The sequence below is a fragment of the Ranitomeya variabilis genome, chromosome 5 (assembly GCF_051348905.1).
Source record: "Ranitomeya variabilis isolate aRanVar5 chromosome 5, aRanVar5.hap1, whole genome shotgun sequence".
NCBI lineage: Eukaryota > Metazoa > Chordata > Amphibia > Anura > Dendrobatidae > Ranitomeya > Ranitomeya variabilis.
Window position 1 is genome coordinate 468,889,930 of NC_135236.1, and position 72,089 is coordinate 468,962,018.

A 72,089-nucleotide genomic window follows, 5' to 3' on the forward strand; every position below is an offset into this window, starting at 1 on the left:
CCACTATGAAGGATGTCTGCCAGGTTTTGCGTCCCTTTGATTATTCCACGCGGATGGCGAGTGCAGATGATGCACTAGTCAGCATGACTGTCCCCCTTATCTGCCTGCTTGAAAAATCACTGCAAGCGCTAAGGGATGATGTTGTGGAAGAGGTGGAGGATGAGGATTCACCACTTCCATCATCTTGTGGACAGTCAGCGCCACGTGGTTCCTCACAAACGCGTAGGCAGGGGACAGTTTGTGAGGAGGATGAGGAGGAGTCAATGGAGGAGGAAGACATCCGTCCAGAGGAGGGAGTTCCCGAATTGTCCAGTACTCAGTGTGTACAGCGAGGGTGGGGTGATGACGAGCGGGCAGAGATCACGCCTCCAGCTGGGGACAGCGTTTCTTGGGCAGTTGGCAGTCTGCAGCACATGGTGGATTACATGCTGCAGTGCCTGAGAAACGACCGCCGCATCGACCACATTCTCAACATGTCTGATTATTGGGTGTTCACCCTCCTCGATCCTCGCTACCGGGACAACGTAGAAAGCCTCATCACACCGTTGAACCGGGAGCGAAAAATGCGGGAGTACCAAGACACACTGGTCAGTTCCATCATCTTCTCCATTCCAACTGAGAGAAGTGCTGCTAGTGCATTCCAAAGCAGCTCAGTGCGTCCAGGCAGTGGTGGAGGCTCTGCACAAAGAGGGAGCAGAAGCAGTGCCTCTGCCCAAGGCAAGACCAGTATGGCCGAACTGTGGCACAGTTTTCTGTGCCCGCCACAAAAGTCTACACCATCACAGACGGCTCCAGTCAGCAGGAGGCAACGGTTCCGTCAGATGGTGACAGACTACATGTCTTGCCCTCTTGCTGTACTCCCAGACGGCTCTTCCCCTTTCAAGTTTTGGGTCTCAAAGCTGGATACATGGCCAGAGCTAAGCCAGTATGCATTGGAGGTGCTGTCTTGCCCTGCGGCCAGTGTATTATCGGAACGTGTCTTTAGTGCTGCAGGTGGTGTACTAACTGACCGTCGCATGCGACTATCCTCCGATAACGTTGACCGGCTTACTTTCCTGAAAATGAACAAGGCCTGGATCTCGCAGGAATTTGCCACTCCTCCTGATTAAATAATTAGGTCACTGTATACGTTATCCAGGTCTCCTGTTGTGTTCATCTTTCTACCACCTGAACTTAAATTCCTGGGCTCCAACACCGCCAGTTGAGGCTCAGACGTGCCGTCTGCACAGTCAAAACATACGACCCAGTGTTATTGGGTTTCAGTAACGTCAGCTGATCCCCAGCTGTGTAGCCGGCAATGTGTCATGCGACCGCCACGCTGACACAACAACTGAAATGTAAGGGAATCTGTCCCCCCCCCCCCCCAAGGCGTTTGTTACTGAAAGAGCCACCTTGTGCAGCAGTAATGCTGCACAAGGAAAAAGGTAGCTATTTTGGTTTTGCTCCTTGCACACGCAAAACTTAACACTTATAAAATGTGTCCACTGATACCGTAAAACCGTCCCGGAGGTGGGACTTTCCTTCGTAATATGACGCAGCACAGCCGTCATTCCTACCCCCCCGGCGCCGCGCCCCGGCTCCTCAGCGTTGTTTGATTCCGTCCCGGAGCCTGCGCTGTTATGTTATCCCGTGGCCAGGCACACTTAGCGCTGCCCGTCTTCTGGCATCATTTGGTGTCAGGCTGGCTGCGCCTGTGCGGCCACGCTGGCCGAGAGCCCGCCTCGCAGTGTCTTCTGATTTAATCCCACTGGGGGCCTGGGATCTATGGACATGCGCAGTGCATATCTGAACCTCCACCTCTCACTCATCTCCCTATGGCTTCTTCAGACTGTTCGGTGTCAGCTGGTCCCTAATAGCATGCCACGGCCGTGACACCGCACAGTCTGGAAAAGAAGCCGTAGGGAGGGGAGTGAGAGGCGAGGATATGCACTGCGCATGGCCATGGATCCCAGGCCCCCAGTGGGATTACATCAGAAGACACTGCGAGGCGGGCTCTCGGCCAGCGCGGCCGCACAGGCGCAGCCAGCCTGACACCAAATGATGTCAGAAGATGGGCAGCGCTAAGTGTGCCTGGCCACGGGATAACATAACAGCGCAGGCTCCGGGACGGAATCAAACAACGCTGAGGAGCCGGGGCACGGCGGCGGGGGGGTAGTAATGATGGCTGTGCTGCGTCATATTACGTCCCACCTCCGGGACGGTTTCACGGCTTCAGGGGACACATTTTATAAGTGTTTAGTTCTGTGTTTGCAAGGAGCATGATGAAAAGAGCCACCTTTTCCTTTTGCATCTTTTGTGCTGCACAAGCTGGCTCTTTCAGCTACAAACGCCTTGGGGGGGGGGTTAAAGGTTCCCTTTCGACTTTCTCAGGCTTCGGCCTACATTGTGTTCCTCTGCTTTTCCACCTGCCCCTGGGCTCCAACACCGCTAGTTGCCGTCCAGAAGTGCTGTACGCACAGTCAACAGTCGCTCCTCTGTTATTGGGGTTCAGTAACGTCAGCTGTTCCCCTGCTGTGTGTGTGGCAATCCCTCCTACCTCCTCCAACCTCCTCCTCCTCCACCTGTCCCTGGGCTCCAACACCGCCAGTTGCCGTCCAGAAGTGCTGTACGCACAGTCAACAGTCCCTCCTCTGTTATTGGGGTTCAGTAACGTCAGCTGTTCCCCTGCTGTGTGTGTGGCAATCCCTCCTACCTCCTCCAACCTCCTCCAACCTCCTCCTCCTCCACCTGTCCCTGGGCTCCAACACCGCCAGTTGCCGTCCAGAAGTGCTGTACGCACAGTCAACAGTCCCTCCTCTGTTATTGGGGTTCAGTAACGTCAGCTGTTCCCCTGCTGTGTGTGTGGCAATCCCTCCTACCTCCTCCAACCTCCTCCAACCTCCTCCTCCTCCACCTGTCCCTGGGCTCCAACACCGCCAGTTGCCGTCCAGAAGTGCTGTACGCACAGTCAACAGTCCCTCCTCTGTTATTGGGGTTCAGTAACGTCAGCTGTTCCCCTGCTGTGTGTGTGGCAATCCCTCCTACCTCCTCCAACCTCCTCCAACCTCCTCCTCCTCCACCTGTCCCTGGGCTCCAACACCGCCAGTTGCCGTCCAGAAGTGCTGTACGCACAGTCAACAGTCCCTCCTCTGTTATTGGGGTTCAGTAACGTCAGCTGTTCCCCTGCTGTGTGTGTGGCAATCCCTCCTACCCCTCCAACCTCCTCCTCCTCCACCTGTCCCTGGGCTCCAACACCGCCAGTTGCCGTCCAGAAGTGCTGTACGCACAGTCAACAGTCCCTCCTCTGTTATTGGGGTTCAGTAACGTCAGCTGTTCCCCTGCTGTGTGTGTGGCAATCCCTCCTACCTCCTCCAACCTCCTCCTCCTCCACCTGTCCCTGGGCTCCAACACCGCCAGTTGCCGTCCAGAAGTGCTGTACGCACAGTCAACAGTCCCTCCTCTGTTATTGGGGTTCAGTAACGTCAGCTGTTCCCCTGCTGTGTGTGTGGCAATCCCTCCTACCTCCTCCAACCTCCTCCTCCTCCACCTGTCCCTGGGCTCCAACACCGCCAGTTGCCGTCCAGAAGTGCTGTACGCACAGTCAACAGACCCTCCTCTGTTATTGGGGTTCAGTAACGTCAGCTGTTCCCCTGCTGTGTGTGTGGCAATCCCTCCTACCCCCTCCGACCTCCTCCAACCTCCTCCTCCTCCACCTGTCCCTGGGCTCCAACACCGCTAGTTGCCGTCCAGAAGTGCTGTACGCACAGAGCCAAACACCTCGCCAATGTGTTAGTGGGGTTCAGCACCGCCAGCTGTTCCCCTGCTGTGTATACGGCAACGTGTACTGCGACCGCCACGCAGGCACAACAAGTTAAATGTAAGGGAACCTGACCCCCCCCCCCCCCAGGCGTTTGTTACTGAAGGAGCCACCTTGTGCAGCAGTAATGATGCAAAGGGAAAAAGTGCCTCTTTTCGTGATGCTCCTTGCACATGCTGAACCAAACACTTATGAAATGTGTCCCCACACAGCGTTAAACCGTCCGGTAGGTGGAACTTTCCTTTGTCGTGTGACGCAGCACAGCCATCATTTTTACCCCCTTGGCGCCGTGCGCCCCCTCCTCAGCGTTGTTTGAATCTGTCCCGGAGCCTGCGCTGTTAGGTTAGCCCTTGGCCATGCACACATGTTGCGCTGCCCGTCTTCTGACCTCATTTGGTGTCAGGCTGGCTGCGCCTGTGCGGGTGCGCTGGCCGAGATCCCGCCTCGCAGTGTCGTCTAATGTAATCCCACCGCGGGCCTGTGATCCGTGCCCGTGCGCAGTGCATATCCTCTCCTCTCACTCCCCTCCCTACGGCTTCTTCAGACTGTGCGATGTCAGCTGGTCCCTAATAGCATGCCACGGCCGTGACACCGCACAGTCTGAAAAAGCCGTAGGGAGGGGAGTGAGAGGAGAGGATATGCACTGCGCACGGGCACGGATCACAGGCCCGCGGTGGGATTACATTAGACGACACTGCGAGGCGGGATCTCGGCCAGCGCACCCGCACAGGCGCAGCCAGCCTGACACCAAATGAGGTCAGAAGACGGGCAGCGCAACATGTGTGCATGGCCAAGGGCTAACCTAACAGCGCAGGCTCCGGGACAGATTCAAACAACGCTGAGGAGGCGGCGCACGGCGCCAAGGGGGTAAAAATGATGGCTGTGCTGCGTCACACGACAAAGGAAAGTTCCACCTACCGGACGGTTTAACGCTGTGAGGAGACACATTTCATAAATGTTAGGTTCCGCATGTACAAGGACCATAATTAAAAGAGCTAAGTTTACCTTTTCCAGCATTAGTGCTGTACACAATGGCTCTTTCAGCTACAAACGCCTGGGGGGGGGGGGGTTAAAGGTTTCCTTTCAACTTGCTCGAGTGCAGGCTTCGGCCTACACTCCGCTCCCCCTGCTCCTCCTGCTGACCCTGGGCTCTAACACCGCCAGTTTTTGCCCAGATGTGGTAGCTGCACAGAGAGAAACACCAGCCAATGTGTCAGTGGGGTTCAGCACCGCCAGCTGTTCCCCTGCTGTGTAGCCGTCAACGTGTCCTGCGACCGCCACGCAGACACAAGAACTGAAATTGAAGGGAACCTGTCCCCCCTCCCCCAGGTGTTTCTATGTTTTACAGCTACCTTGAACAGCAGTAATGCTGCATGTGTTCAAGGTGGCTCAGAAACTTATTCTCCTTGCCCATGTTGAAGTGAACACGTCTAAAATGTGTCCTCTGTGACCATTAAAACGTCCCTCAGGTGTGATTTGACTTTGTATTGACACACGCAACAAGCTCCTTGGTAACGCTGCCCGTCTTCTGGCATCATTGTTTGGCTGGCTGCGCCTCTGCGGCCGCCCTGACCCACACAACAGCCCTCGTTGTCTTATTTAATGGGACTGCGAGGGTGTGATTGATGGGCAGGATCAGTGCATCAGTTCGCCTGTCCCTCCTCTCCTTCCGCCTTCTTCGGACTGTGCGGCTTCATGGCCGTGGCATGCGATAAGGGATCAGATGACGCCGCACAGTCTGAAGCGGGTGTAAGGACCCGAGTGTGAGAGGCCAACATATGTGCTGCGCCAGGCCCTGAATCCCAGCCCCGCAGTGTTTTAACAATGTTAAGACACTGCGGGGCTGGGATTCATGGGCATCGCGAACCGCACCGGCCGACATTACATGATGCCAGAAGATGGGCAGCGCTAACGGCGCTAGGCCAGGGGATAACACGACAGCGCAGACTCCTGTACAGCAAATAACAACGCTCGGGAGGCTGCACCCAGCACCAAGGTGGGATTCTTGACACCTGTGCTGCATCTCATTACAAAGGGAACTCTTGCCTCCATTACACAGTTTGACTGTATAAAGGGCTGAATGTTATACGTGTTCCATTCAGCGTGTGCAAGGAGAAAAATTACAAGAGCAACCTTTGACTTGCGCAGCACTGCTGCTGCATAAGCTGTGGCTCTTCTACTTTGTAACCCCTGAGGGGGGGTTAAAGGTGACTTTTGAAATCGGTTCAATTAGGCTTCGGCCTACACTCTGCTCCACCTGCAGAGCCCGGGCTCCAACAACGCTAGTTGCTGTCCGGAAGTGCTGGCTGCACAGAGCCAAACACCTCGCCAATGTGTCAGTGGGGTCCAGCACCGCCAGCTGTTCCCCTGCTGTGTAGCCGGCAACGTGTCCTGCAAAAGCCACGCAGACACAACAGACCCAAAGCTGCCGCCAGTGCAGGCTTCGGCCTACACTCCCCTCCCCCTGCTCCTCCTCCTCCTGCTCCTCCTCCTGCTGACCCTGGGCTCTAACACACCGCCAGTTGGGGCCCAGATGTGCTAGCTGCACAGAGAAAAACACCTCGCCAATGTGTCAGTGGGGTCCAGCACCGCTAGCTGTTCCCCTGCTGTGCAGCCGGCAACGTGTCCTGCAAAAGCCACGCAGACACAAGAACTGAAATTGAAGGGAACCTGTCCCCCCTCCCCCAGGCGTTTTTACGTTATCCAGCCACCTTGTACAGCGGTAATGCTGCATGTGTGCAAGGTGGCTCAGAAACGTATTCTCCTCGCACATGTGGAACTGAAAACACGTCTGAAATGTGTCCTCTGTGTGACCATTTAACCGTCCCGGTGGTGTGACTTTCCTTTGTAATGACACGCTGCAACCCCCTTGGTAGCGCTGCCCGTCTTCTGGCATCATTGTTTGGCTGCCTGCGCCTCTGCGGCCGCCCTGACCCACACAACGCCCCTCGGTGTCTTATTTATTGGGACTGCGAGGGTGTGATTGATGGGCAGGATCAGTGCATCAGTTCGCCTGTCCCTCCTCTCCTTCCGCCTTCTTCGGACTGTGCGGCTTCATGGCCGTGGCATGCGATAAGGGATCAGATGACGCCGCACAGTCTGAAGCGGGTGTAAGGACCCAAGTGTGAGAGGCCAACATATGTGCTGCGCCAGGCCCTGAATCCCAGCCCCGCAGTGTTTTAACAATGTTAAGACACTGCGGGGCTGGGATTCATGGGCATCGCGAACCGCACCGGCCGACATTACATGATGCCAGAAGATGGGCAGCGCTAACGGCGCTAGGCCAGGGGATAACACGACAGCGCAGACTCCTGTACAGCAAATAACAACGCTCGGGAGGCTGCACCCAGCACCAAGGTGGGATTCTTGACACCTGTGCTGCGTCTCATTACAAAGGGAACTCTCGCCTCCATTACACAGTTTGACTGTATAAAGGGCTGAATGTTATACGTGTTCCATTCAGCGTGTGCAAGGAGAAAAATTACAAGAGCAACCTTTGACTTGCGCAGCACTGCTGCTGCATAAGCTGTGGCTCTTCTACTTTGTAACCCCTGAGGGGGGGTTAAAGGTGACTTTTGAAATCGGTTCAATTAGGCTTCGGCCTACACTCTGCTCCACCTGCAGAGCCCGGGCTCCAACAACGCTAGTTGCTGTCCGGAAGTGCTGGCTGCACAGAGCCAAACACCTCGCCAATGTGTCAGTGGGGTCCAGCACCGCCAGCTGTTCCCCTGCTGTGTAGCCGGCAACGTGTCCTGCAAAAGCCACGCAGACACAACAGACCCAAAGCTGCCGCCAGTGCAGGCTTCGGCCTACACTCCCCTCCCCCTGCTCCTCCTCCTCCTGCTCCTCCTCCTGCTGACCCTGGGCTCTAACACACCGCCAGTTGGGGCCCAGATGTGCTAGCTGCACAGAGAAAAACACCTCGCCAATGTGTCAGTGGGGTCCAGCACCGCTAGCTGTTCCCCTGCTGTGCAGCCGGCAACGTGTCCTGCAAAAGCCACGCAGACACAAGAACTGAAATTGAAGGGAACCTGTCCCCCCTCCCCCAGGCGTTTTTACGTTATCCAGCCACCTTGTACAGCGGTAATGCTGCATGTGTGCAAGGTGGCTCAGAAACGTATTCTCCTCGCACATGTGGAACTGAAAACACGTCTGAAATGTGTCCTCTGTGTGACCATTTAACCGTCCCGGTGGTGTGACTTTCCTTTGTAATGACACGCTGCAACCCCCTTGGTAGCGCTGCCCGTCTTCTGGCATCATTGTTTGGCTGCCTGCGCCTCTGCGGCCGCCCTGACCCACACAACGCCCCTCGGTGTCTTATTTATTGGGACTGCGAGGGTGTGATTGATGGGCAGGATCAGTGCATCAGTTCGCCTGTCCCTCCTCTCCTTCCGCCTTCTTCGGACTGTGCGGCTTCATGGCCGTGGCATGCGATAAGGGATCAGATGACGCCGCACAGTCTGAAGCGGGTGTAAGGACCCGAGTGTGAGAGGCCAACATATGTGCTGCGCCAGGCCCTGAATCCCAGCCCCGCAGTGTTTTAACAATGTTAAGACACTGCGGGGCTGGGATTCATGGGCATCGCGAACCGCACCGGCCGACATTACATGATGCCAGAAGATGGGCAGCGCTAACGGCGCTAGGCCAGGGGATAACACGACAGCGCAGACTCCTGTACAGCAAATAACAACGCTCGGGAGGCTGCACCCAGCACCAAGGTGGGATTCTTGACACCTGTGCTGCGTCTCATTACAAAGGGAACTCTCGCCTCCATTACACAGTTTGACTGTATAAAGGGCTGAATGTTATACGTGTTCCATTCAGCGTGTGCAAGGAGAAAAATTACAAGAGCAACCTTTGACTTGCGCAGCACTGCTGCTGCATAAGCTGTGGCTCTTCTACTTTGTAACCCCTGAGGGGGGGTTAAAGGTGACTTTTGAAATCGGTTCAATTAGGCTTCGGCCTACACTCTGCTCCACCTGCAGAGCCCGGGCTCCAACAACGCTAGTTGCTGTCCGGAAGTGCTGGCTGCACAGAGCCAAACACCTCGCCAATGTGTCAGTGGGGTCCAGCACCGCCAGCTGTTCCCCTGCTGTGTAGCCGGCAACGTGTCCTGCAAAAGCCACGCAGACACAACAGACCCAAAGCTGCCGCCAGTGCAGGCTTCGGCCTACACTCCCCTCCCCCTGCTCCTCCTCCTCCTGCTCCTCCTCCTGCTGACCCTGGGCTCTAACACACCGCCAGTTGGGGCCCAGATGTGCTAGCTGCACAGAGAAAAACACCTCGCCAATGTGTCAGTGGGGTCCAGCACCGCCAGCTGTTCCCCTGCTGTGCAGCCGGCATCGTGTCCTGCAAAAGCCACGCAGACACTTGCTCTTGTACCTTCTGCTCCCCATCCTGGTTCCAGTACCGTCAGCTGGTTCCGGGCAGAGCCTTTGGCTTAGGTGCCTCCCTTTGGTATCCGAGTTCCACCAACGTCAGGTGGTCCTTGGTAGTGCTTTCAGGCACGGGTACCTCCTGCTTAGTAACCGGGTTCCAGTAACGTCAGCTGGTCCTCGGTAGTTCCATTGGCTCTTGGACCTTCGGCTACCCATCCGGGTTCCAGCACCGTCAGCTGGTTCTCGGCAGTGTCTTTTGCTCTTGTACCTTCTGCTCCCCATCCTGGTTCCAGTACCGTCAGCTGGTTCCGGGCAGAGCCTTTGGCTTAGGTGCCTCCCTCTGGGTATCCGAGTTCCACCAACGTCAGGTGGTCCTTGGTAGTGCTTTCAGCACAGGTACCTCCTGCTTAGTAACCGGGTTCCAGTAACGTCAGCTGGTCCTCGGTAGTTCCATTGGCTCTTGGACCTTCGGGTAGCCATCCGAGTTCCAGTTCCATCAGCTGGTTCTCGGCATTTTCTCAGCCTTCTTGTACCTTCTGCTACATTTCCAAGTTCAAGAGACTAAACACAATGACCCAGAAGACCACCCCTAAGATGACGACGACACCAGAGACGACAACCACCGTGATGACGACGACCCTGGAGACGATGACCCCGAAGACCACCCCGATGACGACGACCCCGGAGACGACGACCCTGAAGACCACCCCGATGACGACGACCCCGGAGACGACGACCCTGGAGACGACGACGACCTGGAAGACCGAGAAGCAGAAGAACAAGAGGCTGCAGAACAAAGAGCAGAAGGACATTAAGCATAACACAAAATATCAGAGCAAAAAATATTATGTAAATTATAAGCAGAAGAAGACTAAGCAGTGTATGGGGGTGAGTCCGTTCCTCCTCGTGGTGCCCCTGGATAAAGCCTGATGCTGCAGGCCAAACTGAACGCGGACAAATGTAACTGTTTTGTGACAGGCAGAACGGAAGGTGTAATCTTCAAACTTTTATAGATAACAACTACGGGAATGCCTGTCACAAATAAGAATATGATGAAGAAGTTGAATATGATGAAGATAATAGTAAAATAAAAAGAATATGAACAATGTAACCCAAAAAATAATAGGTAGAAGATGAAGAAGAAGATGAATAAGGTGAAGAAGTTGATGTCAAAGAAGCTGATGATGAGGATAATTAAGAAGAAAGCGTGGGAGAAGTAAAAAAGAAGGTGAAGGGCGTGGAAGTAGTGAAACATCAATATCTGACATAAAAAAAAAAAAAAAAACATAGTCAAATTCTTTCTAACGCCGAACTTCATAAAAAAAAATAAAAAATCCTGCTATTCTATTACATTGGGCTAAACCTCTGTCCCTTTAATATCTCCGCCACGTCCCCCAATACATCCTACAATATTCTTAGTTGTTTTCCTTCATGTAGAATGAACCTACAAGTGTATAAAGGGTTTATTTTAATTCCGATATTTTCGTCCCATTGACTTGCATTGGGATCGGGTATCGGTATCGGATTGGATTCCGATACTGTGACGGTATCGGCCGATACTTTCCGATACCGATACTTTCCGATATCGGAAAGTATCGCTCAACACTACTCACCACATTCACTCCAGCATCATCGCTCAGACTCCTCCTCCCAAAATTCTTACACTCACTCTTCTCCCAATTCACTTTAAAAGCAGATGCTCCACAAAAAATAGAAACCAACAACTTCACACGCCGTACCGAACACTCTGAATCACACAGCACACACACATCATCCATATAGCCACTCATCTTCCACTCTCTCCCCCCACCCCCCGGTACTTGCACACCCCGAATCACCTTATCTTTTCTTAACAGACATAACAAAGGCTCAATTGCGCAAATAAATACAATAGGGGACAACGGGCACCCCTGCCGAACACCCGAAAATACATTTACTCTCCTCCCCACATTTCCATTCAACAACACACAACTATAAATATTCTTATATAAACTTCTCACTCTCTCAACAAACTCAGAAGGAAACCCCATCTTCACCAACACACTAAACAAAAAACCATGCGCCAACCTATCATACGCCTTCTCAAAATCCAAACTCAATACATACACCCCCTTCTTACGATTCATGCAGTCCCACAAACAATCTCTCAACATACATACACTCTCATGTATTCGTCTTCCAGGCACCGCACAACATTGCTCCTCACCCACCACACTCCCAACCACGCCACGCATCCTGTTAGCCAAAAGTTTCACATAAATCTTATAATCGCAATTAAGCAATGTAATCGGCCTCCAATTTTTTAGATTTTTCAGATCACCTTTTTTTGGCAACAACACAACCACCCCTGCACGCATACCATTTGCCACCTCTGCATTCGCCCACATATACGTACATACATCCACAAAATCCTTCCCAATCACATCCCACATTGCTCGATAAAATTCCACCGGTAGACCATCCTCCCCAGGTGTTTTATTCAACGCCATACTGCACACCACCTTCCATACTTCTTCACCCGTCACATCACCCATCAAACTTTCCCTTTCTATCCTATTCAAACTATTTTCCAAAACACTCAGCACCTCACTCTCCAAACCTTCATCCCTCCATTTCACAGCATACAATTCATCATAAAACTTTGCCACTTCCTCACACAAATCCGCACCACTCACTTCATTTCCATCCATTCCATTCAAAACACTCATACTCTGTCTCTTCCCAAAAACTTTTTTAAAGAAAAAACGCGAACACTTCTCATCCTTCTCCAAATTCTCTAATTTGGCCCTGTACACAATACTCCTCCCTCTTTCTAGCAAAAAATCATTCACCTCTTTTTTCACTTTCACCAGATCTTCACTCACATCCATCCCTCCTGCTCTCAACTTATACAACACACTCAATCTTGCATTTAAAAAAACAAACCTTTCTCTCTTAGGCTGGTTTCACACTTGCGTTTTGATCTGCATGCGTTTTTGAAAAAACGCATGTGGTGAAAAAACGCATGTAATCGCGGCAAAACGCCGCGTTTTTTAGATGCATGCGTTTTTTTTTTTCCCATGAAAAAATCAACTAGAAAATCCACTAATAGTAGAATTAGTTAGGGTTAGGGGTAGCTTTTTATTAGAAGAATGTCCTGGTCACCCTAACCCTACCCCTAACCCCTAAACGTAACTGAAATACGTGGCACTGAAATACGTGGCACTGAAATACGTGGCACTGAAATACGTGGCACTGAAATACGTGGCACTGAAATACGTGGTACGTGGCACTGAAATACGTGGTACGTGGCACTGAAATACGTGGTACGTGGCACTGAATACGTGGTACGTGGCACTGAATACGTGGTACTGAAATACGTGATACGTGGCACTGAAATACGTGGCACTGAAATACGTGGTACGTGGCACTGAAATACGTGGCACTGAATACGTGGTACTGAAATACGTGATACGTGGCACTGAAATACGTGGCACTGAAATACGTGGTACGTGGCACTGAAATACGTGGCACTGAATACGTGGTACTGAAATACGTGATACGTGGCACTGAAATACGTGGCACTGAATACGTGGTACGTGGCACTGAATACGTGGTACGTGGCACTGAATATGTGGTACGTGGCACTGAAATACGTGGCAGTGAATACGTGGTACTGAAATACGTGATACGTGGCACTGAAATATGTGGCATTGAAATACGTGGCACTAAAATAAGTGATACGTGGCACTTAAATACGTGGCACTATGACTGTCACAAAAAGGTTCATTAAACGGTTAGGGGTGAGGTTAGGGGTAGAGTTAGGGTTAGGGTTTGGATCCCTTTATCACCTTGATGGTGGTGGGTGGCTTTTCAGTCTGTTTTCTGGGTTTTTTCTATAAAAACGCATGCGTTTTTAACGCAAACAAACGCATGTGCTTAAAAACGCATGCGTTTACATAGACAGCAATGCATTTTTTTGCCGCGAAAAAACGCATGCGTTTTTTCGCGGCAAAAAAAACGCGCAAAAAAAATACTACAGGTTGCATTTTTGAAAAAGAACGCATGCAGAAAAAAAACGCATGCGTTTGCAAACGCGACCAAACGCGTACAAAAAAACGCATGCGTTTTCAATGTTAAGTATAGGGGGAAAAAATGCATGCGTTTTTTGTGCAAAAAACGCTGCAGACAAAAACGCAAGTGTGAAACCAGCCTTAGCAGCCGCACACTTGTACCCGAGTTTTTTAAAAAAACTCTTGGTTTTCCATTTAACCCAATCCCACCATTCACACACATTTCTGAACTCACTCCTGCACCCACACCACTCTGCATAATGTCTTTCATACTCCTCCTTCACCCCCCCTCCTTCCAGCAAACTCACATTCAACTTCCACACACCTTTCCCAGCCACTTCATTAACATGCAAATCCAATTCACACTTCATACACACATGATCCGAAAAGACCACACTCTCCTGCGCATAACTAACAGGAATCAGATTTTTTGAAACAAAACAATAGTCCAATCTAGACGCCACCCTCCCACTGGCAGAAAAAAACGTATTTAACAATGGAATTATCTTGCATGCACGCTGCATATCCCTTAAGGTACCTTCACACGAAACGACTCTACAACGAGAACGACAACGATCTGATCGCTGCAGCGTCGCTGTTTACATCGCTGTAGAGATGTCAAACACAGCAGCTCCAGAACGACGCAGGAGCGATCCTGTGACGTAGCGGTGACGCACTTATCGTTCTCACAGGTCGTTAGCTCCATGTTTAACATTGCTGGCATCGTTGCTTTTGCTGTCAAACACGACGATACACGCCGATCTGACGACCAAATAAAGTTCTGGACTTCTAGCTCCGACCAGCGATATCACAGCAGGATCCAGATCGCTGCTGCGTGTCAAACACAACGAGATCGCTATCCAGGACGCTGCAACGTCACGGATCGTTGTCGTTCTCGTTGTAAAGTCGTTTCGTGTGAAGGTACCTTTAAAACAAAATCACTCACCATATCCATTAACACTTTCCCTGACACATCCACATTCACACTTCCCACATCACAGTTCATATCACCCACTATCACAACAGGCACTCTTCCTGGAATAAAAAACTTAATTTTTTCAAATAAAACTTTACGCTCCTGTTTTTCCACAGGTGCATACACATTAATAACGCAAAAGCGAACATTTCTAAACTCAAAATTTGCCAACACACACCTTCCAACCTCAATCACCATATAGTCACACAAACTCACATCATTTCCCTTCACCAAAAAACCCACACCATCATTTTTATTACAGGCACTCCCTGACCACACAGACGCACCATGAGGCCATTCACTCCCCTTCACACCATCCACAATACCACACTCCTGCAAACAAAAAATTCCTGCATTTTGAGTTGCAAAAAAATCCAAGATGGCCGCCCGCCGCAACCTGTTTTTAAAAACCCTCACATTTTGTGATATAATAACAAAACCCATAACATACACAGAAACAAAAATACTAAGAAAATCAACCTACAAACATAACATTACGCAACTTACATAAAAAACACACACAAAAAAAACAAAAAAAAACAAAAAAAAACAAAACATTTTTTAAAGGCAAATGCTACTATATACAAAAACACCTAGCTACTGAAATAATAGCACATAGCTAACCAGCACCGCTACTGTCCTCCTCCACCATCTGCGCCGTGCAGCTTTCAGAGCCGCTAACCTCCATACACTCCTCCAGACGCGTCTTCTTCTGCCCAGCCTTCCTCCGGGGCACTCCTTCAACATCCTCAAAGTCACTAATTTCCCCACCACCCTCCCTGGGACACTTTCGACCTCCAGGCTCCTCTTCTGAGGAAAAAGCACCAATGTTTCCTGGGTCAGACCCATGAATCACAGACTCAGCCATCTCCTCCGCCCCAGAAGTATCAAAATCCATCAAATCACCCAACTCGACTGCTTTGGTAACTGGGGACTCCTTTTTTTTTTATTTTTATTAATCATAGCACGCTCTTCCTGCTTTGCAGCTCTCCAGAATTCCTTGTCCTCCTGCTTCTCCCTCTTCCTCTCAGCCTCCTTGTCCTCCTGCCGTTTATCCCGCCTTCTCTCAATCATAGAGGGCGGAATTACCTCAGAGCTTTGCTGCACAGACGCCTCGCCATCCTCCCGCTTCCTCTCCTCCTCTCGCTTCTTAACCTCCTCCTCTCTCTTTTTTTCCTCCTCCTGCCTCCGCTCCTCCTCACGTTTCTTTTCTTCCTCTTCCCGCCTCTCCTCCTCTCTAGTTGGCCTCCTCGGCACACCATATGGACAATCCTTATACAGGTGCCCTGTATTACCACAACGGTCACATTCACGTGGCATCGGACACTCAGCCGCCACATGGCCTTCTCTTTTGCAGTTACGGCAAACCAAACTTTTATCGCACATATTCTGCAAGTGCCCAAACTGGAAACACTTCCTGCAGTATAGAGGCTGCCCTGCATATGTCAGAAAGCCCCTATGACCCGCCACTGAGAAATTCGCCGGGGGGTGGGTGAAACCTCCCAAACAACTTGGGTCTCTCTTCAGTTTCACACGAAACACAAATTTACAGTTAAAAATGCCCAAGCAATTTCTCTGTTTGTCTCCACCCTTAACATATTCGCAGTACCGAGCCAGGAACTGCTCCAACAGACTTACTTCAGTATAAGGATTATAAACAGTAACCGTCACAACTTTTTCCATGAGCCCAAACAGAGGCTCCACCCGCACTCCCTCCAGGCATGGGTCACCATCATGACTTCTGAGCCACTCAAAAACTGTTAAACAGCAAGGCTCACTCACAAAGGTAACATCATAAGTACCTTGGTTATGAAATTCGTTCACGCTGAAAATATCAGTCCGATGAGCTCCAGCCTTTCCCTCCAGCAGGTCACGAACCACGTACACCACGTTGTTTTTGGCACCATCTTCCATGACCACACGAATTGTATTCTTAATGAACATCTTCAAACTTCTCTGCCGGTACGAATACCGCAGCAATAAATTAGCAGCACGCTGCTAGGAAACACTCGCACCCTCTGACCGCGACACAAGATCGCAGCCAGAAGGCCGAGAAGCAATAACAAGAACTCGTTTTGCACTTGTGCCACACCAAGGCCTAACACTGATACCCTTTAGGGAGATGGAGCAAAAGATTGCCCTGAGGAGGACATTTTAGCAAACTGGACGCCTTCACAATGGCCATTCTGCTGTTTGTTCAAGCTGTGAGCCCCATGTTTTTAATCTGCATAACCCCACCTATTGTAACCCTCCTACTCCTCTTTGTTCCTATGTGCCCTCAGGAGGAGGTGTGCGAGAGGGAAATTCCAAAAACAAGCAAGCGAGCAGCTGTCTTCCCTTAGCTCTCCAGATGCCGGGTATAGACCCTGCTGCCTATCTACCACCATGCTGCTCGCCGCTCCTCCGGCAGCAGACTGAAGGCGACTGCCACCGCGCTGCTTTTTATAGGCCAAGGACCCATTGTGACACGTGAGGGTTCCAGCCCAATGTGACACGTGGAACCACCATGGCCAAGGGCCAATTGTGACACGTGAGGGTTCAGTGAACAGATTCTATCTAATGCAGGCAGCACACCTGGTTGCAAGAAAGCATTAGAATACTCACACAGGTGGAGATAGGCAGCGTATTCGAGATCAGCACAGACACGATTTTTCCTTTTTTTAAATACATATACACCAAATTTAAAAGTCAATGGTCCACAAGAGGGAAACAAGATTTTACAAAATAATTCATGCGGTCACAAATGTGGTATGTATGGCAGAACTACTCATTGGATACTTCAATTTAAACGCCTAATACTGACAGCAGGGGGGCCTAACTTTGTAGATGGATGGTACAGTATATATGCAACACTGTAACAAAGGCCTAATACAGGCCTACATCTTAACACACCTGATGCAATCAGTAAAGACAAATTGATTGATTGATTGATTGATTGATTGATTGCATATTGAATGCAATATAATGCTTGACATACATAGGTGAAAGCAAGGCAAGGCACACACACAAAATGATGCAAATGGTCATGCGAAAGCGAGCAAAATGCTACACTTGGCATCTGAAATGTGCTTCTTTGACCCTGAAAAGAATTCACATCGTGGGTTAAAACACAACTTGCACTGATTTCAATACAATCTGTTTTTGGAAACCGGATCAGAGAAGGAGTGCACTGTTCCCGGAGATGCTGCAATAACGGGTCAATGCGTGAGTGGGCAGAGCAAGCTATTTTCTCATCTCCCTATTCTAAAAATCCATTTAATATATGGTCCCCAATTAGGAGACGTATCAGATATTAAACTGATAAGAACAGATACTACAATTGATCTTGGACGGCGACGATGACAATCATAGCCAAAAGACCGAGAGGCGATAACCAAAAATGGTTTCATACTTGAGCCGCCTTGAAGCCTGACACCGATCCTTCATCCTAGCCAGGAGACCAAGAAGCTATAACAAGAACTCGTTTTGCACTTGTGCCGCACCAAGGCCTAACACTGATACCCTTTAGAGAGATGAAGCAAAAGATTGCCCTGAGGAGGACATTTTAGCAAACCGGACGCCTTCACAATGGCCGTTCTGCTGTTTGTTCAAGCTGTGAGCCCCTCGTTTTTAATCTGCATAACCCCACCTATTGTAACCCTCCTACCCCTCTTTGTTCCTATGTGCCCTCAGGAGGACGTGTGCGAGAGGGAAATTCCAAAAACAAACAAGCGAGCAGCTGTCTTCCCTTAGCTCTCCAGATGCCGGCTATAGACCCTGCTGCCTATTTACCACCATGCTGCTCACCGTTGCTCCAGCAGCAGACTGAAGGCGACTGCCACCGGCATGTTTTTTATAGGCCAAGGACCCAGTGTGACACGTGAGGGTTCCAGCCCATTGTGACACGTGGAACGACCATGGCCAAGGGCCAATTGTGACACGTGAGGGTTCCGTGAACAGATTCTATTTAATGCAGGCAGCGCACCTGGTTGCTAGAAAGCATTAGAATACTCACACAGGTGGAGATAGGCAGCTGTTGTGAATCCGCTTTTTGGGCTCCCCTGTTGGTTGCTGGTGGTACTGGTGACTTGTGTGTGCTTTGCTGTCTCAGTTCACCTGCTCCCATCAGTGTTTGGGAGTTTCCTATTTAGCCTTGCTCTCCAGTCATTTCCTTGCCGGTCATCATTGTAACCAGAGCCTTCGGTTGCATGTTCCTGCTACTAGTCTGCTGATCAGCTAAGTGGACTTTGTCCTTTTGTTTTGTATCTTTTGTCCAGTTTGCAGTTTTTGTTATTCTCTGTAGCTGGAAGCTCTTGCGGGCTGAAATTGCCACTCCTGTGTCATGAGTTGACACAGGAGTCTTAAAGTAATTTCAGGATGGGTTTTTTGAAAGGGTTTTCAGTTGACCGTGAAGTCCTCTTTTGTATCCTTCTGCTATCTAGTAAGTGGACCTCTCTTTGCTAAATCTACTTTCATACTGTGTATGTCTTTTCCTCTTAACTCACCGTTATTACATGTGGGGGGCTGCTATCATCTTTTGGGGTATTTCCCTAGAGGTAAGCCAGGTCTGTTCCTTCCTCTACCAGGCGTAGTTAGTCCTCCGGCTGGCGCGTGGCATTTAGGAAGTCGTAGGTATGCTCCCTGGCTACTATTAGTTGTGTGGTAGATTTAGCTCACGGTCAGCTCGAGATTCCATCACCCAGAGCTCGTCCGTGATTTTTGTGTTTTGATGTTTCCCTGCCATTGGGAATCATGACAGTATGACCGGCCCATGTTAAAGTTATTGGCAGAAGAAAGGAGAGAAAAAAGAAGTCTGTAGAATTTTTTTTTTTTTTTTCCCCTATGCTTGCTCCATAGTTGGATCAGTTGCATTTCAGCTCTAATTACAGCCTTTGCCTTTCTCTCCTTCTAATCCTTGAATGGCTCTGATCTCACCTGTTTAAAGATGGACCCTCAGAGTTTGGCTGTAGGTTTAAATAATCTTGCTACCAAGGTTCAAAATTTACAAGATTTTGTTATACATACTCCGATGTCTGAACCTAAAATTCCTACACCAGAGGTGTTTTCCGGAGATAGATCTCGGTTCCTGAATTTCAAATATAATTGTAAATTGTTCCTTTCTCTCAGACCTCACTCCTCTGGAGATCCTGTCCAGCAGGTTAAGATTGTAATCTCTTTGCTGCGAGGTGACCCTCAAAATTGGGCATTTTCATTGACACCAGGGGATCCTGCCTTGCTCAATGTGGATGCGTTTTTTCTGGCTTTAGGGTTGCTTTATGAGGAACCTAATTTGGAGATTCAAGCTGAAAAAGCTTTGATAGCCCTATCTCAAGGGCAAGATGAAGCTGAGATATACTGCCAAAAATTTCGTAGATGGTCTGTGCTTACTCAGTGGAATGAGTGCGCCCTAGCGGCAAATTTCAGAGAGGGCCTTTCTGATGCCGTTAAAGATGTTATGGTCGGGTTCCCTGCGCCCACAGGTCTGAATGAGTCCATGACAATGGCTATTCAGATTGATCGGCGTTTGCGGGAGCGCAAACCCGTGCACCATTTGGCGGTATCTTCTGAAGAGACGCCAGAGAAAATGCAATGTGACAGAATTCTGTCCAGAAGCGAGCGGCAGAATTATAGGCGTAAAAATGGGTTATGCTTCTATTGTGGTGATTCTGCTCATGTTATATCAGCATGCTCTAAACGTACAAGGAAGGTTGACAAGTCTATTTCAATTGGCACTTTACAGTCTAAATTTATTCTGTCTGTAACCTTGATTTGTTCATTATCAGTTATTACCGTGGATGCCTATGTGGACTCTGGCGCCGCTCTGAGTCTTATGGATTGGTCCTTTGCCAGGCGCTGTGGGTTTGATTTAGAGCCTCTGGAAGTCCCTATACCTCTGAAGGGTATTGATTCTACACCTTTGGCTTGTAATAAACCACAGTTCTGGACGCACATCTCTATGGACTTTATTTCTGATCTCCCTGTTTCTCAGAAGATGTCTGTCATCTGGGTGGTGTGTGACCGTTTTTCTAAAATGGTTCATTTGGTACCATTGCCTAAGTTGCCTTCCTCATCTGAGTTGGTTCCTCTATTTTTTCAAAATGTGGTTCGCTTGCATGGTATTCCGGAAAACATCGTTTCTGACAGGGGAACCCAGTTCGTGTCTAGATTTTGGCGGGCATTCTGTGCCAGGTTGGGCATTGATTTGTCTTTTTCGTCTGCATTCCATCCTCAGACTAATGGCCAGACGGAGCGAACTAATCAAACTTTGGAGACTTATTTGAGGTGTTTTGTGTCTGCGGATCAGGATGACTGGGTTGCCTTTTTGCCGTTGGCAGAATTTGCTCTTAATAATCGGGCTAGTTCTGCCACTTTGGTTTCTCCTTTCTTTTGCAATTCAGGGTTTCATCCTCATTTTTCATCTGGTCAGGTGGAATCTTCGGATTGTCCTGGAGTGGATGCGGTGGTGGATCGGTTGTATCAGATTTGGGGACAAGTGGTGGACAATTTGAAGTTGTCCCAGGAGAGGACTCAGCAGTTTGCTAACCGCCGTCGTCGTGTTGGTCCTCGCCTTCGTGTTGGGGACTTGGTGTGGTTGTCTTCCCGTTTTGTCCCTATGAGGGTTTCTTCTCCTAAGTTTAAGCCTCGGTTCATCGGTCCTTATAGGATTTTGGAGATACTTAACCCTGTGTCCTTTCGTTTGGACCTCCCGGCATCTTTCGCTATCCATAATGTATTCCATCGGTCGTTGTTGCGGAGATATGAGGTACCGGTGGTTCCTTCTACTGAACCTCCTGCTCCTGTGCTGGTGGAGGGTGAATTGGAGTACGTTGTAGAGAAGATCTTGGATTCCCGTATTTCCAGACGGAGACTTCAATATCTGGTTAAATGGAAGGGCTATGGTCAGGAAGATAATTCTTGGGTGACTGCCTCTGATGTTCATGCCTCGGATTTGGTTTGTGCCTTTCATAGGGCTCATCCAGATCGCCCTGGCGGTTCTCGTGAGGGTTCGGTGACCCCTCCTTAAGGGGGGGTACTGTTGTGAATCCGCTTTTTGGGCTCCCCTGGTGGTTGCTGGTGGTACTAGTGACTTGTGTGTGCTTTGCTGTCTCAGTTCACCTGCTCCCATCAGTGTTTGGGAGTTTCCTATTTAGCCTTGCTCTCCAGTCATTTCCTTGCCGGTCATCATTGTAACCAGAGCCTTCGGTTGCATGTTCCTGCTACTAGTCTGCTGATCAGCTAAGTGGACTTTGTCCTTTTGTTTTGTATCTTTTGTCCAGTTTGCAGTTTTTGTTATTCTCTGTAGCTGGAAGCTCTTGCGGGCTGAAATTGCCACTCCTGTGTCATGAGTTGACACAGGAGTCTTAAAGTAATTTCAGGATGGGTTTTTTGAAAGGGTTTTCAGTTGACCGTGAAGTCCTCTTTTGTATCCTTCTGCTATCTAGTAAGTGGACCTCTCTTTGCTAAATCTACTTTCATACTGTGTATGTCTTTTCCTCTTAACTCACCGTTATTACATGTGGGGGGCTGCTATCATCTTTTGGGGTATTTCCCTAGAGGTAAGCCAGGTCTGTTCCTTCCTCTACCAGGCGTAGTTAGTCCTCCGGCTGGCGCGTGGCATTTAGGAAGTCGTAGGTATGCTCCCTGGCTACTATTAGTTGTGTGGTAGATTTAGCTCACGGTCAGCTCGAGATTCCATCACCCAGAGCTCGTCCGTGATTTTTGTGTTTTGATGTTTCCCTGCCATTGGGAATCATGACAGGCAGCGTATTCGAGATCAGCACAGACACGATTTTTCCCTTTTTTAAATACATATACACCAAATTTAAAAGTCAGTGGTCCACAAGAGGGAAACAAGGTTTTACAAAAGAATTCATGCGGTCACAAATGTGATATGTATGGCAGAACTACTCATTGGATACTTCAATTTAAACGCCTAGTACTGACAGCAGGGGGGCCTAACTTTGTAGATGGATGGTGCAGTATATATGCAACACAGTAACAAAGGCCTAATACAGGCCTACATCTTAACACACCTAATGCAACCAGTAACGACAAATTGATTGATTGATTGCATATTGAATGCAATATAATGCTTGACATACATAGGTGAAAGCAAGGCAAGGCACATACACAAAATTATGCAAATGGTCAAGCGAAAGCGAGCAAAATGCTACACTTGGCATCTGAAATGTGCTTCTTTGACCCTGAAAAGAATTCACATCGTGGGTTAAAACACAACTTGCGCTGATTTCAATTCAATCTGTTTTTGGAAACCGGATCAGAGAAGGAGTGCACTGTTCCCGGAGATGCTGCAATAACGGGTCAATGCGTGAGTGGGCAGAGCAAGCTCTTTTCTCATCTCCCTGTTCTAAAAATCCATTTAATATATGGTCCCCAATTAGGAGACGTATCAGATATTAAACTGATAAGAACAGATACTACAATTGATCTTGGGCGGCGACGACGATCATAGCCAAAAGGCCGAGAAGCGATAACCAAAAATGGTTTTACACTTGTGCCGCCTTGAGGCCTGACACTGATCGTTCATCTTAGCCAGAAGGCCAAGAAGCAATAACAAGAACTCGTTTTGCACTTGTGCCGCACCAAGGCCTAACACTGATACCCTTTAGGGAGATGGAGCAAAAGATTGCCCTGAGGAGGACATTTTAGCAAACCGGACGCCTTCACAATGGCCGTTCTGCTGTTTGTTCAAGCTGTGAGCCCCTCGTTTTTAATCTGCATAACCCCACCTATTGTAACCCTCCTACCCCTCTTTGTTCCTATGTGCCCTCAGGAGGAGGTGTGCGAGAGGGAAATTCCAAAAACAAACAAGCGAGCAGCTGTCTTCCCTTAGCTCTCCAGATGCCGGGTATAGACCCTGCTCCCTATCTACCACCATGCTGTTCGCCGCTGCTCTGGCAGCAGACTGAAGATGACTGCCACCGCGCTGCTTTTTATAGGCCAAGGACACATTGTGACACGTGAGGGTTCCAGCCCATTGTGACACGTGGAACGACCATGGCCAAGGGCCAATTGTGACACGTGAGGGCTCCAGCCCATTGTAACACGTAGTGTTCCAGACCATGGCCAAGGGCCAATTGTGACACGTGAGGGTTCCGTGAACAGATTCCATCTAATGCAGGCAGTGCACCTGGTTGCTAGAAAGCATTAGAATACTCACACAGGTGGAGATAGGCAGCGTATTCGAGATCAGCACATACACAATTTTTCCTTTTTTTAAATACATATACACCAAATTTAAAAGTCAGTGGTCCACAAGAGGGAAGCAAGCTTTTACAAAAGAATTCATGCGGTCACATATGTGGTATGTATGGCAGAACTACTCATTGGATACTTCAATTTAAACGCCAAGTACTGACAGCAGGGGGGCCTAACTTTGAAGATGGATGGTACAGTATATATGCAACACTGTAACAAAGGCCTAATACAGGCCTACATCTTAACACACCTGATGCAACCAGTAACGACAATTTGATTGATTGATTGATTGATTGATTGATTGATTGATTGCATAATGAATGCAATATAATGCTTGACATACATAGGTGAAAATATCAAAAACCAACAAATGCCCAGAAACGTGTTAAAGGACAAATAACTCAAGGAACATTAACAAACACAGGTGGATAAACCACAGCACAACCGAGTATAATCCTTATCAAATATTTTTATTGAAGAACAATTAAAATGAACATGAAATACACATTAAAATGAGAAAAAACTGGATAACCAATAAACAGGACACAAAGAGTGCCTGGCACATACAACCTATAACAGTGGAGTAGAAATTCAATGCCCCATAAAGTGCTAATAGTGATTTAATCAAACAGCAATGTAAATACCGAAGTGATAAAAGCTACAGCGATCACACCATTGAAACTATATATGGTGTCAAAGACAACCACATGGTATATAGTATGTGTAATGGCCAGGCTCAGTACAGAGGATCTACATGCTGCTGGATAATAAATAACAGATGAATAACATTAACCCACATTAGAATCAGTGTATAATGTGGCAAGGCAAAACAACAGGCGTAAGCCTAAGATATGAACATATAATAGAAAGAGGCATGATATACTCACTAAATGTTGCAAAGGTAAAGTGCCAGTACCACGTTGGTCCCTGCCGCCCCAACGCACGTTTCGTAGAGACTTCCTTTTAAAATGCGCGCGTCTCCTGCCTCCCGTGACGTCATGGCTTGTGATTGGTCGCGTCGCCCATGTGACCGCGACGCGACCAATCACAACGTCGGAACGTAATTTTAAAATACTGAAGGACCTAAAATTACGTCACGGCTTGCTGTGATTGGTTGCGTCGCGGCCACATGGGCGGCACGCGACCAATCAGAAGCCGTGACGTCACGGAATGAAGGAAAAGCGCGCATTTTAAGCAAAGAACGCTGCCGGTTCCCTCGGTAAGGTGCAGGCTGCGTCGGAGAGGTGAGTATAGCAATATTTTTTATTTTAATTCTTTCTTTTACACATTAATGTTGTTTCGATACCGATACCCGATACCACAAAAGTATCGGATCTCGGTATCGGAATTCCGATACCCGCAAGTATCGGCCGATACCCATTACTTGCGGTATCGGAATGCTCAACACTAGCGATAACCAAAAATGGTTTTTGTACTTGTGCCACCTTGAGGCCTGACACTGATCCTTCATCGTAGCCAGAAGGCCAAGAAGCAATAACAAGAACTCGTTTTGCACTTGTGCCGCACCAAGGCCTAACACTGATACCCTTTAGGGAGATGGAGCAAAAGATTGCCCTGAGGAGGACATTTTAGCAAACCGGACGCCTTCACAATGGCCGTTCTGCTGTTTGTTCAAGCTGTGAGCCCCTCGTTTTTAATCTGCATAACCCCACCTATTGTAACCCTCCTACCCCTCTTTGTTCCTATGTGCCCTCAGGAGGAGGTGTGCGAGAGGGAAATTCCAAAAACAAACAAGCGAGCAGCTGTCTTCCCTTAGCTCTCCAGATGCTGGGTATAGACCCTGCTGCCTATCTACCACCATGCTGCTCGCCGCTGCTCCGGCAGCAGACTGAAGATGACTGCCACCGCGCTGCTTTTTATAGGCCAAGTACCCATTGTTACACGTGAGGGTTCCAGCCCATTGTGACACGTGGAACGACCATGGCCAAGGGCCAATTGTGACACCTAAGGGTTCCGTGAACAGATTCTATCTAATGCAGGCAGCACACCTGGTTGCTAGAAAGCATTAGAATACTCACACAGGTGGAGATAGGCAGCGTATTCGAGATCAGCACAGACACGATTTTTCCTTTTTTTAAATACATATACACCAAATTTAAAAGTCAGTGATCCACAAGAGGGAAACAAGGTTTTACAAAAGAATTCATGCGGTCACAAATGTGGTATGAATGGCAGAACTACTCATTGGATACTTCAATTTAAACGCCTAGTACTGACAGCAGGGGGGCCTAACTTTGTAGATGGATGGTACAGTATATATGCAACACAGTAACAAAGGCCTAATACAGGCCTACATCTTAACACACCTGATGCAACCAGTAAAGACAAATTGATTGATTGATTGTATATTGAATGCAATATAATGCTTGACATTAGTGTTGAGCATTCCGATGCTGCAAGTATCGGGTATCGGCCGATACTTGCTGTATCGGAATTCCGATACCGGGATTCCGATACTCTTGTGGTATCGGGTATCGGGTATCGCAACAACATTAATGTTAAAATGTGTAAAAGAGAGAATTAAAATAAAAAATATCGCTATACTCACCTGTCCGACGCAGCCGGGACTTCAGCGAGGAAACCGGCAGCGTTGTTTGTTTAAAATTCGCGCTATTACTTGGTTACGTGAATTCCCGGCTTGTGATTGGTCAGGTCGGCCACGTTGCCGGGACGCGGACCAATCACAGCAAGCCGTGACGAAATTACGTCACGGCTTGCTGTGATTGGTCCGCGTCCCGGCAATATGGCCGTCCTGACCAATCACAAGCCGTGACGTCACGGGAGGCTGGACACGCGCCCATTTTAAAATGAGCGCGTCCAGCCTCCCGGCTTGTGATTGGTTGACCGCGGCGCAACCAATCACAAGCCGTGACGTCACGGGAGACTGGACACGCGCCCATTTTAAAATGAGCGCGTCCAGCCTCCCGGCTTGTGATTGGTTGACCGCGGCGCAACCAATCACAAGCCGTGACGTCACGGGAGGCTGGACACGCGCCCATTTTAAAATGAGCGCGTGTCCAGCCTCCCGTGACGTCACGGCTTGTGATTGGTCAGGGCGGCCATATTGCCGGGACGCGGACCAATCACAGCAAGCCGTGACGTAATTTCGTCACGGCTTGCTGTGATTGGTCCGCGTCCCGGCAACATGGCCGACCTGACCAATCACAAGCCGGGAATTCACGTAACCAAGTAATAGCGCGAATTTTAAACAAACAACGCTGCCGGTTCCCTCGCTGAAGTCCCGGCTGCGTCGGACAGGTGAGTATAGCGATATTTTTTATTTTAATTCTTTCTTTTACACATTTATATGGTTCCCAGGGCCTGAAGGAGAGTTTCCTCTCCTTCAGACCCTGGGAACCATCAGGAATACCGTCCGATACATGAGTCCCATTGACTTGTATTGGTATCGGGTATCGGTATCGGATTGGATCCGATATTTTGCCGGTATCGGCCGATACTTTCCGATACCGATACTTTCAAGTATCGGACGGTATCGCTCAACACTACTTGACATACATAGGTGAAAGCAAGGCAAGGCACACACACAAAATGATGCAAATGGTCAAGCGAAAGCGAGCAAAATGCTACACTTGGCATCTGAAATGTGCTTCTTTGACCCTGAAAAGAATTCACATCGTGGGATAAAACACAACTTGCGCTGATTTCAATTCAATCTGTTTTTGGAAACCGGATCAGAGAAGGAGTGCACTGATCCCGGAGATACTGCAATAACGGGTTAATGCGTGAGTGGGAAGAGCAAGCTCTTTTCCCATCTCCCTGTTCTAAAAATCCATTTAATATATGGTCCCCAATTAGGAGACGTATCAGATATTAAACTGATAACAACAGATACTACAATTGATCTTGGGCGGCGAAGACGACGATCATAGCCAAAAGGCCGAGAAGCGATAACCAAAAATGGTTTTGTACTTGTGCCACCTTGAGGCCTGACACTGACCCTTCATCGTAGCCAGAAGGCCAAGAAGCAATAACCAGAACTCGTTTTGCACTTGTGCCGCACCAAGGCCTAACACTGATACCCTTTAGAGAGATGGAGCAAAAGATTGCCCTGAGGAGGACATTTTAGCAAACCGGACGCCTTCACAATGGCCGTTCTGCTGTTTGTTCAAGCTGTGAGCCCCTCGTTTTTAATCTGCATACCCCCACCTATTGTAACCCTCCTACCCCTCTTTGTTCCTATGTGCCCTCAGGAGGAGGTGTGCGAGAGGGAAAATCCAAAAACAAACAAGCAAGCAGCTTTTTTTCCCTTAGCTCTCCAGATGCCGGCTATAAACCCTGCTGCCTATCTACCACCATGCTGCTCGCCGCTGCTCCGGCAGCAGACTGAAGATGACTGCCGTCACGCTGCTTTTTATAGGCCAAGGACCCATTGTGACACGTGAGGGTTCCAGCCCATTGTGACACGTGGAACGACCATGGCCAAGGGCCAATTGTGACACGTGAGGGATCCGTGAACAGATTCTATCTAATGCAGGCAGCGCACCTGGTTGCTAGAAAGCATTAGAATACTCACGCAGGTGGAGATAGGCAGCGTATTCGAGATCAGCACAGACACAATTTTTCCTTTTTTTAAATACATATACACCAAATTTAAAAGTCAGTGGTCCACAAGAGGGAAACAAGGTTTTACAAAAGAATTCATGCGGTCACAAATGTGGTATGTATGGCAGAACTACTCATTGGATACTTCAATTTAAACGCCTAGTACTGACAGCAGGGGGGCCTAACTTTGTAGATGTATGGTACAGTATATATGCAACACAGTAACAAATGCCTAATACAGGCCTACATCTTAACACACCTGATGCAACCAGTAAAGACAAATTGATTGATTGATTGATTGATTGATTGATTGAATGTATATTGAATGCAATATAATGCTTGACATACATAGGTGAAAGCAAGGCAAGGCACACACAGAAAATGTTGCAAATGGTCAAGCGAAAGCGAGCAAAATGCTACACTTGGCATCTGAAATGTGCTTCTTTGACCCTGAAAAGAATTCACATCGTGGGTTAAAACACAACTTGCGCTGATTTCAATTCAATCTGTTTTTGGAAACCGGATCAGAGAAGGAGTGCACTGTTCCCGGAGATACTGCAATAACGGGTCAATGCGGGAGTGGGCAGAGCAAGCTCTTTTCCCATCTCCCTGTTCTAAAAACCCATTTAATATATGGTCCTTAATTAGGAGACGTATCAGATATTAAACTGATAACAACAGATATTACAATTGATCTTGGGCGGCGGCGACGACAATCATAACCAAAAGGCCGAGAAGCGATAACCAAAAATGGTTTTGTACTTGTGCCACCTTGAGGCCTGACACTGATACCCTTTAGGGAGATGGAGCAAAAGATTGCCCTGAGGAGGACATTTTAGCAAACCGGACGCCTTCACAATGGCCGTTCTGCTGTTTGTTCAAGCTGTGAGCCCCTCGTTTTTAATCTGCATAACCCCACCTATTGTAACCCTCCTACCCCTCTTTGTTCCTATGTGCCCTCAGGAGGAGGTGTGCGAGAGGGAAATTCCAAAAACAAACAAGCGAGCAGCTGTCTTCCCTTAGCTCTCCAGATGCCGGGTATAGACCCTGCTGCCTATCTACCACCATGCTGCTCGCCGCTGCTCCGGCAGCAGACTGAAGATGACTGCCATCGCGCTGCTTTTTATAGGCCAAGGACCCATTGTGACACGTGAGGGTTCCAGCCCATTGTGACACGTGGAACGACCATGGCCAAGGGCCAATTGTGACACGTGAGGGTTCCGTGAACAGATTCTATCTAATGCAGGCAGCGCACCTGGTTGCTAGAAAGCATTAGAATACTCACACAGGTGGAGATAGGCAGCGTATTCGAGATCAGCACAGACACGATTTTTCCTTTTTTTAAATACGTATACACCAAATTTAAAAGTCAGTGGTCCGCCAGAGGGAAACAAGGTTTTACAAAAGAATTCATGTGGTCACAAATGTGGTATGTATGGCAGAACTACTCATTGGATACTTCAATTTAAAAGCCTAGTACTGACAGCAGGGGGCCCTAACTTTGTAGATGGATGGTACTGTATATATGCAACACAGTGACAAAGGTCTAATACAGGCCTGCATCTTAACACACCTGATGCAACCAATAAAGACAAATTGATTGATTGATTGCATATTGAATGCAATATAATGCTTGACATACATAGGTGAAAGCAAGGCAAGGCACACACACAAAATGTTGCAAATAGTCAAGCGAAAGCGAGCAAAATGCTACACTTGGCATCTGAAATGTGCTTCTTTCACCCTAAAAAGAATTCACATCGTGGGTTAAAACACAACTTGCGCTGATTTCAATTCAATCTGTTTTTGGAAACCGCATTAGAGAAGGAGTGCACTGTTCCCGGAGATACTGCAACAACGGGTCAATGCGTGAGTGGGCAGAGCAAGCTCTTTTCCCATCTCCCTGTCCAAAAAATCCATTTAATATATGGTCCCCAATTAGGAGACATATCAGATATTAAACTGATAACAACATATACTACAATTGATCTTGGGCGGCGGCGACGATCATAGCCAAAAGGGCGAGAAGCGATAACCAAAAATGGTTTTATACTTGTGCCACCTTGAGGCCTGACACTGATCCTTCATCATAGCCAGAAGGCCAAGAAGCAATAACCAGAACTCGTTTTGCACTTGTGCCGCACCAAGGCCTAACACTGATACCCTTTAGGGAGATGGAGCAAAAGATTGCCCTGAGGAGGACATTTTAGCAAACCGGACGCCTTCACAATGGCCGTTCTGCTGTTTGTTCAAGCTGTGAGCCCCTCGTTTTTAATCTGCATAACTCCACGTATTGTAACCCTCCTACCCCTCTTTGTTCCTATGTGCCCTCAGGAGGAGGTGTGCGAGAGGGAAATTCCAAAAACAAACAAGTGAGCAGCTGTCTTCCCTTAGCTCTCCAGATGCTGGTTATAGACCCTGCTGCCTGTTATGATCCCGTGACCTGGGAGCTGCATGGAACTTTCTCAGGAGAAGTGGAATCTGTACTGACCGCAAACCCTGAACTTAACACCGCAACTAGAAGTAGCCGTGGGTTGTTCCTAACAAACCTAGACACCTCGACACAGCCGGAGAACTACATACTCCTATAGATGGAAATGGGAAAACTAACTTGCCTCAGAGCAGAACCCCAAAGGATAGGCAGCCCCCCACAAATACCGACTGTGAATAGGAGAGGAAAAGACACACACAGGCAGAAAACAGACCTCAGCAAAAGAGGCCAATCTAACTAAACAGGGAAAGATAGGACAGAATACTATGCGGTCAGTATTAAAACACTTCAAAAATACCACAGCAGAAAAATACAAAAAGTTCCACAAACTAACTAAAATCATGGAATGTACATCTGCAACTCCTGAGAATCCAACAAGACTGTGAAAACACTGACACAATCAAAGCTGGACAAAAACACAATGAATAGTACTGAATCATCAAGCACACCACATGTGTGCACTAGGAAACCAGACACTTATCTTGCAGATTTGGCAGTAAGGCAGAAGGAACCAGGAAAGGACTTAACCTCCAAAAACAATGGACAACTGGCAAGGACTAATGAATCCTGCAAGCCTAAATACCCCAGTCAGAACTGCAATCAGTAGATTCATCTGACCAGGGCTGCAAACCAGGGACCACTGCATTACCATCTACAACCACCGGAGGGAGCCAAAAAGCAGAATTCACAACAGTACCCCCCCCTTGAGGAGGGGTCACCGAACCCTCACCAGAGCCCCCAGGCTTATCGGGACGAGCCAGATGAAAAGCATGAACCAAATTAGCAGCATGGACATCGGAGGCAAAAACCGAAGAATTATCCTCCTGGCCATAACCCTTCCATTTGACAAGATACTGAAGCCTCCGCCTCGAAAAACGAGAATCCAAAATCTTCTCAACCACATACTCCGACTCCCCATCAACCAACACAGGGGCTGGAGGATCAACAGAGGGAACAACGGGTACCACATATTTCCGCAATAAAGATCTATGGAAGACATTATGGATAGAAAAAGAGGCAGGAATCGCCAAACGAAAAGACACCGGATTAATAATCTCAGAAATCCTATAAGGACCAATAAACCGAGGCTTAAACTTAGGAGAAGAAACCTTCATCGGAACATGATGGGAAGACAACCAGACCAGATCCCCAACCCGAAGCCGGGAACCAACACCCCGACGACGGTTAGCAAAACGTTGAGCCTTCTCCTGAGACAACACCAAATTGTCTACCACATGAGTCCAAATCTGCTGCAACCTGTCAACCACAGAATCTACACCAGGACAGTCAGAAGGCTCAACCTGCCCAGAAGAAAAACGAGGATGAAAACCAAAATTACAAAAAAAAGACGAAACCAAAGTAGCCGAACTAGCCCGATTATTAAGGGCAAACTCGGCCAATGGCAAAAAGGTCACCCAATCATCCTGATCAGCAGACACAAAGCATATCAAATAAGTCTCCAAGGTGTGATTAGTTCGCTCGGTCTGGCCATTTGTCTGAGGATGAAATGCAGAGGAAAAAGATAAATCAATGCCCAGCCTAGCACAAAAGGCCCGCCAAAACCTAGAAACAAACTGGGAACCCCGGTCAGACACAATATTCTCCGGAATACCATGCAAACGAACCACATGCTGAAAAAACAACGAAACCAAATCTGAGGAGGAAGGCAATTTAGGCAAAGGCACCAAATGAACCATCTTAGTGAACCGGTCACAAGCAAACCAGATAACTGACATCTTCTGGGAAACAGGAAGGTCAGAAATAAAATCCATAGAAATATGCGTCCAAGGACTCTCAGGGACCGGCAAAGGCAAAAGCAACCCACTAGCACGGGAACAACAAGGCTTGGCCCGCGCACAAGTCCCACAGGACTGCACAAAAGAACGCACATCCCGTGACAAAGAAGGCCACCAAAAGGACCTACCAACCAAGTCTCTGGTACCAAAAATACCAGGATGACCAGCCAACACAGAACAATGAACCTCAGAAATCACTCTACTAGTCCATCTGTCAGGAACAAACAATTTCCCCACTGGACAGCGGTCAGGTCTGTCAGCCTGAAATTCCTGAAGAACCCGTCATAAATCAGAAGAAATGGCTGAAAGAACAACCCCTTCTTTCAGAATGCCGACAGGTTCAAGGACCTCAGGAGAATCAGGCAAAAAACTCCTAGAAAGAGCATCAGCCTTAACATTCTTAGAACCCGGAAGATACGAGACCACAAAATCAAAACCGGAAAAAAACAAAGACCACCGAGCCTGTCCAGGATTCAGCCGCTTGGCAGACTCGAGGTAGATCAGATTCTTATGATCAGTCAGAACCACAAAACGGTGCTTAGCTCCCTCAAGCCAATGTTGCCACTCCTCAAACGCCCATTTCATAGCCAACAACTCAAGATTGCCGACATCATAATTGCGTTCAGCAGGTGAAAATTTACGGGAAAAGAAGGCACATGGTTTCAACAAGGAACCACTAGGATCCCTCTGAGACAAAACGGCCCCTGCGCCAATCTCAGAAGCGTCAACCTCAACCTGAAATGGAAGAGAAACATCTGGTTGACGCAACACAGGAGCAGAAGTAAATCGGCGCTTAAGCTCCTGAAAAGCAGATACCGCCGCAGAGGACCAATTGGCCACATCAGCACCTTTCTTCGTCAAATCGGTCAAGGGTTTAACCACGCTGGAAAAGTTAGCAATGAAACGGCGATAAAAATTTGCAAAACCCCAAAATTTCTGAAGGCTCTTTACGGACGTAGGCTGAATCCAATCATGAATGGCCTGAACCTTAACTGCATCCATCTCAATAGATGAAGGAGAAATAATAAAACCCGAAAAAGATACCTTCTGCACCCCAAAGAGACACTTAGACCCCTTCACAAACAAAGCATTGTCACGAAGGATCTGAAACACCATCCTGACCTGCTGCACATGAGACTCCCAATCATCAGAAAAAATCAAAATATCGTCCAGATATACAATCAAGAATTTATCAATATAATTCCGGAAGATATCATGCATGAAAGATTGAAAAACAGATGGAGCATTAGAGAGCCCGAACAGCATCACAAGGTATTCAAAATGGCCTTCGGGCGTATTGAACGCAGTTTTCCATTCATCACCCTGCTTAATACGAACAAGATTATAGGCCCCCAAGGTCAATCTTTGTAAACCAACTAGCCCCCTTAATCCTAGCAAATAAATCGGAAAGCAAAGGTAAAGGGTATTGAAACTTGACCGTGATCTTATTCAAGAGGCGATAATCAATACAGGGTCTCAAGGAGCCATCCTTCTTAGCAACAACAAAAAAATCCTGCTCCCATCGGTGAAGAAGATGGCCGAATATGCCCTTTCTCCAAAGACTCCTTAACATAACTTCGCATAGCGATATGTTCAGGCACAGACAGGTTGAAGAGTCGGCCTTTAGGAAACTTACAGCTTGGAATCAAATCAATCGCACAATCACAGTCCCTATGCGGTGGAAGAGAACTGGACTTGGGCTCATCGAATACATCCTGAAAATCAGACAAAAACTCTGGAATTTCGGAAGAGGAAGAAGAGGAAATGGACATTAAAGGTACATCATTATGAACCCCCTGACAACCCCAACTAGTCACAGACATAGACTTCCAATCCAACACAGGATTGTGTACCTGCAACCACGGAAAACCGAGCACGATAGCATCATGTAAATTATGCAACACCAGAAATCGACAATCTTCCTGATGGGCTGGTGCCATACGCATGGTCACCTGTGTCCAAAACTGGGGCTTATTTTTAGCCAAAGGTGTAGCATCAATGCCCCTTAAAGGAATAAGGTTCTGCAAAGGCTGCAAGGGAAAACCACAACGCCTGGCAAACTCAAAGTCCATTAAATTCAAAGCGGGTCCTGAATCCACAAACGCCATGACAGAAAATGACGACAATGAGCAGATCAAGGACACAGATAACAGAAATTTAGGTTGTACAGTACTGATGGTAAATGAACTAGCGATCCTCTTTGTCCGCTTAGGGCAGACTGAAATAACATGAGAAGCATCACCACAATAATAACACAACCTATTCTGACGTCTGAAACCCTGTTGTTCTGTTCTAGACAGAATCCTATCACACTGCATTGGCTCAGGACTCTGCTCAGAGGACCACGCCACAGTGCGCACAGTTCTGCGCTCCCGCAAACGCTGATCAATCTGAATAGCCAGAGACATAGAATCGCTCAGATCGACAGGCGTGGGAAAACCCACCATAATATCTTTAACGGATTCAGAACGACCCTTTCTGAAAATTGCCGCCAAAGCATCATCATTCCATTTAGTCAACACAGACCATTTTCTAAATTTCTGACAATACAATTCTTCTGCCTCTTGACCCTGAGACAGGCCTAACAAGGTCTTCTCTGCTTGATCCACAGAATTAGGTTCATCATATAATAGTCCTAGAGCCTGAAAAAAGGAATCTATATTAAGCAAAGCAGGATTCCCAGATTCCAGGGAAAATGCCCAATCCTGTGGATCACAACGCAGCAGGGAAATAACGATTTTAACCTGCTGAATGAAATCACCAGAGGATCGAGGTCTCAAAGCAAAAAACAGTTTACAATTGTTTTTAAAACTCAAAAATTTAGACCTGTCACCAAAAAACAAATCAGGAGTAAGAACCTTCGGCTCTAACACAGGAGTTTGAACAATATAATCAGAAATTCCCTGCACCCTAGCAGCAAGCTGATCTACACGAGAAGCTAATTCCTGAACATCCATGCTAATGCAAAGCTCCTCAGTCACCCAGGGGAAAAGAGGGAGGAACAGGCAAAACAGACTACAGAAAAAAAAATGACTCAACACCTTTCTTCCCTTCTTCTGAGATGCATTTAACTCATTATTGGCCAGTTGTACTGTTATGATCCGGTGACCTGGGAGCTGCATGGAACTTTCTCAGGAGAAGTGGAATCTGTACTGACCGCAAACCCTGAACTTAACACCGCGACTAGAAGTAGCCGTGGGGTGTGCCTAACAAACCTAGACACCTCGACACAGCCAGAGAACTACATACCCCTATAGATGGAAATGGGAAAACTAACTTGCCTCAGAGCAGAACCCCAAAGGATAGGCAGCCCCCCACAAATACCGACTGTGAATAGGAGAGGAAAAGACACACACAGGCAGAAAACAGACCTCAGCAAAAGAGGCCACTCTAACTAAACAGGGAAAGATAGGACAGAATACTAAGCGGTCAGTATTAAAACACTTCAAAAATACCACAGCAGAAAAATACAAAAAGTTCCACAAACTAACTAAAGTCATGGAATGTACATCTGCAACTCCTGAGAATCCAACAAGACTGTGAAAGCACTGACACAATCAAAGCTGGACAAAAACACAATGAATAGTACTGAATCATCAAGCACACTGCATGTGTGCACAAGGAAACCAGACACTTATCTTGCAGATTTGGCAGTAAGGCAGAAGGAACCAGGAAAGGACTTAACCTCCAAAAACAATGGACAACTGGCAAGGACTAATGAATCCTGCAAGCCTAAATACCCCAGTCAGAACTGCAATCAGTAGATTCACCTGACCAGGGCTACAAACCAGGGACCACTGCATTACCATCTACAACCACTGGAGGGAGCCAAAAAGCAGAATTCACAACAGCTGCCTATCTACCACCATGCTGCTCGCCGCTGCTCCGGCAGCAGACTGAAGATGACTGCCACCGCGCTGCTTTTTATAGGCCAAGGACCCATTGTGACACGTGAGGGTTCCAGCCCATTGTGACACGTGGAACGACCATGGCCAAGGGCCAATTGTGACACGTGAAGGTTCCGTGAACAGATTCTATCTAATGCAGGCAGTGCACCTGGTTGCTAGAAAGCATTAGAATACTCACACAGGTGGAGATAGGCAGCGTATTCGAGATCAGCACAGACACGATTTTTCCTTTTTTTAAATACATATACACCAAATTTAAAAGTCAGTGGTCCACAAGAGGGAAACAAGGTTTTACAAAAGAATTCATGCGGTCACAAATGTGGTATGTATGGCAAAACTACTCATTGGATACTTCAATTTAAATGCCTAGTACTGACAGCAGGGGGGCCTAACTTTGTAGATGGATGGTACAGTATATATGCAACACAGTAACAAAGGCCTAATACAGGCCTACATCTTAACACACCTGATGCAACCAGTAAAGACAAATTGATTGATTGCTTGATTGCATATTGAATGCAATATAATGCTTGACATCCATAGGTGAAAGCAATTCAAGGCACACACACAAAATGTTGCAAATGGTCAAGCGAAAGCGAGCAAAATGCTACACTTGGCATCTGAAATGTGATTCTTTGACCCTGAAAAGAATTCACATCGTGGGTTAAAACACAACTTGCGCTGATTTCAATTCAGTCTGTTTTTGGAAACCGGATCAGAGAAGGAGTGCACTGTTCCGGAGATACTGCAATAACGGGTCAATGCGTGAGGGGACAGAGCAAGCTCTTTTCCCATCTCCCTGTTCTAAAAATCCATTTAATATATGGTCCCCAATTAGGAGACGTATCAGATATTAAACTGATAACAACAGATACTACAATTGATCTTGGGCGGCGGAGGCGGCGGCAACGACGATCATAGCCAAAAAGCCGAAAAGCGATAACCAAAAAAGGTTTTGTACTTGTGCAACCTTGAGGCCTGACACTTATTCTTCATCATAGCCAGAAGGCCAAGAAGCAATAACAAGAACTCGTTTTGCACTTGTGCCGCACCAAGGCCTTACACTGATACCCTTTAGGCAGATGGAGCAAAAGATTGCCCTGAGGAGGACATTTTAGCAAACCGGATGCCTTCACAATGGCCGTTCTGCTGTTTGTTCAAGCTGTGAGCCCCTCGTTTTTAATCTGCATAACCCCACCTATTGTAACCCTCCTACCCCTCTTTGTTCCTATGTGCCCTCAGGAGGAGGTGTGCGAGAGGGAAATTCCAAAAACAAACAAGCGAGCTGCTGTCTTCCCTTAGCTCTCCAGATGCCGGGTATAGACCCTGCTGCCTATCTACCACCATGCTGCTCGCCACTGCTCCGGCAGCAGACTGAAGATGGCTGCCACCGTGCTGCTTTTTATAGGCCAAGGACCCATTGTGACACGTGAGGGTTCCAGCCCATTGTGACACGTGGAACGACCATGGCCAAGGGCCAATTGTGACACGTGAGGGTTCCATGAACAGATTCTATCTAATGCAGGCAGCGCACCTGGTTGCTAGAAAGCATTAGAATACTCACACAGGTGGAGATAGGGAGCGTATTCGAGATCAGCACAGACACGATTTTTCCTTTTTTTAAATACATATACACCAAATTTAAAAGTCAGTGGTCCGCAAGAGGGAAACAAGGTTTTACAAAAGAATTCATGTGGTCACAAATGTGGTATGTATGGCAGAACTACTCAAATCCACATCGTGGGTTAAAATCACATCGAATTCACATCGTGGGTTAAAACACAACTTCCATTACTTGGCAGGGGTACACAGGCAGCAATGGTGTGCTCAGCGGAGGACAATTGGAAGGTGGGACCGCAGACAGACTTAGTAGGCCTAAAATAACAAAATAGGCTCTATGCAGCTTCCATTATGTGGCAGGGGTACACAGGCAGCATTGGTGTGGTCAGCGGAGGACAATTGGAAGGAGGGACTGCAGACAGACTTAGTAGGCCTAAAATAACAAAATAGGCTCTATGCAGCTTCCATTATGTGGCAGGGGTACACAGGCAGCATTGGTGTGCTCGGCGGAGGACAATTGGAAGGAGGGACAGTAAGTACTCCAAAAAACTAAATAGATGTTAATGTCTCGTAAAAAAAACAAAACAAAACCAAAAAAATAGGGTGCATACTTAGGTACAGGGGTGTGCTCCTATGCTGACTTTCAGACATTGTAAGTTGGCGCAAAGTATTTACTGGTGTAAATGTAGGACAGGGCCCCTGCCTATTTTAAATAGCATCATACATGTCAACAAATTGTTATTGTCAGTGCCAGGCATTGAAGGATTTCAGCGCATAGACTAAACAGTGGTGGAGCAGTGAGAGATAATTTTGCAAGTGGTAGAGCACTGTTTGAGCTGGGGGGGGGGCACTCTCTCGTGGCCGGCGGTACAGGCCCAGGGCCCCTCATGTTACAATGGTGTGTCTGACGTTGGGTGCGCACCACCACCGCCAGAGACACTTCATTGTACGATGAGGGACCCAGTGGCAGTGCCGTCGACCAAAAGTGGGCACACCCACCTCTTCAGACAAACGGCACTCTGATGGGTGCTTGCGCCAAGTGGCGAGACCACGGCCCCGTGGGGGGATTTAGGCCATTTAGGGAGGTTTAAACATGTCGTATGATGTACAAACAGCAGCTGCAAATTAAGAGATTGGAACAGTCAGTAACACCAGTCCCAAAGCAAGACCTTTTTTCCGGAAACCTAGGTGTCAGCCGGAATGGTGGGGCAAAATAATTAGAGTGGTTCATTTTAATGAAGGTTAGATCATCAACATTTTGGGTAGCCAGAAGAGTCCTTTTTTCGGTCAGTATTGAACCAGCAGCACTGAATACTCTTTCTGATAGCACACTAGCTGCTGGGCAAGCAAGCTCCTGCAATGCATATTCGGCCAATTCAGGCCAGGTGTCTATTTTGGATGCCCAGTAATCAAAGGGGAATGACGATTGAGGGAGAACATCGATAATGGAGGAAAAATAGTTAGTAACCATACTGGACAAATGTTTTCTCCTGTCACTTTTAATTGATGCTGCAGTACCTGTCGTGTCTGCGGTCATTGCGAAATCACTCCACAACCTGGTCAGAAAACCCCTCTGTCCAACGCCACTTCTGATTTGTGCACCTCTAACACCTCTGCCCTGTTGCCCCCTGCAGCTCGTGTGAGAACCATCACCGGCGCTGTGTGCTGGGAATGCCTGAATCAGACGGTCTACAAGAGTTGCTTGTTTGGTTGCCAATATTTTTTCGAGGTTCTCATGTGGCATGATATTTTGCAATTTGACTTTATAGCGAGGATCAAGGAGGCAGGCCAACCAGTAATCGTCATCGGTTATCATTTTCATAATGCGTGGGTCCGTTTTGAGGATACGCAAGGCATAATCCGCCATGTGGGCCAATGTTCCAGTTGTCAAATCAGTGCATGTGCTGGGTTGAGGAGCACTTTCAGGCAAATCAACGTCACTTGTCTCCCTCAAAAACCCTGAAACCGGCCTTGCAACGCCAGCAGTTTCTATTGCCCCCTGAGAAGCTTCTTTATCCAAAAAATACTCATCCCCATCATCCTTCTCGTCCTCCTCCTCTTTGCCCACCACCTCGTCCTGTAAACTTCCCTGAGCAGACAATGGCTGACTGTCATCTAGGCTTCCCTCGTCCTCGGCTGCAGATGCCTGCTCCTTTATGTGCGCCAAACATTGCATCAGCAGACGCATTAGGGGGATGCTCATGCTTATTATGGCATTGTCTGCACTAACCAGCCGTGTGCATTCCTCAAAACACTGAAGGACTTGACACAGGTCTTGTAGCTTCGACCACTGCACACCTGACAACTCAATGTCTGCCATCCAACTGCCTACCCATGTATGTGTATCCTCTCACAAATACATAACAGCACGCCTCTGTTTGCACAGTCTCTGAAGCATGTGCAGTGTGGAGCTCCACCTTGTTGCAACGTCGATGATTAGGCGATGCTGGGGAAGATTCAAAGACCACTGATGGTTCTGCATACGGCTGGAGTGTACAGGCGAATGGCGGATGTGCGAGCAAAGACTGCGCACTTTCAGGAGCAGGTCGGGTAACCCCGGATAACTTTTCAGGAAGCACTGCACCACCAGGTTTAAGGTGTGAGCCAGGCAAGGAATGTGTTTCAGTTGTGAAAGGGCTATGGCAGCCATGAAATTCCTTCCGTTATCACTCACTACCTTGCCTGCCTCAAGATGTACAGTGCCCAGCCATGACCGAGTTTCTTGCTGCAAGAACTCGGACAGAACTTCCGCGGTGTGTCTGTTGTCTCCCAAACACTTCATTGCCAATACAGCCTGCTGACGCTTGCCACTAGCTGTTCCATAATGGGACACCTCGTGTGCAACAGTGGCAGCTGCGGATGGAGTGGTCGTGCGACTGCGGTCTGTGGATGAGCTCTCGCTTCTGCTGGAGGACGAGGAGGAGGAGGGGGGACTAACGCCTACAGCCAACTGTTTCCTAGACCGTGGGCTAGGCAGAACTGTCCCAATATTGCTGCCCCCTGTGGACCCTGCATCCACCACATTAACCCAGTGTGCCGTGATGGAGACGTAACGCCCCTGGCCATGCCTACTGATCCATGCATCTGTTGTCAGGTGCACCTTTCTACTGACAGATTGCCTGAGTGCATGGACAATGCGGTCTTTTACATGCTGGTGGAGGGCTGGGATGGCTTTTCTCGAAAAGAAGTGTCGACTGGGTAGCTCGTAGCGTGGTACAGCATAGTCCATCAGGGCTTTGAAAGCTTCGGTTTCAACTAACCAGTAGGGCATCATCTCTAACAAGATTAGTCTAGCAATGTGGGCGTTCAAACCCTGTGTACGCTGATGCGAGGATGAGTACTTCCTTTTCCTAACGAGAGTCTCATGTAGGGTGAGCTGGACTGGAGAGCTGCATAGGGTGGAACTAGCGGGTGTGCCGGTGGACATGGCAGACTGAGAGAGGGTTGGTGATGGTATTCTTGCTGTTGCCCTACATACAGTGTTTCCTACCATGAACCTGGCGATTCCCTGACTGCTTTGGCCTTGCGACGAAACCGCCACATTTACTGCAGGTGGTGTGGTAAATGGTGGGCTTACAGTGAGGGAAGGGATGTAGCGTTGCTGACCAGCTTCATTGTGAGAGGGTGCTACAATGTTAAGTGACGATTGGTAGTTAGTCCAGGCTTGCAAGTGCATGGTGGTTAAAAGTCTACGCATGCAACTTGTATTTAGATTTTTAACATTCTGTCCTCTGCTGAAGGTCATTGAGCATTTCTTACAGATGACTTTGCACTAATCATTTGGATCTAGGTTAAAAAAATGCCAGACTGCACTCTTCCTACTATCGGATACCTTTTCAGGCATTGCACACTGAGCTACTTTAACCAGATGGCCATGCTGTCCTACAACTGGTTTTGGTTTTGCCACACATTTTTGACCAGATATGGGCCTGCCAGATGGAACCTGTTGTGATGTTGATGCCTGCTGCGGCTCCTCCTCCTCCGCTTCAGAGCTACTGACGCCTGCACCCTGTTCCCCCAATGGCTGCCAATCGGGGTCAACAACTGTGTTATCTATGACCTCCTCTTCTATGTCCTGTGCACTTTCCTCTGGGTCACCGTGTAAGCCGGTGCTATAGCGTTCGTGACGGAGCTCCATAGTCTCATCAGAGTCAGATTCTGGATAAGTACACTGCGAGGGCAATTGTCGTGATCCTAGTGGCAAGGATCGCAGGTAGGACTAGCTAAGTAACTGAACAGACTACTAGCTCTGGGGAAGTGGTAACTAGATTGACCGCAACCTGATCCTATCCGCACACAACTATAGGCAGCCGTGGAACGTTACCTAAAAATCCTAGACGTCTCTTCACGGCCTGAGAAACTGACTATTCCTGGAGGGAAATAAAGTCCCCTCTTGCCTCAGTGGAATGACCCCAAAGATATAGAATAGCACCCCACAAATATTAACGGTGAGTTAAGGGGAAAGGACAAACGCAGAGATGAAATCAGATTTAGCAAATGAGGCCCGCTAATACTAGATAGCAGAAAATAGGAAGGGAACTGTGCGGTCAATAAAAAACCCTATTCAAAATATCCACGCAGAGATTGCTCGAGCCCCCGCACCAACTAACGGTGCGGGGGAAGCAAGTCCGTACCCCAGAGCTTACCAGCAAAAAGAAATCACATATTAGCAAGCTGGACTAGACTCATCATACACAGAAATCATATTGCAGGCAGATGAGCAAAAAAATATTCAAACAGAACTTAGCTTATCCTGAAGAGGCAGAAAACGAGATAATCAGGAGTAATCAGAATAGCACTGAATACATTGACAGCCGGCAATAAGTGGAAGTGAAGCAGAGCTAAATAGGAGCCTCCCTGGTGAATAACGAGGCAGCTGATCCAGCCAGACCCGCAGGATAATAAACCAAACCACCAGGGGGAGCCAAAAAACCAAAGTCACACAATACCATCTGTGACCACCAGAGGGAGCCTGAAAACGGAGTTCACAACAGTACCCCCCCCCTTGAGGAGGGGTCACCGAACCCTCATCAAAACCCCCAGGGCGATCAGGGTGAGCCACATGGAAGGCATGAATCAAATCGGCCGCATGAACATCAGAGGCGACAACCCAGGAATTATCCTCCTGACCATAGCCTTTCCACTTAACCAAATACTGAAGCCTCCGTCTAGAAATACGAGAATCCAAGATCTTCTCCACCACGTATTCCAATTCTCCCTCAACCAGCACAGGGGCAGGAGGCTCAACCGAAGGAACCACAGCCACCACATACCTCCGCAACAACGACCGATGGAACACATTATGAATAGCAAACGATGCCGGGAGGTCCAAACGAAATGACACAGGGTTAAGGACTTCCAAAATCTTATAAGGACCGATAAACCGAGACTTAAACTTAGGAGAGGAGACCTTCATAGGAACAAAGCGAGAAGACAACCACACCAAATCCCCAACGCGAAGTCGGGGACCCACACAGCGACGGCGGTTGGCAAAGCGCTGAGCCTTCTCTTGTGACAGCTTCAAATTGTCCACCACATGATTCCAAATCTGATGCAACCTATCCACCACAACATCCACTCCAGGACAGTCAGAAGGCTCCACCTGACCCGAGGAAAAACGAGGATGAAACCCTGAATTACAAAAAAAAGGCGAAACCAAAGTAGCAGAACTAGCCCGATTATTAAGGGCAAACTCGGCCAATGGCAAAAAAGTCACCCAGTCGTCCTGATCAGCAGAAACAAAACATCTTAAATAGGTTTCCAAAGTCTGATTAGTGCGCTCGGTTTGGCCATTCGTCTGAGGATGGAAGGCCGACGAAAAAGACAAATCAATGCCCATCTTCGCACAAAAGGTCCGCCAAAATCTAGACACAAACTGGGATCCTCTGTCGGAAACAATATTTTCAGGGATCTCGTGCAAACGAACCACATTTTGAAAAAACAGAGGAACCAACTCGGAGGAGGAAGGCAACTTAGGAAAGGGCACCAAATGGACCATTTTAGAAAAACGATCACACACCACCCAAATGACCGACATTCTCTGAGAGACAGGGAGATCTGAAATAAAATCCATGGAAATGTGCGTCCAAGGCCTCTTCGGGACAGGCAAAGGTAACAACAAGCCACTGGCACGAGAACAGCAAGGCTTAGCCCGAGCACAAATTCCACAAGACTGCACAAAGGAACGCACATCCCGCGACAAGGAAGGCCACCAGAAGGACCTAGCCACCAAATCTCTGGTACCAAAAATCCCAGGATGGCCTGCCAACACCGAAGAATGAACCTCGGAAATAACTCTGCTGGTCCATCTATCCGGGACAAACAATCTCTCCGGTGGACAACGGTCAGGTCTATCCGCCTGAAACTCCTGCAGCACTCGTCGCAAATCTGGGGAGATGGCAGTCAAAATCACCCCTTCTCTGAGGATACCAGCTGGCTCTGAATCACCAGGAGACTCAGGCACAAAACTCCTAGAAAGAGCATCAGCCTTCACATTCTTCGAACCAGGCAGGTATGAGACCACAAAATCAAAACGAGAGAAAAACAACGACCAACGAGCCTGTCTAGGATTCAGCCGCTTGGCCGACTCGAGATAAATCAAATTCTTGTGATCAGTCAAGACCACCACACGATGCTTAGCTCCCTCGAGCCAATGTCGCCACTCCTCAAATGCCCACTTCATAGCCAACAACTCCCGATTACCAACATCATAATTCCGCTCGGCAGGCGAAAACTTTCTTGAAAAGAAAGCACATGGCTTCATCACAGAGCCATCAGAGCTTCTCTGCGACAAAACAGCCCCCGCTCCAATCTCAGAAGCATCAACCTCCACCTGGAAAGGAAGGGAGAAGTCTGGCTGACATAAGACCGGAGCCGAAGAAAACCGGCGCTTCAGCTCCCGAAAGGCCTCCACAGCTGCAGGAGACCAATTAGTAACATCAGAACCCTTCTTGGTCAAATCCGTCAATGGCTTAACAACACCAAAAAAATTAGCGATGAAGCGACGGTAAAAATTAGCAAAACCCAAGAACTTCTGAAGACTCTTAACAGATGTAGGCTGAGTCCAGTCATGAATAGCCTGAACCTTGACTGGGTCCATCTCAATAGCAGAAGGAGAAAAAATGAAACCCAAAAAAGAGACCTTCTGGACTCCAAAAAGACATTTTGAGCCCTTCACAAATAAAGCATTGGCACGCAGGACCTGAAACACCATCCTGACCTGCTTAACATGGGACTCCCAATCATCTGAAAAAAACAGAATATCATCCAGATACACAATCATAAATTTATCCAGATATTCGCGGAAGATGTCGTCCATAAAGGACTGAAAGACAGAAGGAGCGTTAGAAAGTCCAAAAGGCATCACCAAGTACTCAAAATGGCCTTCGGGCATATTAAATGCAGTTTTCCATTCATCACCCTGCTTAATACGCACAAGGTTATACGCACCACGAAGATCTATCTTGGTGAACCAACTAGACCCCCTAATGCGAGCAAACAGATCAGATAACAATGGCAAAGGTGTTATGGATCCCAATGGCTAGGGGATCGCACTGGACAAGCAAAAAATAACTCAAATAACGGACGAGCTCTAGGGTGATGGAACCTGGGCTGACCGCTGCCCTACTCCTGACAAACACAACTAGAAAAAGCCCGGGAGCGTGCCTACGTTGATTCTAGACGCCTCGCGCCAGCCTAAGAGCTAACTAGCACTGCAGAGAAAATAAAGACCTAACTTGCCTCCAGAGAAATAAACCCCAAAGGTATAGTTGCCCCCCACATGTATTGACGGTGAAAATGAGAGGAAGGCACGCACATAGATATGAAAATAGAGTTAGCAAAACGAGGCCCGCTATAACTAGAAAGCAGAAGGATACAAAAGGGGTCTGAGCGGTCAGCAAAAAACCCTAATCAAAAACCATCCTGAGATTACAAGCACCCATGTGCCAACTCATGGCACATGGGGAGCACCTCAGCCCACTAGAGCTTCCAACTAGCATAGAGTAATATTTAGCAAGCTGGACAAAAAACAAAACAACTGAAAAGCATAACTTAGCTTATCCTGAGAGATCTGGAAGCAGGTAGTCAGAACCAAACTGAGCACATCTGAGTACATTGATAGCCGGCAAGGGAATGACAGGAAAGCCAGGTTAAATAGGAAACACCCAGCCTCAGATGAACAGGTGGAAACCAGAGACCGCAACCCACCAAAGTCACCCAGTACCAGTTGTAACCACCAGAGGGAGCCCAAAAACAGAATCCACAACAGTACCCCCCCCCTTGAGGAGGGGTCACCGAACCCTCACGAGAACCCCCAGGGCGATCAGGATGAGCTCTATGGAAGGCGCGGACCAAATCAGTCGCATGAACATCAGAGGCGACCACCCAGGAATTATCCTCCTGACCATAACCCTTCCACTTAACCAAATACTGGAGTTTACATCTGGAAACACGAGAATCCAAGATCTTCTCAACAACATACTCCAATTCTCCCTCCACCAGCACCAGAGCAGGAGGCTCAACCGAAGGAACAACGGGCACCTCATACCTCCGCAATAACGACCGATGGAACACGTTATGAATAGCAAACGATGCTGGGAGATCCAAACGAAAAGATACAGGGTTAAGAATCTCCAAGATCTTATAAGGACCGATGAACCGAGGCTTGAACTTGGGAGAAGAGACCTTCATAGGGACAAAACGAGAAGACAACCACACCAAGTCCCCAACACGAAGTCGGGGACCCACGCGGCGACGGCGATTAGCAAACTGCTGAGCCTTCTCCTGAGACAACTTCAAATTGTCCACCACCTGATTCCAAATCTGATGTAGCCTGTCCACCACCACGTCCACTCCAGGACAATCCGAAGGCTCCACCTGACCAGAGGAAAAACGAGGATGAAACCCCGAATTACAAAAGAAAGGAGAAACCAAAGTAGCAGAACTAGCCCGATTATTAAAGGCAAACTCGGCCAGTGGCAAAAAGGCAACCCAGTCATCTTGATCAGCAGAAACAAAACACCTTAAATAAGTTTCCAAGGTCTGATTAGTTCGCTCCGTCTGGCCATTCGTCTGAGGATGGAATGCAGACGAGAAAGACAAATTAATGCCCATCTTAGCACAAAACGTCCGCCAAAATCTAGACACAAACTGGGATCCCCTGTCAGAAACGATATTCTCCGGAATCCCATGCAAACGAACCACGTTCTGAAAAAATAACGGGACCAACTCAGAGGAAGAAGGCAACTTAGGCAAGGGTACCAAATGAACCATCTTAGAAAAGCGGTCACACACAACCCAGATAACGGACATTTTCTGTGAGACAGGGAGATCTGAAATAAAATCCATGGAAATGTGCGTCCAAGGCCTCTTCGGGATAGGCAAGGATAACAACAACCCACTGGCCCGAGAACAGCAAGGCTTAGCCCGAGCACACACTCCACAAGACTGCACAAAGGTGCGCACATCTCTTGACAAGGAAGGCCACCAAAAAGACCTGGCCACCAAGTCTCTAGTACCAAATATTCCCGGATGACCAGCCAACACAGAAGAATGGACCTCGGAGATGACTCTACTGGTCCAATCATCCGGAACAAACAGTCTTTCTGGTGGACAACGATCAGGTTTATCCGCCTGAAACTCCTGCAATGCACGACGCAAGTCTGGGGAGACGGCGGACAATATTACCCCATCCCTAAGGATACCAGTAGGCCCAGAGTCTCCAGGAGAGTCAGGCACAGAACTCCTGGAAAGAGCATCTGCCTTCACATTCTTTGAACCTGGCAGGTATGAAACCACAGAATTGAAACGAGAAAAAAACAACGACCAACGAGCCTGTCTAGGATTCAGACGCCTGGCAGACTCAAGGTAAATCAGATTTTTGTGATCAGTCAAGACCACCACACGATGTCTAGCACCCTCAAGCGAATGACGTCACTCCTCAAATGCCCACTTCATGGCCAAAAGCTCCCGATTACCGACATCATAATTGCGCTCGGCGGGCAAGAATTTTCTAGAAAAGAACGCACATGGCTTCATCACCGAGCCATCAGAACTTCTCTGTGACAAAACCACCCCCGCTCCAATCTCGGAAGCATCAACCTCAACCTGAAAAGGAAGTGAAACATCTGGTTGACACAACACAGGAGCAGAAGAAAACCGGCACTTAAGTTCCTGAAAGGCCTCCACAGCCGTAGGAGACCAATTAGCAACATCAGCACCCTTTTTAGTCAAATCAGTCAAAGGTTTAACAACACTGGAAAAATTTGCAATGAACCGACGATAAAAATTAGCAAAACCCAAGAACCTCTGAAGACTCTTAACAGATGTAGGTTGTGTCCAGTCACAAATCGCCTGAACCTTGACGGGATCCATCTCAATAGTAGAAGGAGAAAAAATGTACCCCAAAAAAGAAATCTTCTGGACTCCGAAGAGACATTTCGAGCCCTTCACAAACAGAGAATTGGCCCGCAGGACTTGAAACACCTTCCTGACCTGTAGAACATGAGACTCCCAGTCATCAGAAAACACCAAAATATCATCCAAATACACAATCATAAACTTATCCAGATATTCACGGAAAATATTGTGCATAAAGGACTGAAAGACTGAAGGAGCATTAGAAAGCCCAAAAGGCATTACCAAATACTCAAAATGGCCCTCAGGCGTATTAAATGCGGTTTTCCACTCATCACCCTGCTTTATCCGCACAAGATTATACGCACCGCGAAGATCTATCTTAGTGAACCACCTAGCCCCCTTAATGCGAGCAAACAAATCAGTCAATAATGGCAATGGATACTGATATTTGACTGTAATCTTATTCAGAAGGCGATAATCTATACAAGGCCTCAGGGAACCATCTTTTTTAGCCACGAAAAAAAAACCTGCTCCCAGAGGGGACAAAGATGGACGAATATGTCCCTTTTCCAAGGACTCCTTAATATAATTCCGCATAGCAGTATGCTCTGGCACTGACAGATTAAATAAACGACCCTTAGGGAACTTACTGCCAGAAATTAATTCTATAGCACAGTCACAATCCCTATGAGGAGGGAGCGAATTGAGCTTAGGCTCCTCAAAAACATCCCGATAGTCAGACAAAAACGCAGGGACCTCAGAAGGAGTAGATGAAGCGATTGAAATCAGAGGTGCATAATCATGAACCCCCTGACATCCCCAGCTTAACACAGACATTGTTTTCCAATCCAGGACTGGATTATGAGTTTGTAACCATGGCAGACCAAGCACTAGTACATCATGTAAGTTATACAGTACAAGGAAGCGAATCACCTCCTGATGAACGGGAATCATGCGCATGGTCACTTGTGTCCAGTACTGCGGTTTATTCATAGCCAGTGGTGTAGAGTCAATTCCCTTCAAAGGAATAGGAACTTCCAGAGGCTCCAGACTAAAACCGCAGCGTTTGGCAAATGACCAATCCATAAGACTCAGGGCAGCACCCGAATCCACATAAGCATCGACGGAAATGGATGACAGTGAACAAATCAGAGTTACAGACAAAATGAACTTAGACTGCAGAGTACTAATGGCAAAAGATTTATCAACCTTTTTTGTGCGTTTAGAGCATGCTGATATAACATGAGCTGAATCACCACAATAAAAACACAATCCGTTTTTCCGCCTATAATTTTGCCGTTCACTTCTGGACTGAATTCTATCACATTGCATAGTCTCAGGTGCCTGTTCAGAAGACACCGCCAACTGGTGCACAGGTTTGCGCTCCCGCAAACGCCGATCAATCTGAATGGCCATAGCCATAGACTCATTCAGACCTGTAGGCGCAGGGAACCCCACCATAATATCCTTAATGGCCTCAGAAAGACCATCTCTGAAGTTTGCAGCCAGGGCGCACTCATTCCACTGAGTAAGTACCGACCATTTCCAAAATTTTTGACAATATACTTCCGCTTCATCATGCCCCTGAGAGAGGGCTAATAAAGCCTTTTCAGCCTGAATCTCCAGGTTAGGTTCCTCATAGAGCAATCCCAGTGCCAGAAAAAAACGCATCCACACTGAGCAATGCAGGATCCCCTGGTGCCAATGCAAATGCCCAATTCTGAGGGTCGCCCCGCAGGAAAGATATTACAATCTTGACCTGCTGAGCAGGGTCTCCAGAGGAGCGAGATTTCAAAGAAAGAAACAATTTGCAATTGTTCCTGAAATTCAGGAAGGTAGATCTATCTCCAGAAAAAAACTCTGGAATAGGAATTCTAGGTTCAGACATAGGAGTGTGAACAACAAAATCCTGTATGTTTTGAACTTTTGCAGCGAGATTATTCAGGCTGGAAGCCAAACTCTGGACATCCATATTAAACAGCTAAGGTCAGAGCCATTCAAGGGTTAAGAGGAGGTAAGAAGCAGCTAGACAGCAATTAAAGGCTAGGCAGCAAAACTCTGAGGGAAAAAAAAAAAAATTTCCCTTCAACACTTCTTTTTCTCCTGCTTCAGCCCAAACAATTAACACTTTGTGGGCCGGCTATACTGTTATGGATCCCAATGGCTAGGGGATCGCACTGGATAAGCAAAAAATAACTCAAATAACGGACGAGCTCTAGGGTGATGGAACCTGGGCTGACCGCTGCCCTACTCCTGACAAACACAACTAGAAAAAGCCAGGGAGCGTGCCTACGTTGATTCTAGATGCCTCGCGCCAGCCTAAGAGCTAACTAGCACTGCAGAGAAAATAAAGACCTAACTTGCCTCCAGAGAAATAAACCCCAAAGGTATAGTTGCCCCCCACATGTATTGACGGTGAAAATGAGAGGAAGGCACGCACATAGATATGAAAATAGAGTTAGCAAAACGAGGCCCGCTATAACTAGAAAGCAGAAGGATACAAAAGGGGTCTGAGCGGTCAGCAAAAAACCCTAATCAAAAACCATCCTGAGATTACAAGCACCCATGTGCCAACTCATGGCACATGGGGAGCACCTCAGCCCACTAGAGCTTCCAACTAGCATAGAGTAATATTTAGCAAGCTGGACAAAAAACAAAACAACTGAAAAGCATAACTTAGCTTATCCTGAGAGATCTGGAAGCAGGTAGTCAGAACCAAACTGAGCACATCTGAGTACATTGATAGCCGGCAAGGGAATGACAGGAAAGCCAGGTTAAATAGGAAATACCCAGCCTCAGATGGACAGGTGGAAACCAGAGACCGCAACCCACCAAAGTCACCCAGTACCAGTTGTAACCACCAGAGGGAGCCCAAAAACAGAATCCACAACACAAAGGATACTGAAATTTGACCGTGATTTTGTTTAGAAGGCGATAATCAATACAAGGTCTCAAGGAACCATCCTTCTTAGCCACAAAAAAGAACCCCGCACGGGAGGAGGAGGGGCGAATAAGTCATTCTCCAAAGACTCCTTTATATAACTCCGCATAGCAGCATGCTCCGGCACTGACAAATTGAAAAGTCGTCCCTTAGGAAACTTACTACCAGGAATCAAATTTATAGCACAATCAGAATCCCTATGAGGAGGTAGAGAACTGAGCTTGGGCTCATCAAATACATCCTGGTAATCTGACAAAAACGCAGGGACCTCAGAAGGAGTGGATGAAGCAATTGACACCACAGGAGCGTCGCCATGAATTCCCTGACAACCCCAACTTGACACAGACATTGCTTTCCAATCCAGGACTGGATTATGAGTCTGCAACCATGGCAGGCCCAACACGACAACATCATGCAAATTATGCAATACAAGAAAGCGAATCACCTCCTGATGAACAGGAGTCATGCACATGGTCACTTGTGTCCAGTACTGAGGTTTATTCGTAGCCAATGGTGTAGCATCAATTCCCCTTAGTGGAATAGGGAATTTTAAAGGCTCCAAAAGAAAACCACAGTGCCTGGCAAATGACAAATCCATCAGACTCAGGGCAGCACCTGAATCCACAAAAGCCATAACCGGGTAAGATGACAGGGAACAAATCAGGGTAACAGACAAAATAAACTTAGGCTGTAAAGTACCAATGGTGACAGATTTATCAATCTTTTTTGTGCGCTTAGAGAATGCTGAGATAACATGAGCTGAGTCACCACAGTAAAAGCACAACCCATTTTGCCGTCTATAATTTTGCCGTTCACTTCTGGTCAGAATTCTATCACATTGCATAGACTCAGGTGTCTGTTCAGAAGACAAGTGCTCCCGCAAATGCCGATCAATCTGAATGGCCAGAGTCATTGACTCATTCAGACCTGCAGGCATAGGGAACCCCACCATGACATTCTTAATGGCTTCAGAAAGACCTTTTCTGAAATTTGCAGCCAGGGCACACTCATTCCATTGAGTAAGCACCGACCATTTCCGAAATTTCTGGCAGTACACCTCTGCATCATCTTGCCTCTGAGAGAGGGCCAACAACGCTTTTTCAGCCTGGTTCTCAAGATTAGGTTCCTCATAGAGCAATCCAAGGGCCAGAAAAAATGCATCCACACTGAGCAATGTGGATCCCCTGGAGCCAATGCGAAAGCCCAATCTTGAGGATCGCCACGCAAGAAAGAAATAATTATCTTAACTTGCTGAACAGAATCCCCAGAGGAACGAGGTTTCAAAGAAAGAAACAACTTGCAATTGTTCTTAAAATTCAGGAACCTAGATCTATCTCCAGAAAACAACTCCAAAATAGGTATTCTAGGCTCTGACATAGGACTGTGCACAACAAAATCCTGAATACTTTGTACCCTTGCAGCAAGATGATCTACACTGGAGGCTAATCTCTGGATATCCATATCAGCAGCTGAACTCAGAGCCACACCAAGATTAAGAGGAGGAGAGAAGCCAGACACACAGCAGCTAGACACACGGCAGCAAAAAAAAAAAAAATATCTCCAAGCTTCTTTTCTCCTGCTTCTGTCATGCAAGTAACACTTTACCGGCCGGCTGTACTGTTGTGATCCTAGTGGCAAGGATCGCAGGTAGGACTAGCTAAGTAACTGAACAGACTACTAGCTCTGGGGAAGTGGTAACTAGATTGACCGCAACCTGATCCTATCCGCACACAACTATAGGCAGCCGTGGAACGTTACCTAAAAATCCTAGACGTCTCTTCACGGCCTGAGAAACTGACTATTCCTGGAGGGAAAGAAAGTCCTCTCTTGCCTCAGTGGAATGACCCCAAAGATATAGAATAGCCCCCCACAAATATTAACGGTGAGTTAAAGGGAAAGCACAAATGCAGAGATGAAATCAGATTTAGCAAATGAGGCCCGCTAATACTAGATAGCAGAAAATAGGAAGGGAACTGTGCGGTCAATAAAAATCCCTATTCAAAATATCCACGCAGAGATTGCTCGAGCCCCCACACCAACTAACGGTGCGGGGGAAGCAACTCCGTACCCCAGAGCTTACCAGCAAAAATAAATCACATATTAGCAAGCTGGACTAGACTCATCATACACAGAAATCATATTGCAGGCAGATGAGCAAAAAAATATTCAAACAGAACTTAGCTTATCCTGAAGAGGCAGAAAACGAGATAATCAGGAGTAATCAGAATACCACTGAATACATTGACAGCCGGCAACAAGTGGAAGTGAAGCAGAGCTAAATAGGAGCCTCCCTGGTGAATAACGAGGCAGCTGATCCAGCCAGACCCGCAGGATAATAAACCAAACCACCAGGGGGAGCCAAAAAACCAAAGTCACACAATACCATCTGTGACCACCAGAGGGAGCCTGAAAACGGAGTTCACAACAGACAATGTTCTGATCTGAGTCAAAGGAACAGCATAATAATCTGGCTGTGGCTGTGCATCTGTGCACTCCTTGTCCGATTCATCTTGAAATGGGCATGGCCTGTTAACAATTTCCCTTTCTAACCCAGGAACGGTATGTGTAAAGATCTCCATGGAGTAACCTGTTGTGTCGCCTGATGCATCCTTCTCTGTTGTTCTGGGTGAAGAACACAAGGAAGTGACTTGTCCCTGACTGGGAACACCCACTGACGACGCGCTGCTTTTACATTTGCACTTTCCGAGGAGGAGGCGAAACAGCTAGAGGCAGAGTCAGCAAGGAAAGCCAAAACTTGTTCCTGCTGCTCCGGCTTTAAAAACGGTTTTCCTACTCCCAGAAAAGGAAGTGTTCGAGGCCTTGTGTAGCCAGACGATGATGCTGGCTCAACAACTCGAGACTTAGGGTCTATATTGCTTTTCCCACGACCACCTGATGCTCCATGACCACCACCACTACCATCATTACCAGCTGGCAATGACCGCCCACGGCCACGACCTCTTCCACCAGACTTCCTCATTCTTGGAAAAATGAAACCAAACTAACAACCGTTATGTGGTTCTGTACAAGCAGGTAGAAGGTGTACGTAAACTTGTTGTGAATTTAAATCTCCCTTCTTTATGTGTGGGAGAATGCAGGAAAAAATCAGGCCCACTGTATTACACTACACAGTTTGATTGGCAGAAAGAGGCTGGCAGATATGCCACGAACAGGACTGATGCAGATGCACACACTGGCAATAGAAATCTCCCTCTTTATGTGTGGGAGAATGCAGGAAAAAATCAGGCCCACTATATCACAGTATAGTTTCTGTGGCACAAAATGACTGACAGATACCACAGACAGCACTGGGACAGATGCACAGATTTGGTAAGATTATTCTCCCTTTATTTAATTTTTTTTTTGTGATATGGGAGACAAGTGATTTAATCAGGCCCACTATATCACAGTATAGTTTCTGTGGCACAAAATGAATGACAGATACCACAGACAGCACTGGCACAGATGCACAGATTTGGCAAGATTATTCTCCCTTTATTTTATTTTTTTTTTTATATATGGGAGACAAGTGATTTAACCCCTCTGTGACCTTAGACGTACTATCCCGTCGAGGTGACCTGGGCCTATCTGACCCTCGACGGGATAGTATGTCATAGCCGATCGGCCGCGCTCACGGGGGGGAGCGCGGCCGATCGCGGCCGGGTGTCAGCTGACTATCGCAGCTGACATCCGGCACTATGTGCCAGGAGCGGTCACGGACCGCCCCCGGCACATTAACCCCCGGCACACCGCGATCAAACATGATCGCGGTGTGCCGGCGGTACAGGGAAACCTCGCGCAGGGAGGCGGCTCCCTGCGGGCTTCCCTGAGACCCCCGGAGCAACGCGATGTGATCGTGTTGCTGCGAGGGTCTCCTACCTCCTATCACTGCAGGCCCCGGATCCAAAATGGCCGCGGGGCTGCATCCGGGTCCTGCAGGGATTACTTCCGGGTGCAGAGCAGGCTGCAGATGAAAGCTGCAGCCTGCACTGCTGGAAGTAAGATCGCCGATTTGACAGAGTGCTGTGCAAGCTGTCAAATCGGCGATCTGTGATGTCCCCCCCTGGGACAAAGTAAAAAAGTAAAAAAAAAATTTCCATATGTGTAAAAAAAAAAAAAGAAAACAAAAAATTCCTAAATAAAGAAAAAAAAAAATATTATTCCCATAAATACATTTCTTTATCTAAATAAAAAAAAAATCAAACAATAAAAGTACACATATTTAGTATCACCGCGTCCGTAACGGCCCCACCTATAAAACTATATCACTAGTTAACCCCTTCAGTGAACACCGTAAAAAAAAAAAAACGAGGCAAAAAACAACGCTTTATTCTCATACCGCCAAACAAAAAGTGGAATAACACGCGATCAAAAAGACGAATATAAATATCCATGGTACGACTGAAAACATCATCTTGTCCCGTAAAAAACGAGCCGCCATACAGCATAATGAGCAAAAAAATAAAAAAGTTATAGTCCTCAGAATAAAGCGATGCCAAAATAATTATTTTTTCTATAAAATAGTTTATATCGTATAAAAGCGCCAAAACATAAAATAAATGATATAAATGAGATATCGCTGTAATCGAACTGACCCGAAGAATAAAACTGCTTTATCAATTTTACCAAACGCGGAACGGTATAAACGCCTGCCCCAAAAGAAATTCATGAATAGCTGGTTTTTGGTCATTCTGCCTCACAAAAATCGGAATAAAAAGCGATAAAAAAATGTCACGTGCCCGAACATGTTACCAATAAAAACGTCAACTCGTCCCGCAAAAAACAAGACCTCACATGACTCTGTGGACTCAAATATGGAAAAATTATAGCTCTCAAAATGTGGTAACGCAAAAAATACTTTCAGCAATAAAAAGCGTCTTTCAGTGTGTGACAGCTGCCAATCATAAAAATCAGCTAAAAAACCCACTATAAAAGTAAATCAAACCCCCCTTCATCACCCCCTTAGTTAGCGAAAAATAAAAAAAATTAAAAAATGTATTTATTTCCATTTTCCTATTAGGGTTAGGGTTAGGGCTAGGGTTAGAGCTATGTTATGACCCCAATGGCAGAGGGTCTCAGAAGTAATTACCAAGTCTGCAAACACAAAAAACCAGCTCATAGGACAGTGGTAACTGGGCTGACCGTATAACTAATCCTAGCACCACAAATAGCAGCAGCCGGGGAACGTGCCTACGTTGGTTCTAGACGTCTCGCGCCAGCCGGAGAACTAACTAACCCTAGAAGGGAAAAGATAGACCTTTCTTGCCTCCAGAGAACAGACCACCCCAAAAGTTGGATACAAGCCCCCAACAAATAATAACGGTGAGGTAAGAAGAAAAGACAAACGTAAGAATGAACTAGATATTTAGCAAAGAGAGGCCCACTGACTAATAGCAGAATATAGTAAGATGACTTATACGGTCAGCAAAAACCCTATCAAAATTTCCACGCTGGATATACAAGAACCCCCGAACCGTCTAACGGCCCGGGGGGAGGATACCAGCCCCCTAGAGCTTCCAGCAAAATCAGGAATCACATTTAGTACAAGCTGGACAAATAAATAAGAGCAATGTAAATAACCAAAAAACAAGGAAGCAGGACTTAGCTTAATTTTGCAAGAACCAGCAGACTAACGACCCAGGTGGGTGCCAAACTAGGGAAAGACAATCCCAGAGTCATATCACTAGTGACCACAAGAGGGAGCTAAAAAAGTCTAATTCACAACAGTACCCCCCCTTTAAGGAGGGGTCACCGAACCCTCACCAAGACCACCAGTGCGATCAGGATGAGCAGCGTGAAAGGTACAAACTAAATCGGCCGCATGCACATCAGAGGCAACCACCCAGGAATTATCCTCCTGACCATAGCCCTTCCACTTGACCAGATACTGAAGCCTCCGCCTGGAGAGACGAGAATCCAAGATCTTCTCCACCACGTACTCCAACTCGCCCTCAACCAACACCGGAGCAGGAGGCTCAACAGAAGGAACCACAGGTACAACGTACCGCCGCAACAAAGACCTATGGAACACGTTGTGAATGGCAAAAGACACAGGAAGATCCAAGCGAAAGGACACGGGATTAAGGATTTCCAATATCTTGTAAGGACCGATGAAGCGAGGCTTAAATTTAGGAGAGGAGACCTTCATAGGAACAAATCGAGAAGACAGCCATACCAAATCCCCAACACGAAGTCGGGGACCCACACCGCGGCGGCGGTTGGCAAAACGCTGAGCCTTCTCCTGTGACAACTTTAAGTTGTCCACCACATGATTCCAAATCTGCTGCAACCTATCCACCACAGAATCTACCCCAGGACAGTCAGAAGGCTCCACATGTCCCAAGGAAAAACGAGGATGGAAACCAGAGTTGCAGAAAAATGGCGAAACCAAAGTAGCGGAACTAGCCCGATTATTAAGGGCAAACTCAGCCAACGGCAAGAAGGTCACCCAATCATCCTGATCTGCAGAAACAAAACACCTCAAATAAGCCTCCAGAGTCTGATTAGTTCGCTCCGTTTGTCCATTAGTCTGAGGATGAAAGGCAGACGAAAACGACAAATCAATGCCCATCTTAGCACAGAAGGATCGCCAGAACCTGGAAACAAACTGGGATCCTCTGTCAGACACGATATTCTCAGGAATGCCGTGTAAACGAACCACATTCTGAAAGAACAAAGGAACCAGATCGGAAGAAGAAGGCAGCTTAGGCAAAGATACCAAATGGACCATCTTAGAAAAGCGATCACATACCACCCAGATGACAGACATGCCCTGAGACACCGGAAGATCTGAAATGAAATCCATGGAAATGTGTGTCCAAGGCCTCTTCGGGACAGGCAAGGGCAAGAGCAACCTGCTGGCACGAGATCAGCAAGGCTTAGCTCGAGCACAAGTCCCACAGGACTGCACAAATGACCGCACATCCCGTGACAAAGAAGGCCACCAAAAGGACCTAGCCACCAAATCTCTGGTGCCAAAAATTCCCGGATGCCCTTCCAACACCGAGGAATGAACCTCGGAAATGATTCTGCTGGTCCACTTATCAGGAACAAACAGTCTGTCAGGTGGACAAGAGTCAGGTCTACCAGCCTGAAATCTCTGCAACACACGTCGCAATTCCGGAGAAATGGCTGACAAGATTACTCCCTCTTTGAGAATACCAACTGGTTCTGCGACTCCAGGAGAGTCAGGCACAAAGCTCCTTGAAATAGCATCAGCCTTCACATTCTTTGAACCTGGTAAATACGAAACCACAAAGTCAAAACGGGAGAAAAACAATGACCAACAGGCCTGTCTAGGATTCAGGCGTTTAGCAGACTCGAGATACATCAGATTTTTGTGATCAGTCAAGACCACCACACGATGCTTAGCACCCTCGAGCCAATGACGCCACTGCTCAAATGCCCACTTCATGGCCAACAACTCCCGATTGCCAACATCATAATTCCGCTGAGCGGGCGAAAACTTCCTAGAGAAAAAAGCACATGGTCTCATTACAGAGCAACCAGGGCCTCTCTGCGACAAAACGGCCCCTGCCCCAATCTCAGAAGCATCCACTTCAACCTGAAAGGGAAGTGAGACATCAGGCTGGCACAAAACAGGCGCCGAAGTAAACCGGCGCTTCAACTCTTGGAAAGCTTCCACGGCTGCAGGAGCCCAGTTAGCAACATCAGAACCTTTCTTGGTCATATCCGTCAAAGGTTTAACAACGCTAGAAAAATTAGCGATAAAACGACGGTAGAAGTTAGCAAAACCCAAGAACTTCTGAAGACTCTTAACTGACGTGGGTTGAGTCCAATCATGAATAGCTCGGACCTTGACTGGGTCCATCTCCACCGCAGAAGGGGAAAAAATAAAACCCAAAAAGGGAACCTTCTGTACTCCAAAGAGACACTTTGAGCCCTTAACAAACAAAGCATTCTCACGCAAAACCTGAAACACCATCCTGACCTGCTCTACATGCGAGTCCCAATCATCAGAAAAAAACAGAATATCATCCAGATAAACAATCATAAATTTATCCAGATACTTCCGGAAAATATCATGCATAAAGGACTGAAACACTGAAGGAGCATTAGAGAGCCCAAAAGGCATCACCAAGTACTCAAAATGACCTTCGGGCGTATTAAATGCAGTTTTCCATTCATCTCCTTGCTTAATGCGCACAAGGTTGTACGCACCACGAAGATCTATCTTGGTGAACCACTTGGCACCTTTAATCCAGGCAAACAAGTCCGACAACAGAGGCAAAGGATACTGAAATTTAACAGTGATTTTATTCAGAAGCCGATAGTCAATACAAGGTCTCAAAGATCCGTCCTTCTTGGCCACAAAAAAGAATCCCGCACCAAGAGGGGAAGAGGATGGACGGATATGCCCCTTCTCCAGAGATTCCTTGATATACGAACGCATTGTGGTATGCTCAGGTACAGACAGATTAAATAATCTTCCCTTAGGAAATTTACTACCTGGAATCAAATCTATAGCGCAGTCACAGTCCCTATGAGGAGGGAGAGCACTGGACCTGGACTCGCTGAAAACATCCTGATAATCAGACAAATACTCAGGAACTTCCGAAGGAGTAGAGGAAGCAATAGACACTGGGGGGGAATCACCATGAATTCCCTGACAGCCCCAACTTGACACAGACATTGCCTTCCAATCCAAGACTGGATTATGGGTCTGTAACCATGGCAGACCCAAAACGACCAAATCATGCATTTTATGCAGCACAAGAAAACGAATCACCTCCCGATGTTCAGGAGTCATGCACATGGTTACCTGTGTCCAAAACTGCGGTTTATTTTCCGCCAATGGCGTACTGTTATGACCCCAATGGCAGAGGGTCTCAGAAGTAATTACCAAGTCTGCAAACACAAAAAAACAGCTCATAGGACAGTGGTAACTGGGCTGACCGTATAACTAATCCTAGCACCACAAATAGCAGCAGCCGGGGAACGTGCCTACGTTGGTTCTAGACGTCTCGCGCCAGCCGGAGAACTAACTAACCCTAGAAGGGAAAAGATAGACCTTTCTTGCCTCCAGAGAACAGACCACCCCAAAAGTTGGATACAAGCCCCCAACAAATAATAACGGTGAGGTAAGAAGAAAAAACAAACGTAAGAATGAACTAGATATTTAGCAAAGAGAGGCCCACTGACTAATAGCAGAATATAGTAAGATGACTTATACGGTCAGCAAAAACCCTATCAAAATTTCCACGCTGGATATACAAGAACCCCCGAACCGTCTAACGGCCCGGGGGGAGGATACCAGCCCCCTAGAGCTTCCAGCAAAATCAGGAATCACATTTAGTACAAGCTGGACAAATAAATAAGAGCAATGCAAATAACCAAAAAACAAGGAAGCAGGACTTAGCTTAATTTTGCAAGAACCACGACCCACAGACAGGAGCAAACAGAAAGGAACTGATTACAACGATGCCAGGCACCAGACTGAGAATTCAGGAAGTTTATATAGCAACACCCCTGGACTAACGACCCAAACTAGGGTGCCAAACTAGGGAAAGACAATCCCAGAGTCATATCACTAGTGACCACAAGAGGGAGCTAAAAAAGTCTAATTCACAACAGAGCTAGGTTAGGGTTAGGGCTAGTGTTAGGGCTAGGGCTAGGGTTAGGGTTAGGGCTAGGGTTAGGGTTAGGGCTAGGGTTAGGGCTAGGGTTAGGGTTAGGGTTGGGGCTAGGGATGGGGCTAGGGTTAAGGGTACAGTTAGGGTTGGGGCTAAAGCTAGGGTTAGGGTTGAGGCTAAAGTTAGGGTTAGGGTTTGGACTACATTTACGTTTGGGAATAGGGTTGGGATTAGGGTTAGGGATGTTTCTGTGTTAGAGGTGTGATTAGGGTTACCATTGGGATTAGGGTTAGGGGTGTGTTTGGATTAGGGTTTCAGTTATAATTGGGGGGTTTCCACTGTTTAGGCACATCAGGGGCTCTCCAAACGCGACATGGCTTCCGATCTCAATTCCAGCCAATACTGAGTTGAAAAAGTAAAACAGTGCTCCTTCCCTTCCGAGCTCTCCCGTGCGCCCAAACAGGGGTTTACCACAACATTTGGGGTATCAGCGTACTCGGAACATTGGAGAACAACTTTTGGGGTCCAATTTCTCCTGCTACCCTTGGGAAAATACAAAACTGGGGGCTAAAAAATAATTTTTGTGGAAAAAAAAATATTTTTTATTTGCATGGCTCTGCGTTATAAACTGTAGTGAAACACTTGGGGGTTCAAAGCTCTCACAACACATCTAGATGAGTTCCTTAGGGGGTCTACTTTCCAAAATGGTGTCACTTGTGGGGGGGTTTCTACTGTTTAAGTACATTTGGGGCTCTGCAAACGCAATGTGACGCCTGCAGACCATTCCATCTAAGTCTGCATTCCAAATGGCGCTCTGTTATGATCCCAGTGGCTGGGGATCACAGGAAATACTAGCTAAGTAACTAAACATAGAACAAGCTCTAGGGAGGTGGTAACTGGACTGACCGCAAACCTGATCCTATCCAAACACACTAAAGGTAGCTGGTGAACGTGCCTAAAATCCTGGACGTCTCGACGCAGCCTGAGAAACTGACTACCCCTAAAGAGAAAGCAAGACCTCACTTGCCTCAAGAGAAATAACCCCAAAGATATAGGAAGCCCCCAACAAATAATAACCGTGAGGCAAGGAGAAAAGACACACGTAGGAATGAAAACAGATTCAGCAAATGAGGCCCACTAATACTAGATAGCAGAAGACAGATAGAGAACTGTGCGGTCAGTAAAAAACCCTACCAAAATATCCACGCTGAGAATTCAAGAACCCCCACACCAACTAACGGTGTGGGGGGAGAAACTCAGCCCCCTAGAGCTACCAGCAAGCTGGGAAATCACATATAAGCAAGCTGGACAAGAAACATATTGAACACTGATGATCAAAAAATGAACAAAACGGAAACTTAGCTTCTCTTGAAGAGACTGGTAACAGACAAAATGAACTTAGGCTGTATAGTACCAATGGTGACAGGTTTAGCGATTTTTTTTAAGCGCTTAGAGCATGCTGAAATAACATGAGTAGAATCACCACAGTAAAAGCACAACCCATTTTGACGTCTATGACTTTGTCGCTCAATTCTAGGCAGAATTCTGTCACATTGCATTGACTCAGGTCTCTGTTCAGAGAACACCGCCAGAGGATGCGCAGATTTGCGCTCCCGCAAACACCGATCAATCTGAATGGACAAAGCCATTGAATCACTCAGACTTGCAGGCGTGGGGAACCTGTTGTGAATTAGACTTTTTTGGCTCCCTCTTGTGGTCACTAGTGATATGACTCTGGGATTGTCTTTCCTCAGTTTGGCACCCACCTGGGTCGTTAGTCCAGGGGTGTTGCTATATAAACTTCCTGGTTTCTCAGTCCAGTGCCTGGCATCGTTGTAATCAGTTCCTTTCTGTTTGCTCCTGCCTGCTGGTCTTGGATCTTGCAAAATTAAGCTAAGTCCTGCTTCCTTGTTTTTTGGTTATTTTCTTTGCTTTTATTTTTGTCCAGCTTGTACTAAATGTGATTCCTGATTTTGCTGGAAGCTCTAGGGGGCTGGTGTTCTCCCCCCGGGCCGTTAGACGGTTTGGGGGTTCTTGAATATCCAGCGTGGAAATTTTGATAGGGTCTTTGCTGACCATATAAGTCATCTTACTATATTCTGCTATTAGTCAGTGGGCCTCTCTTTGCTAAATATCTAGTTCATTCTTACGTTTGTCTTTTCTCCTTACCTCACCGTTATTATTTGTTGGGGGCTTGTATCCAACTTTTGGGGTCTTTTCTCTGGAGGCAAGAAAGGTCTATCTTTTCACTTCTAGGGTTAGTTAGTTCTCTGGCTGGCGCGAGACGTCTAGAACCAACGTAGGCACGTTCCCCGGCTGCTGCTATTTGTGGTGCTAGGATTAGATATATGGTCAGCCCAGTTACCACTGCCCTATGAGCTGTTTTTTTGTGTTTGCAGACTTGGTATGTACTTTTGAGACCCTCTGCCATTGGGGTCATAACAGTATGCCAGGCCAAGGTTGAATGTTTAATGCATTGCAGAAGTGGGATTACAAGAAAGGAAAGTCTGGGTTTTTTTTTTTTTTTTTTTTTTCTCTTTCTTCCTCCCCTTTACCTCTGAGTGGCTTGAGCTTGCTGCAGACATGAATGTCCAGACCTTGATTACAAGTGTGGATCAGCTTGCTGCTCGGGTGCAGAGCATACAAGATTTTGTTACCAGTAGTCCAATGTCTGAACCTAAAATACCTATTCCTGAACTGTTCTCTGGAGACCGATTTAAGTTTAGGAATTTCAGGAGTAATTGTAAATTGTTTCTATCTCTGAGACCCCGTTCATCTGGAGACTCAGCTCAGCAAGTAAAAATTGTTATCTCTTTCTTACGGGGCGACCCTCAGGATTGGGCCTTCTCGCTAGCGCCAGGATATCCGGCATTGGCAAATATTGATGCGTTTTTTCTGGCGCTCGGATTGCTTTATGAGGAACCCAATCTTGAAATTCAGGCAGAAAAAGCCTTGCTGGCTATTTCTCAGGGTCAGGATGAAGCTGAAGTGTATTGCCAAAAATTTCGGAAATGGTCCGTGCTTACTCAGTGGAATGAGTGTGCTCTGGCCGCAAATTTCAGAAATGGCCTTTCTGAAGCCATTAAGAATGTGATGGTGGGTTTCTCCATTCCTACAGGTCTGAATGATTCCATGGCGCTGGCTATTCAAATTGACCGGCGTTTGCGGGAGCGCAAAGCCGCAAATCCTCTGGTGGTGTTGTCTGAACAAACACCTGATTTAATGCAATGTGGTAGAATTCAGACTAGAAATGAACGGAAAAATCATAGACGTCAGAATGGATTGTGTTTTTACTGCGGTGATTCTACACATGTTATATCAGCATGCTCTAAACGCCTAACTAGGGTTGTTAGTCCTGTCGCCATTGGTAATTTGCAACCTAAATTTATTTTGTCTGTGACTTTAATTTGCTCATTGTCCTCCTATCCTGTTATGGCGTTTGTGGATTCAGGTGCTGCCCTGAGTCTTATGGATCTGTCGTTTGCCAAGCACTGTGGTTTTGTTCTTGAGCTGTTGGTAAATCCTATCCCTCTTAGAGGTATTGATGCTACGCCATTGGCGGAAAATAAACCGCAGTTTTGGACACAGGTAACCATGTGCATGACTCCTGAACATCGGGAGGTGATTCGTTTTCTTGTTCTGCATAAAATGCATGATTTGGTCGTTTTGGGTCTGCCATGGTTACAGACCCATAATCCAGTCTTGGATTGGAAGGCAATGTCTGTGTCAAGTTGGGGCTGTCAGGGAATTCATGGTGATTCCCCGCCGGTGTCTATTGCTTCCTCTACTCCTTCGGAAGTTCCTGAGTATTTGTCTGATTACCAGGATGTATTCAGCGAGTCCAGGTCCAGTGCTCTTCCTCCTCATAGGGACTGTGACTGCGCTATAGATTTGATTCCAGGTAGTAAATTTCCTAAGGGAAGATTATTTAATCTGTCTGTACCTGAGCATACCGCAATGCGTTCGTATATCAAGGAATCTCTGGAGGAGGGGCATATCCGTCCATCCTCTTCCCCTCTTGGTGCGGGATTCTTTTTTGTGGCCAAGAAGGACGGATCTTTGAGACCTTGTATTGACTATCGGCTTCTGAATAAAATTACTGTTAAATTTCAGTATCCTTTGCCTCTGTTGTCGGACTTGTTTGCCCGGATTAAAGGTGCCAAGTGGTTCACCAAGATAGATCTTCGTGGTGCGTACAACCTTGTGCGCATTAAGCAAGGAGATGAATGGAAAACTGCATTTAATACGCCCGAAGGTCATTTTGAGTACTTGGTGATGCCTTTCGGGCTCTCTAATGCTCCTTCAGTGTTTCAGTCCTTTATGCATGATATTTTCCGGAAGTATCTGGATAAATTTATGATTGTTTATCTTGATGATATTCTGGTTTTTTCCGATGATTGGGACTCGCATGTAGAGCAGGTCAGGATGGTGTTTCAGGTTTTGCGTGAGAATGCTTTGTTTGTTAAGGGCTCAAAGTGTCTCTTTGGAGTACAGAAGGTTCCCTTTTTGGGTTTTATTTTTTCCCCTTCTGCGGTGGAGATGGACCCAGTCAAGGTCCGAGCTATTCATGATTGGACTCAACCCACGTCAGTTAAGAGTCTTCAGAAGTTCTTGGGTTTTGCTAACTTCTACCGTCGTTTTATCGCTAATTTTTCTAGCGTTGTTAAACCTTTGACGGATATGACCAAGAAAGGTTCTGATGTTGCTAACTGGGCTCCTGCAGCCGTGGAAGCCTTTCAAGAGTTGAAGCGCCGGTTTACTTTGGCGCCTGTTTTGTGCCAGCCTGATGTCTCACTTCCCTTTCAGGTTGAAGTGGATGCTTCTGAGATTGGGGCAGGGGCCGTTTTGTCGCAGAGAGGCCCTGGTTGCTCTGTAATGAGACCATGTGCTTTTTTCTCTAGGAAGTTTTCGCCTGCTGAGCGGAATTATGATGTTGGCAATCGGGAGTTGTTAGCCATGAAGTGGGCATTTGAGGAGTGGCGTCATTGGCTCGAGGGTGCTAAGCATCGTGTGGTGGTCTTGACTGATCACAAAAATCTGATGTATCTCGAGTCTGCTAAACGCCTGAATCCTAGACAGGCCCGCTGGTCATTGTTTTTCTCCCGTTTTGACTTTGTGGTCTCGTATTTACCAGGTTCAAAGAATGTGAAGGCTGATGCTCTTTCAAGGAGCTTTGTGCCTGACTCTCCTGGAGTCGCAGAACCAGTTGGTATTCTCAAAGAGGGAGTTATCCTGTCAGCCATTTCTCCGGATTTGCGACGTGTGTTGCAGAGATTTCAGGCTGGTAGACCTGACTCTTGTCCACCTGACAGACTGTTTGTTCCTGATAAGTGGACCAGCAGAGTCATTTCCGAGGTTCATTCCTCGGTGTTGGCAGGGCATCCGGGAATTTTTGGCACCAGAGATCTGGTGGCTAGGTCCTTTTGGTGGCCTTCCTTGTCACGGGATGTGCGGTCATTTGTGCAGTCCTGTGGGACTTGTGCTCGAGCTAAGCCTTGCTGTTCTCGTGCCAGCGGGTTGCTCTTGCCCTTGCCTGTCCTGAAGAGGCCTTGGACACACATTTCCATGGATTTCATTTCAGATCTTCCGGTGTCTCAGGGCATGTCTGTCATCTGGGTGGTATGTGATCGCTTTTCCAAGATGGTCCATTTGGTATCTTTGCCTAAGCTGCCTTCGTCTTCCGATCTGGTTCCTTTGTTCTTTCAGAATGTGGTTCGTTTACACGGCATTCCTGAGAATATTGTGTCTGACAGAGGATCCCAGTTTGTTTCCAGGTTCTGGCGATCCTTTTGTGCTAAGATGGGCATTGATTTGTCGTTTTCGTCTGCCTTTCATCCTCAGACTAATAGACAAACGGAGCGAACTAATCAGACTCTGGAGGCTTATTTGAGGTGTTTTGTTTCTGCAGATCAGGATGATTGGGTGACCTTCTTGCCGTTGGCTGAGTTTGCCCTTAATAATCGGGCTAGTTCCGCTACTTTGGTTTCGCCATTTTTTTGCAACTCTGGTTTCCATCCTCGTTTTTCCTCGGGACATGTGGAGCCTTCTGACTGTCCTGGGGTGGATTCCGTGGTGGATAGTGTTGTGAATTGGGTTTCTGGGCTCCCCCGGTGGTCACTGGTGGTGCTGAACTTGTGTGCTTCATCTCCTCTGTTCACCTGTTTCCATCAGGATGTGGGAGTTTTCTATTTAACCTTGCTCCTCAGTCATTTCTATGCCGGCCAACAATGTTACCAGAAGCCTTTCTGTTGCATGTTCCTGCTCCTAGACTACTATCAGCTAAGTTGGACTTGTAGTCCTAAGTTTGTTTTGCATTTTTGTTCCAGTTCTCTGTGTTTGAATATTTCTGAGGCTGGAAGCTCTTGTGAGCTGAAATTGCCACTCTAGTGTCATGAGTTGATATTAGAGTCTTAAAGTAATTTCAGGATGGTGTTTTGAAAAGGGTTTTCAGCTGACTGTGAAGTTCCCTTTTCTGTCTTCCTACTATCTAGTAAGCGGACCTCAATTTGCTTAACCTATCTTCATACTTCGTATGTCAATTTCCTCTAAAATCACCGACAATATATGTGGGGGCTACTGTCTGCCTTTTGGGGAAAATTTCTCTAGAGGTAAGCCAGGTCTGTATTTTCCTCTGCTAGGGTCAGGCAGTCCTCCGGCTGCCTCTGGGCGTCTAGGGATAAAACGTAGGCACGCTACCCTGTTAGTTGTGCGGTAGGTTTAGCTCACAGTCAGCTCGAGTTCCCATCTTCCAAGAGCTAGTCCTTTTGTATGCTTTACTACGGTCTCTTGCCATTGAGAACCATGACAGTTTGGCCGGCCAAGGGTTAAAATAATTGGCAGAAGAAAGGAGAGAAAAGAAGTCTGCAGAGAATTTTTTTATTTTTTTTCCTGAGTTTGCTCATTAGTTGATTTCTTGCATCTCTGCTTACTGCAGCCTTCGTCTCTCTCTCCTTCTAATCCTTGAATGGTTCTGATTTCACCTGATAAAAATGGATCAGCAGAGTTTAGCTACAGGTTTGAATAATCTCGCTATGAAGGTTCAAAGTTTACAGGATTTTGTAATTCATGCTCCTATATCTGAACTTAGAATTCCTTTACCTGAATTTTTCTCCGGGGATAGATCTCGCTTCCAGAATTTCAAACATAATTGTAAATTATTTTTGTCTCTGAGATCTCGCTCCGCTGGAGATCCTGCACAGCAGGTCAGGATTGTAATTTCCTTGCTCCGGGGCGACCCTCAGGATTGGGCATTTGCTTTGGCACCAGGGGATCCTGCGTTGCTCAATGTGGATGCGTTTTTCCTGGCATTGGGGTTGCTTTATGAGGAACCTCATTTAGAGATTCAGGCTGAAAAAGCCTTGATGGCCCTGTCTCAGGGGCAAGATGAGGCTGAAATATACTGCCAAAAATTTCGTAAGTGGTCTGTGCTTACTCAGTGGAATGAGTGCGCCCTGGCGGCGAATTTCAGAGAGGGTCTCTCTGATGCCATTAAAGATGTTATGGTGGGGTTCCCTGTGCCTACAGGTCTGAATGAGTCCATGACAATGGCCATTCAGATTGATCGGCGTTTGCGGGAGCGCAAACCTGTGCACCATTTGGCGGTGTCTACTGAGAAGGCGCCAGAGATTATGCAATGTGATAGAATTCTGTCCAGAAGCGAACGACAGAATTTTAGGCGAAAAAATGGGTTATGCTTCTATTGTGGTGATTCAACTCATGTTATATCAGCATGCTCTAAACGTACTAAGAAGGTTGATAAGTCTGTTTCAATTGGCACTTTACAGTCTAAGTTTATTCTGTCTGTGACCCTGATTTGCTCTTTATCGTCTATTACCGCGGACGCCTATGTCGACTCTGGCGCCGCTTTGAGTCTTATGGATTGGTCCTTTGCCAAACGCTGTGGGTTTAATTTAGAGTCTCTGGAAGTTCCTATACCTCTGAAGGGTATTGACTCCACGCCATTGGCTAGTAATAAACCACAATACTGGACACAAGTAACTATGCGTATTAATCCGGATCACCAGGAGATTATTCGCTTCCTTGTGTTGTATAATCTACATGATGTGTTGGTGCTTGGATTGCCATGGCTGCAATCTCATAACCCAGTCCTCGACTGGAAAGCAATGTCTGTGTTAAGCTGGGGATGTCAGGGGACTCATGGGGACGTACCTTTGGTTTCCATTTCGTCATCTATTCCCTCTGAGATTCCGGAATTTTTATCTGATTATCATGACGTTTTTGAGGAGCCTAAACTTGGTTCACTACCTCCGCACAGAGATTGCGATTGTACTATAGATCTGATTCCGGGCAGTAAGTTTCCAAAGGGTCGTTTATTTAATCTTTCTGTGCCTGAACATGCTGCTATGCGGGAATATATTAAGGAGTCCTTGGAAAAGGGACATATTCGTCCTTCGTCATCTCCCTTAGGAGCCGGTTTTTTCTTTGTATCTAAAAAAGATGGCTCTTTGAGGCCGTGTATTGATTATCGGCTTTTGAATAAAATCACGGTTAAATATCAGTATCCTTTGCCACTGCTTACTGATTTGTTTGCTCAAATAAAGGGGGCCAAGTGGTTCTCTAAGATTGATCTTCGTGGGGCGTATTATTTAGTGCGAATTAAACAGGGGGATGAGTGGAAAACCGCATTTAATACACCTGAGGGCCATTTTGAGTATTTAGTAATGCCTTTTGGTCTTTCAAATGCCCCTTCAGTCTTTCAGTCTTTTATGCATGACATTTTCCGTGAATATTTGGATAAATTTATGATTGTGTATCTGGATGATATTTTGATTTTTTTGGATGACTGGGACTCTCATGTCCAGCAGGTCAGGAGGGTTTTTCAGGTTTTGCGTTCTAATTCCTTGTGTGTAAAGGGTTCTAAGTGTGTTTTTGGGGTTCAAAAGATTTCGTTTTTGGGGTACATTTTTTCCCCCTCTTCCATTGAGATGGACCCTGTCAAGGTTCAGGCTATTTGTGATTGGACGCAACCCTCTTCTCTTAAGAGCCTTCAGAAGTTTTTGGGCTTTGCTAATTTTTATCGTCGATTTATAACTGGTTTTTCTGATGTTGCTAAGCCGTTGACTGATTTGACTAAGAAGGGTGCTGAGGTTGCTGATTGGTCCCCTGCTGCTGTGGAGGCCTTTCGGGAGCTTAAGCGCCGCTTTTCTTCCGCCCCTGTATTGCGTCAGCCTGATGTTACTCTTCCTTTTCAGGTTGAGGTCGACGCTTCAGAAATCGGAGCTGGGGCGGTTTTGTCGCAGAAAAGTTCCGACTGCTCCGTGATGAGACCTTGCGCGTTCTTTTCTCGTAAATTTTCGCCCGCTGAGCGAAATTATGATATTGGTAATCGGGAGCTCTTGGCTATGAAGTGGGCTTTTGAGGAGTGGCGTCATTGGCTTGAGGGGGCTAGACATCAGGTGGTGGTATTGACCGACCACAAGAATTTGATTTATCTTGAGTCTGCCAGGCGCCTGAATCCTAGACAGGCGCGCTGGTCGTTATTTTTCTCTCGGTTTAATTTTGTGGTTTCTTACCTACCGGGTTCTAAAAATGTGAAGGCGGATGCCCTTTCTAGGAGTTTTGAGCCTGATTCCCCTGGTAATTCTGAACCTACAGGTATCCTTAAGGATGGGGTGATATTATCTGCTGTTTCCCCAGACTTGCGACGGGTCTTGCAGGAGTTTCAGGCGGATAGACCTGATCGTTGCCCGCCTGGTAGACTGTTTGTTCCGGATGATTGGACCAGTAGAGTCATCTCGGAGGTCCATTCTTCTGCGTTAGCTGGTCATCCTGGAATCTTTGGTACCAGGGATTTGGTGGCTAGGTCCTTCTGGTGGCCTTCCCTGTCGCGAGATGTGCGAGGTTTTGTGCAGTCTTGTGATGTTTGTGCTCGGGCCAAGCCTTGTTGTTCTCGGGCTAGTGGATTGTTGTTATCTTTGCCTATTCCGAAGAGGCCTTGGACTCACATCTCCATGGATTTTATTTCTGATCTCCCTGTTTCTCAGAAGATGTCTGTCATCTGGGTGGTGTGTGACCGTTTCTCTAAGATGGTCCATTTGGTCCCCTTGCCTAAATTGCCTTCCTCATCCGAGCTGGTTCCTCTGTTTTTTCAAAATGTGGTTCGCTTGCATGGTATTCCGGAGAATATCGTTTCTGACAGGGGAACTCAATTCGTGTCTAGATTTTGGCGAGCATTCTGTGCTAGGATGGGCATTGATTTGTCTTTTTCGTCTGCTTTCCATCCTCAGACTAATGGCCAGACCGAGCGAACTAATCAGACCTTGGAGACTTATTTGAGGTGTTTTGTGTCTGCGGATCAGGATGATTGGGTTGCCTTTTTGCCCTTGGCGGAGTTTGCCCTCAATAATCGGGCTAGTTCTGCCACCTTGGTTTCTCCTTTCTTCTGTAATTCGGGGTTTCATCCTCGTTTCTCTTCCGGTCAGGTGGAGTCTTCGGATTGTCCTGGAGTGGATGCTGTGGTGGAGAGGTTGCATCAGATTTGGGGGCATGTGGTGGACAATTTGAAGTTGTCCCAGGAGAAGACTCAGCAGTTTGCCAACCGCCGTTGTCGTGTTGGTCCTCGTCTTTGTGTTGGGGACTTGGTGTGGTTGTCTTCTCGTTTTGTCCCTATGAAGGTTTCTTCTCCTAAGTTTAAGCCTCGGTTCATCGGCCCGTACAAGATATTGGAGATTCTTAACCCTGTGTCCTTTCGTTTGGACCTCCCTGCATCTTTTTCTATTCATAATGTCTTCCATCGGTCATTGTTGCGCAGGTATGAGGTACCTGTTGTGCCTTCCGTTGAGCCTCCTGCTCCGGTGTTGGTTGAGGGTGAGTTGGAGTACGTTGTCGAGAAGATCTTGGACTCCCGTGTTTCCAGACGGAGACTTCAGTATCTGGTCAAGTGGAAGGGCTACGGTCAGGAGGATAATTCTTGGGTGACAGCCTCTGATGTTCATGCCTCCGATTTGGTCCGTGCCTTTCATAGGGCTCATCCTGATCGCCCTGGTGGTTCTGGTGAGGGTTCGGTGCCCCCTCCTTGAGGGGGGGGGTACTGTTGTGAATTGGGTTTCTGGGCTCCCCCGGTGGTCACTGGTGGTACTGAACTTGTGTGCTTCATCTCCTCTGTTCACCTGTTTCCATCAGGATGTGGGAGTTTTCTATTTAACCTTGCTCCTCAGTCATTTCTATGCCGGCCAACAATGTTACCAGAAGCCTTTCTGTTGCATGTTCCTGCTCCTAGACTACTATCAGCTAAGTTGGACTTGTAGTCCTAAGTTTGTTTTGCATTTTTGTTCCAGTTCTCTGTGTTTGAATATTTCTGAGGCTGGAAGCTCTTGTGAGCTGAAATTGCCACTCTAGTGTCATGAGTTGATATTAGAGTCTTAAAGTAATTTCAGGATGGTGTTTTGAAAAGGGTTTTCAGCTGACTGTGAAGTTCCCTTTTCTGTCTTCCTACTA

General features: G+C 47.2%; 6 pseudogenes; all 6 read right to left on the reverse strand.

Moving 5' to 3' along the window:
- Positions 1–17,361: 17,361 nt before the first annotated feature.
- Positions 17,362–17,573, reverse strand: LOC143777235 (U2 spliceosomal RNA; annotated as a pseudogene).
- A 4,892-nt stretch (positions 17,574–22,465) lies between these two features.
- Positions 22,466–22,674, reverse strand: LOC143777725 (U2 spliceosomal RNA; annotated as a pseudogene).
- A 4,445-nt stretch (positions 22,675–27,119) lies between these two features.
- Positions 27,120–27,331, reverse strand: LOC143777202 (U2 spliceosomal RNA; annotated as a pseudogene).
- A 1,183-nt stretch (positions 27,332–28,514) lies between these two features.
- Positions 28,515–28,726, reverse strand: LOC143777297 (U2 spliceosomal RNA; annotated as a pseudogene).
- A 1,082-nt stretch (positions 28,727–29,808) lies between these two features.
- LOC143777294 (U2 spliceosomal RNA) lies at positions 29,809–30,017 on the reverse strand (annotated as a pseudogene).
- Positions 30,018–36,900: 6,883 nt separating this feature from the next.
- LOC143777296 (U2 spliceosomal RNA) lies at positions 36,901–37,120 on the reverse strand (annotated as a pseudogene).
- Positions 37,121–72,089: the final 34,969 nt, after the last annotated feature.